General features: G+C 36.3%; 4 protein-coding genes, 1 long non-coding RNA gene and 1 pseudogene across 5 annotated transcripts in view; 4 read left to right on the plus strand and 2 right to left on the minus strand.

Moving 5' to 3' along the window:
* The first annotated feature begins 23,637 nt into the window (after window positions 1-23,637).
* On the plus strand, window positions 23,638-24,168 carry LOC113352260. Its single transcript, XM_026596103.1, has one exon. It carries the CDS (start codon window positions 23,638-23,640, stop codon window positions 24,166-24,168), a length of 531 nt encoding a protein of 176 aa, XP_026451888.1.
* A 1,487-nt stretch (window positions 24,169-25,655) lies between these two features.
* On the plus strand, window positions 25,656-26,350 carry LOC113354129. The gene is made up of 3 exons (XR_003361684.1): window positions 25,656-25,719; window positions 25,820-25,855; window positions 26,190-26,350. It is a non-coding gene; the product is annotated as an uncharacterized LOC113354129 (long non-coding RNA).
* A 7,066-nt stretch (window positions 26,351-33,416) lies between these two features.
* Window positions 33,417-43,579, plus strand: LOC113352261 (formin-E-like). The gene is made up of 2 exons (XM_026596104.1): window positions 33,417-33,926; window positions 43,061-43,579. Exons 1-2 carry the CDS (start codon window positions 33,417-33,419, stop codon window positions 43,577-43,579), a joined length of 1,029 nt encoding a protein of 342 aa, XP_026451889.1.
* Window positions 43,580-47,556: 3,977 nt separating this feature from the next.
* Window positions 47,557-49,029, plus strand: LOC113349464 (annotated as a pseudogene).
* A 7,487-nt stretch (window positions 49,030-56,516) lies between these two features.
* Window positions 56,517-57,815, minus strand: LOC113349465 (jacalin-related lectin 19-like). Its single transcript, XM_026593440.1, has 3 exons — window positions 57,662-57,815; window positions 57,333-57,557; window positions 56,517-57,242 (listed from the first exon to the last, which is right to left on the minus strand). Exons 1-3 carry the CDS (start codon window positions 57,662-57,664, stop codon window positions 56,853-56,855), a joined length of 618 nt encoding a protein of 205 aa, XP_026449225.1. The 5' UTR covers window positions 57,665-57,815; the 3' UTR covers window positions 56,517-56,852.
* A 12,731-nt stretch (window positions 57,816-70,546) lies between these two features.
* LOC113352262 overlaps window positions 70,547-72,089 on the minus strand; it is a 2,167-nt gene continuing 624 nt past the window's right edge. The window contains exons 2-4 of the mRNA XM_026596106.1: window positions 71,771-72,089; window positions 71,051-71,512; window positions 70,547-70,822 (exon numbers count right to left, since the gene is read on the minus strand). The exon at window positions 71,771-72,089 is cut by the window's right edge and continues 225 nt beyond it. Of these exons, the coding sequence (XP_026451891.1) occupies window positions 70,547-70,822; window positions 71,051-71,512; window positions 71,771-72,089 (1,057 nt within the window). The remainder of the gene's footprint in view (window positions 70,823-71,050; window positions 71,513-71,770) is intronic.

Below are 72,089 nucleotides of genomic sequence, written 5' to 3' on the forward strand. Positions count from 1 at the left end.
CTTTTGTTCATGTTGCATGTATTTGATCGGTTGTTACGTAACGTGGTAGCAGTATAGTCCAGAACCCCTCACAACCTCTTGGATCTGTAGAAACTTTAACAATCAGTTCTTATTGTTGATCCAACAAATTTTCAGATTTATAGAATTCAGAATCAGAAGCGAATAGGTTCCTCTCCTCCTATCCTATTGCATCAATGTTTGACGTAACATTAGAGGTATACCACATTTGTAATTTTATAATTGTTGAAGTTAAGTTGTTTACCGTCTCATTATTTGTAATTTTATAATTGTTGAAATTGTTTACTGTCTCATTATGCAGTTCCTATACTGATCAGATGGTATCCGCTTGGCGGGGACTCCAACTAAGGTCTATGGTGATTGCTCATTCTTCACCTTTGTGAAGAATTATCAAGGTTCCATACTTTTGAATCTGTTTTTTAAATGAAAATTCGCATTTTAGTGCTCCTCCAATCCTATATAGAAATTCCCATTTCTGTTTTGTACGTCAATTTCACTCTCTCCTCAATTGCAACTAGAGTGTACACAAACATCGATATAACAGCCGGAAGTGGCATGCGAGACAGGTTAACACACTTTTATTATATTCCTGGGATTGAAATTGGCTTTCAATTGTAGTTTGTATATTAACATGTATTATTTGTGCATATATCTCCTAGGCTCGCGCCTTATCATGTATCCTCCGCCTCATTTGGTCGCAGTAATTATATCTCTGATAATACTATGTTGTTGGCTCATAGGTATTGTTGTTTAATATCTATAGAAAAGCTTCATTTTATAATTCTGGCTTCTTCCAACAAAAAAAAAGTTATTATTGTGTGCGGACGTAGCATAATTGTGTGCCCAATTATTTTTAATGTATCGATACGTTTGTAATTCTTTGCAATGATTTTATTGTGCACCTTTATTCCTCTATGTATATTATTGTAAAGATTTTAGTTCCCAGTTAGTGTTGGATGTCTAGATTGCCAAAAATGAAAGAGGAGCGCAGTTGTACACGCACCTAAAAGAAAAATTTGTTTGGTCATATCATAATAGTCTCGCGGATTATGCGTGGGTGAGGAATACTTATGAACAAATGTATAAAAGCTTTACTAGAAACCTTAACTCATGGTTTAACTTTTTTATGGTGCCGCCTCCTCTTTTCTCTTCCCTCTGTTTTCTTTATTATTGATATGTTTTTCATTGTTTATACTTCAGGCGATAGTACAAAAATATAAAAATATAGGCGCGCTATGGGAATTTGAATTGCATTATAAAGGTGATTTATTTTTTACAATGTTTTTGTGGAGAGATATTTTCTTTTTTGTTTTTGCTTTCTTTGACTGTTTGATGTGTGAATGTTAGTGGAGGTTTTAATAGAATTATTTTGAGTTTTTCCAGCTTGGATGATCAACTCTTCTCATTTTTGTAATGCTTAATGCAACAATTATTTTTAAATTTTTGTATTTTATCAAATAATAAGTAATAAATTTTTGTAAGTATTCTGGAATATTTTCAGTAATTGAATCACAGTATGTACAATTTTGCATTAAATCCCCTTGATTTAATGTTATTCTTCTGGGTCTGTCAGTACAAGAGAAGAGGTGAAGTGCATCTCGTTCGATTTTGCTTGCTTTATATGGAAGGGGACATAAATCCTTCTGGAAAGGGCTCAATCTGCATGGGGCCATGGGCCACGGAAGTGGAATTACAATTTTTTGTTGGTATGTACCTGCTTAGCAATTTTACGTCTTTGCCTATATGTATCACAACTAGCCACTTTGAGCATCATAATTTACTCTCTTTTATCAGTTCCTTTACAATATTGCAAAATTTATTAAGAACAGTCTCTAAATGACAATCTCAAATAATAACTCGTATACTTAGCCATAAGCCTCTGTGTATATTTAGCTATACATTAATGTTATTTATGACCCCAATAGTTTTATTTTTATTTAACATAGCTGAGAATGTTTGGTTAATGCTTTATTGTTTTTGTCTTCCCAGAAATTAGCAAAAAAAATTAAAAAGAAAAAATGAAGAGATAGATACTTTGAAATGTATTGATGTGTGAGATGAAGATGTTTAGGTACCTCATTTTCGTTGCGGCCTGAAAATGAAGATGAAATTGCTACTCATTCTCAATATCAGAGATATTGTCAGGTAATGTTCCTTCAGTATACTTGCAAATGTTTTGAGCTTATTTTGATCTTTTTCCTAGATATAATGATGGTTGAAAAAGCCGGGGTCTAACAACACCACCCAATATTTCGCTTAGCAATCTTTATGGACTAACTCTGAAATACTTTGTTAGAGAATCAACTAGACAGTCAGACTCAATCTAGATAAAAAGTATCTCAAGGAGTTATTATCTCAAACTCTCGATTTGATCTTTACTCAAGCAAATAGAAATCTTCAAGTCTTTATCAAAGAGAGATAACTTGGACGGTACCAAAGACCAATATCCAAGGATCAATCAACTACAATCAACAACCAAAAGTTGGATTAGAGAAGTTGATGATCTTAACGCACAACCTGTATTATTTCTATTATATAAAATATAATGCGGAAAATAAATAACACAGACACCAGAATTTTTGCTAACGAGGAAACCGCAAATGCAGAAAAACCCCGGGACCTAGTCCAGATTGAATACACACTGTATTAAGCCGCTACAGACACTAGCCTACTCCAAGCTAACTTCGGAATGATCTATAGCTGAACCCCTACCAATTTCCCACTGATACAAGGTACAGTTGTACTCCTACGCCTCTGATCCCAGCAGGACACTGCGTACTTGATTACCTTAGTTGATCTCACCCACAACTAAGAGTTGCTGCAACCCAAAATCACAGACTTGATAATAAACGAATCTATCTCATACAGAAAAGTCTATCGAAAGGATAAATCTGTCTCCCACAGATAAACCTTAAGTTTTGTTCCGTCTTTAGATATAAAATCAAGGTAACAGGAACCAATTGATAATCTGGTCTTATATTCCCGAAGAAAAGCCAAGATTTATCAATCACCTCTCTACAATCCTTCCTGACTACACAAGCGAATTGTCGAGGAATCACAAACAATGATACGAAGATGTTTGTGACTTATTTATCTTTCCTATCGGAGAACTTGATAAGTGCGTATTTCACATATATTTGGTGTTTATTCCATGCTAGTATTTGTTGGGTTTCTTGCAAATTATTGTATATTACGCTTGTTTTCTCTTAATTTTGTTTTATTAGGTGAATCATCCAAAAGAAGTCAAATAGCACTTAATTGTGCAATAAAAGAAGCTAGCTACAATTGGAGAAGGCCAAATACCAACTGAAACTCGTTCAGGTACAAGATTTCTACTTTTCATTGTGTAGAGGACGAGAAGACGAAGGCAATGGCGAAAGAATGGAGTCATTCCGAGTTGGTATGAAGAAGTTATGAGCAAAACAAGAACTTGGAAACTAAGGGCAAAATGGTCATTTTACAGGATAAGTGCTATTGGGACCCCCGATGTACGTTAAGGGCAGTCACTCTGCTAAGGGGCATTCAAGTTCAAAGGAACTGCTAAAGGCAGTTCGATATTTTACAAAAGGGGGAGGCAGGAATTCAAAATATGTTGAAGGCAACCTGCCTATTTACTCGGGGCACTTAGTCTTCAATAATCCAAACCAGGCAGAATCGACAGGTTGTTGTTCTTGATGATGATGATCATGATTGATCATGATAGTTATTGGTATATGTGAAAGTCGAATTCAAATACACCATTAGGTCATTGGAGGTAGTAGAAAATATGGGTTGTTGTCTGATTTCGATAACTCGAGATAGAAAACAGAGAACGAGGTTGCTGCCATTGTCGGGCAGTGATGAGAGAGTCTAGTTCGTTGGGAGCTCAGGATGGAGATGCTGCTATATCAGAGAATGGCGTTGATGATCGGAGAAGAAACATGAAGAGCCATCCCCGGCAACGGCGCCAAAAAATGATGAGCGTCGTTTATACAACAAATTAATTACTTCTCTCCACACAATTAACTAGTAATATAATGGCAAGGAGTTCGTTCCCACGAAGAGTAAGGAGTTTTAGTTGTTATAAAGTAACCGAAAAGGGGGGGGGGGGGGGGGTTGATTTTGAATCAAAGTAATTGACAGAACAAAATATAAAAGATTTGTTGTAAATAACAAGGAGAAAGATGACTAGGGAATCCTTCGTCGTCACTGAACCGAAACTTAATTAAATACAAGTTTATCTAATGTTGAATTTATATTGTTATCAACCGTAGAATAGCAATAAGCTCTGCTATCCCCCGGATTCCTATCGTCACTGGCTACGGAAGCGCTCGACTACCAGTTTCTATCCAACTAACCCACCAAGAAGTAGCGCACTCAGGATGTAAATTAGTGGATGCTTTACACTCTGTGAATCAGGTTGATCCTACCATCAGACGCATAGGCTCGGCCTGCTTACCAGTGTTATCTTTATACATAATTGCTTAACAGAATCCGTTTGTCAGCTCTTGCTATTTACTACTTGTGTAAAGAGCTGAGGTGACAATTACACGTATCACCCAACCCTAAACTAGTAGAAGAATTATCGATTGGTTAATTTAATTGATCACTTTAAATAACTCCTCAATATTCTTAAACATTAGAAATAATAAAGATAATTAACAATTAAATAAAACTTGAAATAAATTTGGTTTAAGGAATTAAAGTTTCATTGTTCAGGACTTTAAAATCATCCCTAATTAAAAAGAAGTTTAGCTACTCATAACTAAAAAATTAATAATAATTAAATAAAAAAGAGAGAAAGAAGTTGAATGACAAATAAAAACTCACACGAAAATCAAGTAAGCAAAACTTTATTTCTCTCTTTTTTTTTTGTCTCTAGCTACGAAAGGAAATTATAAAAGAAGAATGTGATTTTTGTTTTGGTATTGGTCTCCTATTTATAACAAACGAGTAATCCTTGGGATCCAAAATAATCGTACTTGATAAGGATCGAAAGTCGGTTCTAATCCCTAGTTAGCAATTCGGGATTCGGCAAACGTACGGAACGTCAAACGTACGAGTATTATACGGTTTTGTAAAATCCAGATTCGGTCAAAAATTCGGTCAACGGGACGTGATTCGTTAGTAATTCGGAACGGCATACGTACGTGTATAATTCGATTTATAAATGTGAGTTCGGCTCTGAAAATTCGGTATCTATATATAACAAATAATTTGTATTTATAAGGTCATAGACCAATTTTTATGCATATGTGTGAGTTATTTAAAGAAAAAATAAACTTAATATGATGATATTAATAATATATACAACATTAGTTATCCAAGAGGACGTCGTATGGTGGTTTAGATGCTTGGTTAGTGAGTTTGAGATCTCTCTCACCTTCACCTTCAAATCTCTTCAGTCGTTTTTGTTTCATAAAAATTACAACACGTCTAATATTCGGTCGTGTATGCTCGGGAGGCAGTAAAGCCCAAAAAATGGGATCTTTGAAAAGTAAAAGCTAAAGAATTTATGGCGAATTAAGCGGACGTATCATTCGGGATACGTAAAATTCGTGAACGGTTCGCGAATAATCCGGGAATGCCACATAATACGCGACTTGGGTTCGGAGTTGCAAACGTACGCGAATAAGACGGTAAAATTCGTGATACGGAAAAATTCGCGAATGATTCGCGAATCATTCGCGAACTTACTAACTAGGTTCTAATCTATGACAGAACATGTGACATTGACTAGGTGTAGCAGACATTACTCTTGTGTACTGCGCACGGCTTATGATCCGTTAGATCCTCTGAGAAACCTTAATATCTTCATCTTCACCGTCGATCAATTCAGATTCAATGCTCCGCGTTACACCAGATCGTCACTTTCTTCAAAACGCGTTAGACATCTGCAGAACTGCTGCACAACGGCCCCACCACACGTCTTTTCCTCCGATCACGTGCTCGCCCTATTCTTCTTCTGATTTGTACGATTGTTGGACTCCCATCACAAGTACAAGCGGGTCCCACTATTCTTCTCTATTGCTGCCATGTTTCACAGCTCCCCTCCTTCTTCGTCAATGGCAGCAACATTGCTTCTTCTTTCCGTCTCCGGTATCATCAACTCGTCTTTGTTCAGCTCCAGTCATTCTATCCAGCTCGAGCTCCAGCTCCATCATCACCCAATAATAGCAGCAGCAACATTCGAGTCTTGATTGTACTCCGTCAACAACGATCCATACTCGACATTTTTTATTCTGGACTACACTTCCAGCAATGTCTCTTCATGTTTCTTCTCCGATCATCAACTCCATTCTCTGATATAGCAGCATCTCCATCCTGAGCTCCCAACGAACCAGACTCTCTCATCACTGCCCGGCAAGAAGAGCGTCTACTTCGGGTTCTGAAGGAGCACAAAACGGCCATTGGTTGGACAATTGCTGACATTAAAGGCATTAGTCCAGCCATGTGCATGCATAGAATCCAAATAGAAGATGATGTCAAGCCAGTGCGTGATGCTCAGCTTAACCCCCCAATGATGGAGGTCGTGAAGAAAGAGATCCTCAAATTGCTAAGTGTGGGGGTGATTTACCCAATTTCTGATAGCAAATGGGTTAGCCCGGTGCAAGTGGTTCCTAAGAAATCTGGTGTCACTGTTGTCAGAAATCAAGATGATGAACTTGTTCCTACAAAAGTTCAAACAGGATGGCGAGTGTGCATAGACTACAGAAAGCTCAATTCGGCTACCCGTAAGGATCACTTTCCTTTGCCTTTCATTGATCAGATGTTAGAGAGGTTAGCGGGACATTCACATTATTGCTTTTTGGATGGTTATTCTGGATACAATCAAATCGTTATTGCACCGGAGGATCAAGAGAAGACTACATTTACTCCCTTTCGGTACATTTGCATATAGAAGAATGTCGTTTGGTCTTTGCAATGCGCCTGCCACTTTTCAGAGATGTATGGTCAGTATATTTTCTGATTACGTGGAAAACATCATTGAGGTATTTATGGATGAGTTCAGTGTCTATGGTGATTCATTTGATATTTGTTTAAATAATCTTGAACTTGTTCTTAAAAGATGCATAGACACTAATCTTGTTTTAAATTGGGAGAAATGTCACTTTATGGTAAACCATGGTATAGTGCTTGGTCATATCGTGTCCTCTCAAGGGCTCGAAGTAAACAAGGCAAAGATAGACTTAATTAGAAACTTACAATACCCCACTTCGGTGAGGGAAGTTCGCTCGTTTCTTGGTCATGCAGGTTTTTATAGGAGGTTTATCAAAGATTTCTCTAAAATCTCAATGCCGATGTGCAAATTGTTGCAAAAGGAGGTTTCCTTTAACTTCGACCAGGAGTGCAAGGATGCCTTTAATAAATTGAAATAATTGTTGACTACTGCACCAATTATTAAGTCACCTGACTGGAGTTTGCCGTTCGAGTTAATGTGTGATGCAAGTGATTATGCAGTCGGAGCTGTTTTGGGTCAAAAAGTAGACAAGAGATCACATGTGATTTATTATGCATCAATGACCCTAAACGATGCTCAAATCAACTATTCTACTACTGAGGAAGAGTTGTTGTCTATAGTATTTGCATTAGAAAAATTCAGAGCTTATTTGGTGGGTACCAATGTGATTGTATATTCTGATCATACAGCACTGCGGTACCTATTGAAAAAGAAGGAGGCTAAGCCAAGACTCATACGTTGGATTATTTTTCTACAAGAATTCAATATTGAAATCAGAGACAAGAAAGGTGTCGAGAATACTGTTGTTGGTCATCTTAGTAGACTTGTTATCTCCGAAGAAGAACTTCCCCTACAAGATCGTTTTCCAGATGAACAACTCTTCTCGATTGAAGAATCAACACCTTGGTACGCTGATATAGTGAACTATTTGGTTACAAGGCAAGTACCTAGTACGATGTCTAATTTTCAAAAGTTAAATCTTAAGAAAATAGCCAAACAGTATGTGTGGGATGATCCCTACTTGTGGAAATACGGTGCTGATCAGATTATCCGCAGGTGCGTACCAAACTCTGAATTTCAATCAATTCTATCTTTTTGTCATTCTTATGCGTGTGGTGGTCATTTTGGTTCTAAACGTACCTCTCTCAAAGTCCTTGAAAGTGGATTCTATTGGCCTACCCTATTTGAGGATGCACATGCTTTTTGCAAATCTTGTGATAGATGTCAACGAACGGGCATTCTAGGTGCTCAAATGCCACTCAATCCTATTCTCACTGTCGAGATTTTTGATGTGTGGGGCATTGATTTTATGGTTCCTTTTGTTAATTCGAATGGGAAATTTTATACACTTCGTGTTGTGGATTATGTTTCTAAATGGGTGGAAGCTAAAGCCACCCCTACTAATGATTCTCAAGTTGTTTGTGAGTTTGTGAAGGAATATAATTTCTCTAGACATGGTACACCAAGAGTGGTTATAAGTGATGGAGGCTCGCACTTCAATAAATCCTTCCATGATCTCCTCAAGAAGTACAACATTACGCACAAGGTTGGTACGCCGTATCACCCACAAACTAGTGGGTAAGCTGAAATTTCAACTCGTGAAATTAAGTCTATTTTGGAGAAAACTGTCAATACTACAAGAAAAGATTGGAGCTTCAGGCTTAATGATGCACTTTGGGCATATAGAACGGCGTATAAAACACCAATTGGTATGTCTCCATATCGGTTGGTTTATGGCAAAGCTTGTCATCTCCCGGTTGAACTAGAGCATAAGGCTTTTTGGGCGGTAAAGATGTACAACATGGAGTATGATGAAGCTGGGAAACAAAGAAAGCTACAAATCAATGAGCTAGAGGAAATACGTAATGATGCTTATGAGAGCTCTCGTATATACAAGGAAAAGACGAAGTTATTCCACGACAAAATGATTTCTCGAAAAAGTTTTGTTGTGGGACAAAAAGTTCTTTTATTTAATACTCGTCGTAAGTTATTTCCTGGCAAGCTGAGGTCCCGATGGGTGGGACCATTTGTTGTTACTAATATTTTTCCTCATTGTGCAGTTGAAATAACTAGTCCTAAAACTGGGAAAGCTTTCAAGATCAACGGCCATAGACTGAAGCCATACTACAAAAACTTCACTACAGTGGATGTTGATGAGATTGAGCTTCGTGATTTGCTCCCTCTGGAGGAGTAATTTGGAGAATGTCAAGTCGGGCTGAGGACATAAAACTAAGCGTTAAATGGGAGGCAACCCATCGGTTTTGTATCTCTATCTTGTGTATTTTATTTTTCTTAGCTTTTCATATCATATTTTGACTTCCCACCTTGATTTTACTTAGGATAAGTCAATTACATTGAGGACAATGTAAAGTTCAAGTGTGGGGGAGCGTTTGGATATTTTGCATATAGAGTTTTTAAAAAATTTGCATAAAAACCTCCAACTTTTAGAGATTTTAGAGTCACTAGCATACTTCTAGGTATGTTTACATAGAGAATTCTGACCAACATAACTGAACTTGGAAGTATTAGGGAACTACGCTCGGATTTCTTACGAATTGGAGTGTTAAATAATGGATTTAATCATGCCCGTGATGCAAATTAGGAGCAGGGAGAAATGCATTATTAGAGTTGTTGATCAATCATTAGTGGAGAATACCTATTTTCAAATCAACAGAGGCACCATACCAGATTTCTTTATAAATGACTAAAGAGCTTTCTTTTGAGTGTGTATCACCGTACGATAATTCCGGGTAGAATGGTGAGCTACCCAACCTTCCACCAATAGAAGCGTTACTCTTTGATCTCTTGAGTGCTAATTTTTTCAATCATGAGGGTGACGTCTATAAATAAAAACCACCTTCTTGTAGTTTGATTTGCAGTTAGCATCATTCTCTCTCTCGCCAACAACAGCTCCATAGAAACACACCATCATCATCAACAAAGGAGCAACAATTCAAGAAAGAGTAAATTTCATATCCAAGTAAAGCAACATACAGTGAGCAGGTTCTTACATATATGTTGAAGACTTACAAATAATGAACGGAATTTTATATCCAAGTATGAAGACTTATTTACAAGAGCGAAGAAAATTCAAAGATGAGAGTTATTGAAGTTTATGATATGAAGACAATACAAGTTATGAAGATCAAAGTGGTAAAGTACTTCTTTCATGGCCATGTTAATTTTGGTTTCATTTTGGTAGTTGCAATATTTTTACAAAAAGAAAAAAAAAAGATTTGCATTTAGGTTGTTATTTGTTCAATAAGGCCATAGAGAAGAAAATTTTATAAGGAAGTTTCAAGCAACAAGGAAATAGAGGAAAAGAGTTAAAAATTGTCGAAGTTCTACGAAGTCAAGAGTTTATCATCAACAGTTGAAGACCGAAGACGAAGACCAAGATGAAGAAGACGAGCCGAAGGAAGGAAGACGTTTCTATTGGATGCTGTGAGAGTGGTGCTTTCGTCACTGCCGATCGGATGTGAAGGTGGTAAGTACTCCCATCCTTGCTATAGTGGTTGATTTCCTTTCTTAAAGATCATCAGAAAAATATCTTTGTTTTCCACGATTTTGTGGAGTCTCCAGAAATTTTTCGGAAGGTTTCCTTCCCACCAGTCAACGTGTGTAGGATTTCTCTCTTCATTCCAACCTGCACACATGTGAGACCCATAAAAAAGCTGTCTTATTGAGTGCAATTATCATAAAACCCCATTGGTGAGGCAGAAGTCGAGGCGAAATGCTTATTGATCGCTCTCAAACACGCGTTCTCTCATTATGGTGTGGTTATTTCTCACTCAAGATTTAAGAAAGAACATGTTCTTTGGTATTTTTAACTTCTGATTACTAGCATGTAGAATCTCTATGTCCTCATAGCTCTTTGGATGCTTGGGACGCTGGAAAGCTTTGAAGTTAGAGTAGGTTTTGTGGGTATACCTCTCGTAAGCCCTCACGAGACTATAACTCGTCCACTAGGGACACCTAGGGGTTTAAAGGATTGCTGCACATGCTAAGTGCAACCGTATCCTCGGCGAAATGGAGTTGTTGTATTTTAGATAGTTTGCTCGAGGACTAGCAAAAGCCAAGTATGGGAGAATTTGATAAGTGCATATTTCATATATATTTGGTGTTTATTCCATGCTAGTATTTGTTGGTTTTCTTACAAATTATTGTATATTACGCTTGTTTTCTCTTATTTATGTTTTATTAGGTGAATCATCCAAAAGAAGTCAAATAACACTTAATTGTGCAATAAAAGAAGCTAGCTACAATTGGAAAAGGCCAAAGATCAATTGAAACTCGTTCAGGTACAAGATTTCTACTTTTCATTGTGTAGAGGACGAGAAGACGAAGGCAATGGCGAAAGAACGAAGTCATTCCGAGTTGGTATGAAGAAGTTATGAGCAAAACAAGAACTTGGAAACTAAGGGCAAAATGGTCATTTTACAGGATAGGTGCTATTGGGACCCCCAGTGTACGTTAAGGGAAGTCACTCTGCTAAGGGGAATTCAAGTTCAAAGGAACTGCTAAAGGAAGTTCGATCTTTCACAAAAGGGGGAGGCAGGAATTCAAAATATGTTGAAGGCACCCTGCCTACTTACTCGGGGCACTTAGTGTTCAATAATCCAAACCAGGGCAGAATCGACAGGTTGTTGTTTTTGATACTGATGATCATGAAATTCGAATTCAAATACACCATTAGGTCATTGGAGGTAGTAGAAAATATGGGTTGTTGTCTGATTTCGATAACTCGAGATAGAAAACAGAGAACGAGGTTGCTGCCATTGTCGGGCAGTGATGAGAGAGTCTGGTTCGTTGGGAGATCAGGATGGAGATGCTGCTATATCAGTTAATGGCGTCGATGATCGGAGAAGAAACATGAAGAGCCATTGCTGGCAGTGCAGTCCAGAATAAAAAATGTCGAGTATGGATCGTTGTTGACGGAGTACAATCAAGACTCGAATGTTGCTTCTGCTATTATTGGGTGATGATGGAGCTGGAGCTCGAGCTGGATAGAATGACTGGAGCTGAACAAAGACGAGTTGATGATACCGGAGACGGAAAAAAGAAGCAATGTTGCTTCCATTGACGAAGAAGGAGCTTTGAAACATGGCAACAATAGAGAAGAATAGAGGGACCCGCTTGTACTTGTGATGGGAGTCCAACAGTCGTACAAATCAGAAGAAGAATAGGGCGAGCACGTGATCGGAGGAAAAGACGTGTGGTGGGGCCGTTGTGCAGCAGTTCTGCAGATGTCTAACGCGTTTTGAAGAAAGTGACGATCTGGTGTAACGCGGAGGGATGATTTCAAAGTCCTGAACAATGAAGATTTAATTCCTTAAATCAAATTTATTTCAAGTTTTATTTTATTGTTGATTATCTTTATTATTTCTAATGTTTAAGAATATTGAGGGGTTATTTAAAGTGATCAATTAAATTAACCAATCGATAGTTCTTCTACTAGTTTAGGGTTGGGTGATACGTGTAATTGTCACCTCAGCTCTTTACACAAGTAGTAAATCGCAAGAGCTGACAAAGGGATTCTGTTAAGCAATTGTGTATAAAGATAACACTAGTAAGCAGGCCGAGCCTATGCGTCTGATGCTAGGATCAACCTGATTCACAGAGTGTAAAGCATCCATTAATTTACATCTTGAGTGCGCTACTTCTTGGTGGGTTGGTTGGATAGAAACTGGTAGTCGAGCGCTTCCGTAGCCAGTGACGATAGGAATCCGGGGGATAGCAGAGCTTATTGCTATTCTACGGTTGGTAACAATATAAATTCAACATTAGATAAACTTGTATTTAATTAAGTTTCGGTTCAGTGACGACGAAGGATTCCCTAATCATCTTTCTCTTTATTATTTACAACAAATCTTTTATATTTTGTCAATTACTTTGATTCAAAATCAAACCCCCCCCCTTTTCGGTTACTTTATAACAACTAAAACTCCCTGTTCTTCTTGGGAACGAACTCGTTGGCATTATATTACTAGTTAATTGTGTGGAGAGAAGTAATTAATTTGTTGTGTAAACGACGCTCATCAGAACTCTCACGATCTCAAGCCAATCAATCGATTGTACTCGTACGATAGAAGATGTCAGATCAGGTCACACAACTACGATAAAAGTAGTATCGGTCTGGCTTCACAATCCCAATGAAGTCTTTAAGTCGTTACCTGGAGTTTAGAGAAGAAACTCAAGAGTTAATGGAGATCGACTTTAGCGAGCGCACTAGTGTCACACAGCCGTGTGAGGATTAAGTTTTGCTCTTGGTAGATGTCTCCTATATATAGCCTTTCAAATCAGGATTTTTCCTTAGGTACAAAGCAAACTCTATCCATCGTTAGATGAAAACCTGATTTAGATTCAAGCCAATATCTCTCGACTGTTAGATCGAAAGACATAGCTTGTCACACACACTTGGGTACACGTTTATTGGGTTTGAGAAAACCATGCCCAAACGAGTACACGTATGTTGGTTCGACATGATAACACGAAAGGTCAACCATATGAGCATCTCATATTAATCATGTTCTTCTTCACCATAACTAGTTCAATTGACTCAAATGAACTAGTTAAGAGTTGTTCAATTTCTATAAGATCTTATGTAACTACACAAGACACAATTGAAGCAAAGATGAATCGATTCGATTAGAATCGGCTCATGAACATTATAGCCGCGGTTTTCATAAAGCATTCCTTAATAATTAATGTTCCATATTCATAACACATCTTCATATCATAACCTCTTAAGATCACAAACAAGTTCGCGGACTTAAGTTAATCGGTTGAGTTTTCCAAACTCAGCAGAAATTCTCGGGTCGAGAACTTCCGCCAGTTCGCGGACTTAACACACAAACGAGTTTTGGAAATCCCAACAAAAATTCTCGGTCGAGAACTTCCGTCAGTTCGCGGACTGAGTCTGCGGACTGGGTTTGCGGACTTGGAAAGCCAATTCCACAATCCTACCGATTTCTCTTGATCAACAAAGTTCAAAAACTTCGATTGAAGGAATACATGGTTATATAATCTAAACTCTCATTTCAATCATTGAAAAATTTTCAGAGGGCGATGTTCAGTCGTGAAGAACAACAAACCTTTCTCGTCAGAGCAATTCCCAAAGTGATTGAAACTTTCATGACTTTCGTCACTAGGTGAAGATAAACCTGATCAAAGCGAAACGCTTTACCAACACATGATTTCGAGTAAAAGATAAGAAATGAATACGCAGCTCCAAATATCAAGTTATATATGATTTAGTCTATATAGTATACGACTTTTTTCTCATAAGAAGTAGGAGAATAATAGATAGATTTTCGAGTGATAGATAAGTTCAAGTCTTCACATACCTTTTTGTTAATGAAGTTCCATGGTTCCTTGGTGTAGATCTTCGTCATTATCGTTGAATCACCATGAAGTTCTTGAGCTCAACTACACTTTTCCTATCCTAGTCCGAGACTTAGCTAATAGGCTAGAAATCAAGACTTTATAGTTTTGATCACTAACATTGATAAACATGCTTGATATAGCAACGCATGCGAGGTTGACCGAGCTATATGCTCTAACAATCTCCCCCTTTGTCAAGTTTAGTGACAAAACTATTAATACATATGGAATACAAAAAAGATAAACTTTAGTGGCTCCTATTTCATAGTCTAGTCTTCAACGTTCCTTGAAATCTTCGTCCTTCCAAGTATTCCAATGATCCCAAAGGTACAATAATGGGTTCATAATGACATTTCTACAAGAGACATTTCATGACCAAAAGAAAGACAACATATCATCTTAATTTAGATGCAATCTTATATTCGAAGCTAACAGCATTCATCAAGGAGTTTTAAGACGCAAGATAACCCCTTTAAAATTCCACAGCCGCACTCCCCGCAAGATATTACCATTAAGCACAAGTTCAAAAGAACTCTCTCCCGTTTGATGTCATTCCCAAAGGAACAACAAGAGCGACCTTAATTTCGAAAGAAAAGAAGGATTTTTATTTGGACACCAAAAACCATGTGAATGATTTTTTATATCCAAAACTCAACCAAAATACTCACAAGTAAACCCATGAATATTCTAATTGGAATATGCAATTAAATCAAAATCACAAAAGTGATCAAGTTAATTGAAAGTGCTCAACATAAGTAAACTCACGGAGCAACAGGATACGACTAAGTTAATCATATGGAGGTGACTAACTTAACCGTTCAAGTACTCAACATAAGGAAAACATTACGGAATACGTGACTACATTAACCAATAGAACATGATAGTGTAGCCTTTCATATACTCAACACAAGAATTTGTGGACTATATGAAAACTAAACTAGATTAATTACAAGAGAACCTATAATTAATCCAATTGGAATACAAACAACCAAACTAATCACCGAAATAATCAATTTAATTATTTTTGGGATCAACACAAGAGAACTTATGGAACCCCGACTAAGATTAACATAGAACATGACCATCTTAACCGTACATGTACTCAACATAAGAAGGAAAACTTATGGATTACAAACTAAATAACCAAGGATGATTAATCTAGTTCATATTGCTCAACATATAACATCTTACGGAACAACCAACAAATCCAAGGTTAATCGACTAAGTTGTAAGGTGCTCAACATAAGTCACACAATGGAGACTTCACGGTAAAACATAGAAAGATGGATCAATGAAGATCAATACCGTGGATAATATACAAGGATCTATTCTATCTTTGCATCATTATATGCATAACAACGTAATAGACTTTATCCTTGTCACACAAAAGATTTAATCATATTTTCCATCAAATACATGATTGCATAGGCATAAATTTTGTATATGTCAAAAGTCCATTCGTCCTTTAAGAATATCGATTCATGAACGACTTTACTTTTGACTGTAATATGGGACCTTCAAGTTCACGGACGCAAATAATACATATCCCATAAAAATATTGCAATATCACAAAATCATAAAGATCAATAATTCAATAACATCATCATCCAAATTCAACAATTCTCATATCCCTTTTGAATGGAATTTATTAAGGAAGAGAATGCAAAAACAATGAGGTAAATCCGAGTTCGGACGAAGAAGTTACGACCAAAACAAGTTTACCGAATATCGACGTCAAGTATGCATACGGTTTTGCGAACTTAAACCCCTGGATTTTGATTTTAAAAGCTGTTATGCATACTTGGTATGTGTACCATGTAGTCCAAACATCCCGAACTATTATTTTCAAACCTAAATATTTAAGAACCTTAAACACAGATCAAGTTAGGTAGAAATGAACGATAAGAAAGATTATTATAAGTATTCTAAGCAAATAAAAGTACAAATCTTTCTCAAGTTTATAAACATACCTTTTTTGGTGAATCCAATCAAATTCTACTGCCTTACCGAACATAATCTGTGTGCCCCAATTCTTGTGCTGCCCTCACCGTATAAAAAGCAAGACATTCCTTGGTGAGGATGCACTTCCAACACAATCAAGTTGCGTTGGGGTGAACAAAGTCTTGCTCACCACAAGTGACCTTTGGATTATCATGAAAGAGACCACTTTTAGAACCTTTCACATCCAATTCCATTTCTCCAAAAAACTTGTTAAGTTCGGACATCATGGATACTGCATTTTCCATAGTCATGGAGTTTTCTGGAAGATCATTCCTTTTCGCACTCAAAACATCATTGTCTTTCTTCGGTATCCATTTCTGAGTGCGCTTAGGAACAGTCAGAACCTTCTTCCCATCACTCTCTTCTAGAATTCTCGGAAGAGAATTGGATTGACTATTCTTTTGCAAGTTAGTCTTTCTCCAATTGGGAGCATCGGATCTTGTCTTCGTCTTTGAGAAATTATCCTTTTGATGACCATTACGATTGTGAAAAGGATTCGTATGACGTTTATAGGCAAATCTAGGTTTACCATAGCACTGATTCCTTTGCCTAAAGGTTGGAAAATTACAACCTGTAACGTTAAGGGGATTAGTCTTAACATATGATCTTGGTTTCACAACTTCTTTTGATGCCCAAACAAGAACATCATGAAGTTTTTCATTCCTTATACGGAAACGACATTTCCTTTCCAAGTGACCTTTATTTCCGCAATAGTGGCAAACATAAGGAATGTTCTTACCTTGATCAGTGTGTGCTGACTTTGGAGGTTGATAAATTTGCTCTTTTGAACCTTAACTGCAGGTGAAGGTATTTCACTTTTGCCATTATTTGAAACCTTTTGTTGAGAATAATCACTAGCCTTGACAAATTTTACCTCTTTGCTAGTACTTGGAGCATCTATTCCCTTATAGCCCAATCCTCGTGTATCACGATGATTTTTACTTGCTCCTAGCATAGTGGTTAATTTGCTTGAACTAGTATTGAACTTTTTCAAGTCATCTTCCAACACCTTGATTTTATAAAGAGCAACAGCTAAATCAGCCTCAAGGCATTTTTCTCAAGCGAGAAAAGCGCTTTATCTGTCATCAAAACTTGCTTGCTGGGATGCAAGTTTTTCTTCTAACAAGAAATACTTTTGATAAAGATTATCAAATTCAAGTGACTTCATACGTAGGTTTTCCTGAGAATCCTTGAGGATCGATTCGTTAGAACGATTCAAAACATAAACACCCCCGTAACATCTTCTCAATTTCTTGTTTGTACGACAAAGATTGGTCAGAAAAGGTGTGACATGAGAAGTTATCATATTTTTCTTTTCCAACGAATTCAAAATCTTAACATACTCAGAGACTTCCTCATCAACATATTTATCAATATCTGAATCACCTTCATCATAAATTTCATCCAACTGTCCTTCTAGGTGTGTTTCCCAGACTTCAACATATTCTACATTAAGAGAATGTTTAGATACTCAACTAGATGTGACGGTTCTCTCAGGTGAATCCAAGCTTTGAAAATCATCTGGTAATTTATGAACTAGTACGTTATTAGAGATAGACTCGTCCATAATCAGATCGCTACAAACACAAACTTATAGGGTCTTTAACGTGTTTGCCTGCTCTGATACCAATTGAAAAAGCGGGGTCTAACAACACCACCCAATATTTCGCTTAGCAATCTATATGGACTAACTCCGAAATACTTTGCTAGAGAATCAACTAGACATCCAGACTCAATATAAATAAAAAGTATCTCAAGGAGTTAATATCTCAAACTCTCTATTTGATCTTTACTCAAGCAAATAGAAATCTACGAGTCTTTATCAAAGAGAGATAACTTGGACGGTACCAAAGACCAATGTCCAAGGATCAATCAACTATAATCAACAACCAAAGGTTGGATTTCCAATTGATTATCACGAACGCACAACCTGTATTATTTCAATTATATAAAATATAATGCGGAAAATAAATAACACAAACACCAGAAATTTTGTTAACGAGGAAACCGCAAATGCAGAAAATCCCCGGGACCTAGTCCAGATTGAATACACACTGTATTAAGCCTCTACAGACACTAGCCTACTCCAAGATAACTTCGGACTGATCTATAGTTGAACCCCTACCAATATCCCACTGATACAAGGTGCAGTTGTACTCCTACGCCTCTGATCCCAGCAGGACATCGCGTACTTGATTCCCTTAGCTGATCTCACCCACAACTAAGAGTTGCTGCAACCCAAAATCACAGACTTGATAATAAACGAATCTGTCTCACACAGAAAAGTCTATCGAAAGGATAAATCTGTCTCCCACAGATAAACCCTAGGTTTTGTTCCGTCTTTAGATATAAAATCAAGGTAACAAGAATCAATTGATAATCCGGTCTTATATTCCCGAAGAACAACCTAGATTAATCAATCACCTCTCAAGAGTTAATGGAGATCGACTCTAGCGAGCGCACTAGTATCACACAGACGTGTGGGGATTAAGTTTTGCTCTTGATAGGTGTCTCCTATATATAGCCTTTCAAATCAGGGTTTTTCCTTAGGTACAAAGCAAACTCTGTCCACCATTAGATGAAAACCTGATTTAGATTCAAGCCAATATCTCTCAACCGTTAGACCGAAAGACATAGATTGTCTCACAACTTGGGTACACGTTTACTGGGTTTGATAAAACCATTCCCAAACAAGTACACGTATGTTGGTTCAACATGATAACCCAAAAGGTCAACCATATGAGCATCTCATATTAATCATGTTCTTCTTTACCATAACTAGTTCAATTGACTCAAATGAACTAGTTAAGAGTTGTTCAATTTTTATGAGATCTTATGTAACTACACAAGACACAATTGAAGCAAAGATGATTCGATTCGATTAGAATCGGCTCATGAACATTATACCCACGGTTTGCATAAAGCATTCCTTAATAATTAATGTTCCATGTTCAGAGCACATCTTCAGATCATAACCTCTTAAACTCACAAACAAGTTCACGGACTTAAGTTAATCGGTTGAGTTTTCCAAACTCAGCAGAAATTCTCGGGTCGAGAACTTCTGCCAGTTCGCGTATTGTGTTCGCGGACTTAGCACACAAACGAGTTTTGGATATCCCAGCAGAAATTCTCGGTCGAGAACTTCCGTCAGTTCGCATACTGAGTCTGCGGACTGGGTTCGCGGACTTGGCAAGCCAATTCCACAATCCTACCATTTTCTCTTGATCAACAAAGTTCGAAAACTTCGGTTCAAGGAATACATGGTTATATAATCTAAACTCTCATTTCAATCATTGAAACATTCTCAGAGGGTGATATTCAGTCGTGAAGAACAATAGACCTTTCTCGTCAGAGCAATTTCCAAAGTGATTGAAACTTTCATGACTTTCGTCACTATGTGAAGATAAACCTGATCAAAGCGAAATGCTTTGCCAACACATGATTTCGATTAAAAGATAAGCAATAAATACTCATCTCGAAATATCAAGTGGATATGATCTAGTCTATATAGCATATGACTTTTGTCTCATTAGAAGTAGGAGAAGAATAGATAGACTTTTGAGTGATAGATAAGTTCAAGTCTTCACATACCTTTTTGTTGATGAAGTTGTTCCTTGGTGTAGATCTTCGTTGTTGTCGTTGAATCACCATGAAGTCCTTGAGCTCAACTATACTTTTCCTATCCTAGTCCGAGACTTAGCTAATAGGCTAGAAATCAAGACTTTATAGTTTTGATCACTAACATTGACAAACATGCTTGATATAGCAACGCATGCGAGGTTGACCGAGCTATGCTCTACCAATGGTAACTAAAGTTAAGTATGGGTTAGAAAGTATTTTTCTGTTTTCACAATGGTTTGTGCTTCAAGATGACTTAAATTTAATTTACTTGCGGTTAAAGGAAATTTTGGTGTTTCCATATTCAAGGTTGCAATGATCTTCGGTTTTTGTCACAACTACCTGTAGTTTTGTATAAATAGAAGGCATTTTAAACTCTACGGAAAATAGTTATAAAGTACGCATGGTGATTTCCTCACTGTATAATGCATCCATTTTGTTTGTAGACTTTGCGACTATGTGTGGTGGCATATCAGGTGCGACTTTTGTTTTAATTCTATTAGACAAAGTAGACCTGGGCTTATATTGTTGGGGTATTATGTGTGCATCAAGCGATAATCAAGTAAAATATCTTCTTGATATCCCTCTATACTTATGAATCATCAACACAGTGTTGATTATATTAATTCTCAGTTACACCGGTAAATGTTACTTGCTATCTTAGCTCTAACGGAAGAGGACATGGTTCTCAACCGTGTAATTGTGGGTTCGATTCCCACAGATGGCATTGTAGTTTGAGCGGGTTGAATCTCTATAATGCATTATGATGCACCACAAATAGCATTGTAGATTCTCTTTTTGAATAATAAAATGCAAAGAGTATAATATCAACCCAGAAATGTATAATTTTAGGTAGATATAGTTTGATAGATCGATAACACCACTAACATTTAGTGAATCCCATTAAGAAGATCATCTGCAAAATGCATGTACCAAAATTGTTTTTAAGTTCTATCACTAATATATACCTGTGTTTTTTCCTTTCTTTATTTGGTGCACACTCCCATGTGCATTCGGCTGTTTTTGTGATTGTGTATCTTGCACAAGTGCTGACTTTATTTGGTGATTGCAGGCAAGTCATGCATCTAGCACAAGTGATACTAGTTTTCGTTCATTATTAACTAAGATTTTAAGTTTTGTCGAAATCAAGTATACTGCAAATATGGATAATATTAAGTTTTAAATCTGATTATCTACATATGATGTCCCATGAGCAGCAAAATATATTAGAAACTCCAAAATTAGTACAAGTACTTGCTCTTAGAATTTGGGTAAGCCTGACTATCTCAGTGATTATGCAAACAAAAAAGTAATTATACTATCCTACGCAACTACTGGCTAACAAAAAGTAGTACTTAATGACTAAAACTCAAAAAATAGTAGATTGATGTGAAAAAGATGTGTAAAAACAGTGGTGAAAATTATCACGCCATAATTATCACAGTAATATACATGAGCCAGTAATAATCACGCTTTCTAATATGGTTACTGATTGTAAACAGGTAGTGCCTTAATTATCACAGTAATATAAACGACCGCAAAAGGCAACAAAAGATAATGCTTTTGGAAGATGAAACATACAAAACAAAAAAGCTGCAAAAAAAAAAAAGGCTGAGGCGTATGGCAGTTTCTGAAGATGATGAAAACGAAGATGATGAAATACTCAAGAAGATGATGAAATGGCAGACGACGATGATGATCAACATGTTTGAATTGAGTATCTATGATTTCTCTTAGTGATTTGGGTAGGATTACTTTCTTATTAGTTCGATTTTTAGTTACTCTTTCTTAGTGATTTGGGTATATTACTTTATGATTTGAGTAAAATTATTTTCTTAGCGGTTTGATTATATTGTTAGTGATTATTTTGAGAAAATTAATTATTTGCAGTAGTTTAAATTGAACATCAAGTAAATGTTTATAAGTAGTTGTATCTTAGCGTCAGTTGTGAACTATCTTAGTACTTTCAAAATACTTACTGAAGGTTGGCAATTATCTGGAACACAACTTTCAGTTACCACTACATTTTTAGCACACAAAATACTTCAATTAACTTAACCCCATGCAACGCACGTGCAAGATACTAGTTTGCTTGAATTTCAAACCCGGTTCCATTAAAGGCTGCAGGAACAAGTATACTTGAACACTACAATATATATCTAAACACGTAGATATAGACATGTCAATCAGGCAGTGATCGACGACAATGGTGGTTTCTTCTCCGTACATAGCTAGGTAAATATTGTTCCGAAAACAATAAAGTACCATTAAAAAAATGAAATGGGGATGAAAATGCTAAATCTTAAAGTCAGTGGTTCACAAAGAATGAATATTATGGATAAGCTTGTTATGGATAAGCTGATTTCTCCAGTGCAATGCGCTTATATTGAAGGCAGAAAAATCATTGATGGCACTCTTATTGCCAATGAATTAGTAGATTCAAGACTTCGTTCTGGGAATCCGGATATTGTTTGCAAAATTGATCTTGAGAAGGCATTTGATAGAATCAACTGGAGATATCTGGAGTGTGTTCTTGTGAAAATGGGGTTTAGTAGGAAGTGGTGCAATTGGCTAAGGTTTTGTTATTCAACTTCTTCTTTTTCGGTTCTCATCAATGGGTCCCCTTTCGGCTACTTCACTAGTACAAGAGGTGTGAGACAAGGTTTTCCGGTTTCTCCTCTTTTATTTAACATTGCCATGGAAGGCTTTTCAAGATTTATGGACAAAGCAGCTAATCAAGGTCTTTTTAGTGGCTTTTCTGTTTCTCCTACTAGTATTGTGGTCAATCATCTTCATTATGCGTATGACACAATTTTCTTTCTGGATTACATTGATGTTGCTCTTCTTCATTATAATAAAGAAGAGCTACATAATCTGTTTTCAGCATTGCATTGCTTTGAGTTTATAGCTGGCCTAAAGGTAAATACTTTGAAAACCAGACTTATTTCCATGGGAGAAGTTCCAGAATTAACTATGTGGGCTGAAGAATTAGGTTGTTTAGTGGATTGCCTACTTTTTATATATTTGGGAATGCCGCTAGGTGCCAAATATAATTCCATAAGAATTTGGGATCCTATTATAGAGAAGTTTGATGGTCGACTTTCAGTTTGGAGGCGTATTTCGTTATCAAAGGGAGGTAAGTTAGCTCTTTTGAAGTGTATTTTATCCTCTCTTCCGACCTACTGTTTTTCTCTGTTTAAGGCCCCAATCTCAGTCATAACGATTCTTGAAAAAAAGATGCGGAACTTTTTATGGGAATACAATGATGGATCAAAAACATCTCATTTAGTTAATTGGGACATAGTTCGTGCTCTGAAAGAAAGAGGTGGCTTAGGTGTTTGCAACCTCAAAATTATGAATTTAGCTTTGTTGGCTAAATGGTATTGGTGATATGGTGTAGAAAAAAGTAAGCTTTGGTATAAAATTATAGAAGAAAAATACGGGAAAGAGTTCTCCAAATGGGTTCCGGGAAAAGTCAATCAATCCTATGGGGTATCTTGCTGGAGGGCAATTGTTGAGTCTGCAGGTTTCATAAGTGAACACTCGACATTATTCCTCCATTCTGGTACAACCATTGCTTTATGGAATGATTGCTGGTGTAGGCAACAACCTATATCTGTTACATGTCCTAACTTATTCAAGCTTTCCAGAAACAAAAACACTTGTGTGTTGCTAATATGATTTCTAGTGAAGGAAATTGGAAATTCAACTTCAGGCGAGTGCTTACATATGCAGAAGCTCAAGAATATGCGGTGTTGATTACTGCCATTGGTGATGTTCCCCCTACTCGTGATAGCATGGAAGATACAAGGAGGTGGAAATTACATCCCTCCGGTGTGTTTTCTGTCAAAACTCTGTACTCTCAGTTGGTGGCGGAACATGGAGTGAATAACTTTCCCTCTCATTTCATATGGCAGCAGGCAATCCCTCCGAAAATCTGTTTTCTAATGTGGTGTTTGGTTCATGGTAAGCTGAACACTATAGATTTGCTTCAACGGAAAGGTATGAATCTACATAATGATTGTGATTTGTGTTGTGGAGGAGAAGAGACACAAGACCATCTTTTCCTGCATTGTAAGATTGCATACAAGATTTGGTGTAACCTAACACCTTCTACATGTTGGACTTGGGTATTACCGGGTTCAATGTTAGCTTTAGCAGAATCATGGCATACAACTCAATTTTCTGAAGATGGAAACTACATATAGAAATTGATCCCATCAGCAATCATTTCCACGATATGGAAATAAAGGAATAATAGTTGATGATCTCATCTGTGAAGCCAAATCTATGGTTCTAACTTGGTCAGCGGCGGCAGGTCATAAAATTCACCTAAACTTTTCCAATACTGTAATGTCTAATTGGCACTCAATTTTTTTGGTAATTCTCTGTTACTTTTCCTTTTTTTTCATTGCTTCATCTACCTCTGGTAGAATTGCTTGTATATCCTTCTTCTTTTAATATATCTTCCTTTTCGATCAAAAAAAACAAAAAAGTTGGAGACGGTTTATTTATGGGGATATTGGGGATATGCCTCAAAATCGACTGTCATCTTGGGGATATGTGATACGTATTGATCTCTGTACCTTGGTGACTGTTATTATAGAGGAGGAATTCAGAATAATAATAGACGAAAAATAGAAAACATAACACACTAGAAACCAGTTCCGAAGAAATATATCTTCTCTAGATTATGAACAAGAAAACTATTACAATTCTCTCTTTGTTACGCTCACAATCTCTCACTAGTGGAAAATGGGTATTATATAACCCACATCCGAGACCCTCATTGACTGTAGTTAGACCGTGGACCAAATATAGCGGTCTCTGATATGGTAAAAACACGAAAAAAATCCGAGAGCCTATGTAGCCGTCTCTGAATAACTAATTAAATTTACCATTCTGCCCTCCAATTCAGAGACCCTTAGACTGCGATGTAGATCTGATAGTTTTGTGTCAGGATTTTTGGGCCCACACTATGTATGGCCACGATTGAGCAATCTGAGATTCTGAAATGAGCGGGAACGTGGATGAAAAAACCTTATCTCTTCACCCCACTTCATATCTTTCCATCCCTCTCACCTTTGTTTCTCTCTTCATTGTTTCTTCTCTCGTTTGCAAACAACTAAAAACCCAAGCTTTCTGGAACAAAGATTAATCCAAGGAAAAAAATCTCGCCATGACTAAATGATATTACTAGTGAAACTCTGAAACTTTTAATTTCGAGATTCCTCTCAATTGAATCAGTATGAAAAAAAAATTCGATTTAGAAATTAATGTAAGGGGAAATCTTCTTGGGTTTAAATCAGCTACAATCGATTTAGAACTGTCATTTAGAAGATTTCTCCGTACATTTTTTCAATGTTTCGTGATGTTAGTTTGCTACAATCTAGGGATTTATCTGTATTCTGTTCGTTTGTTTTTTTTCAATTTGGGATTTAGGGGTTTCCTGATGAGGATGATGTAAAATTCATTAGAAGTTCAATTTATAAAAACTTCAAGGGATTATGATTGAGTCAAGGTAGTGCTAATGGAGATGTTCTTCCAACTTCTAATAGAAATAAGGCTTTTAATTGAATGGGTTTTTTTAACGTTATTTTTGGTCAATTAGATTTTATGGTTTTTAGTGTGATGTGTGTGTTTTGCAGATGGAAGTTATATCATGAAGAAAAAAAAAGTAAATTATCTTGCTGGTGCAGAAGTTAATTAAGATCGAAACAACGATTTCGATTATTCCAACTTCCGCATCTGAAATTCAAGTATAATTGTTTTTATTTCTCTCTTCGACTAGATTTGTTTTTGAATTTTGAAACCCTAGATTTTTATATGCAGGTTGATATTTGTCATGTTTCTTTGCAGGTGTTGCTTTCAGAAACAATCTAATGAAAAGATGAGGTAATTTATTCAATTTTATTAATTGATTCTTCAATCAATGGGGAGGGTTTTGTGAATGGAATGGTGAAAATTATTATTTTAGGTTATACGTTTGTGGATGAAGGTGGAATTGTAATTTGAGTAATGTTATGGGTTTGATCTGTTTGCATGTAGTATTATTAATTAATGATTTTGATGTTGGGTTTAGAATTTTTTTAAAATTGGCAGAAGTTCTGTATATAATTTTAGAATATCTTGGCTTATGTTTTGCTATAATTTTTTCAATAATGTATTACGTTATGTGTGGTCATCAAAGTCTTCTTTTAATACTGATTTGATTGTTCTTTCCGTGCAGGTAATGAAGATGGTGGTTTGTGAATTATTTTGATTGTTCTTTCTAGGTAATGGAAATGTTGGTGCTAGTGATTCGTTGTAGTATGGAGCGGTATTCTAAAGATGGTGGTAGTGGTGATTTGTAGTAGTATCGGGGATGGTAATGGAGACGTGGGGATAGAGTACTGGATGTGATTAAGTAAAACTACAGAGGACTGCCCATAAATCCGTGACTCGGATCGTGCTCAAACAACATCAGAAGTGAGTACTTCTTGTGATTTAGATAGAGGTTCAAATTTCAAGGTCCTCCAGTAAATTATGTTTACTTTCGTTTTAATTTCATTTTCTACAATTGGTTATCTTTCCAAGGGCACGAGAAATGGGGATACACGTACGTGAATGAACTTTCCCAGCACCTTATTATTCAACTGGTGGAGATCATGTAGCTCCCCTGCGCACATGTGAGTTTTCCTATGCATCTTAAATGCATTTTATAGTCAGAACCTTGACAATTAGGTACTTATTTAGGTCAGATAGCATACTGAATCTTGTACTATAATCTGCACCTCTTATATTCCACAATATCTAACTTGTAGGTTGTTGATGATTTCTAATTTTCTATGCATAACCTTGGATATCTTTAATGAACACTCTGATGCATTCTGATTTTTAATTTCTTATGATTACTAGTTTAGCTTGTGCAAGTATCTTCTTTTTCCCCTGTATCTGCCTTCGATTGCTCCGAATCTTCCGTTTTGTTGCAATCTTCTCCTATCGTAGTTATGGTTGTGTGATAACTTTCATGTAGTTTGTGGCCAATACTGCATGTATATATAGACATCTTCCCCCCAGCCAATATTATTAGTTAAGTTACATATGTGATGTGCGCTGCTAGAATACACCTACAACTAAGGTTTGATTTTTCAAATTTACCTCACACGTGACCTAGATTAGGTTATGGTTATGGTTGTAGTTTAGAATTATGATTGAATCACATAGAATTTGTATGTATGCAAATAATGCAGGAAATGAGTTTTTAGCACTGTTAATGATGAGGTTATTGAATCTGGTGGTAGTAGTTCAGGGAAATTGAGATTGTTGGTGACGATTGAAATGAGATTGCAACTATTGGTGGATTGGAAAGTAAGCTGAGTTTATGATTGTATATAACAATGAGTTTTGCTTGGATTGTATATGATGTTCAAGTGATGTGAATTATAGTTGTGGTCTTAATTAGTCTGGTAGAATGAAAATGATTATGGTTTGATCCCTGCAATTAATGAGCCAATTGTTGTCTACATGACCTATATGTAGGTTTTAATGTGTCAAATTACCTCAAACATGTTCTTCCAAATACTACCCATTGCTAGAATGTCTGTAAAATTACCTCACACTGTTGTCTATATGACCTATATCTAGTAACTTATTTTTTTCTACTGTGTATTATGAACTGAACGAAGTCATTGTAGTGTTGTTGATTTGCTTTGCAGGAAGTCGCATGTGAACCAAGGACACAGCACATTGATGCTCTGCTTGGTATCATTTGTGAAGTATTGTTGTAGGAGAAGCTGAATTATCATTTTGTTTTTTTTATCAGTTGGTTGTGTCATGACATAGCAATCTTGGACATGTATTCTCTGAACTCAGTATTTCATTTTTTTGTGTAGTTTTACACCCAATGGAATGAATGTTAAAATTCTCAGTTAAATTTGAAGTTGCACTTGAATTTCAGTTAAATTTGAGTTGCTTTTAAATTTCAGTTAAATTTGAGGTTGCATTTGTATTTCAGTTTGACTTGACTGTAGTTTGACTTAACTAGACTTGACTGTTTGACTTAAATACCAGTAAGATTATTTCAGATTCAGCCATTCAGACATTTCAGCTGATCAAAATCTATATTTTTTTTATATTATAATTAAAATCTACGACCAGTGTATCCGGGTCAGCATTTAGTTACTGTAAGAAACGGTCTCTGTTCAGAGACCCACGCAATAAGGGTTGTGAAATTAAAAAACGCTTTATAAACGACCCATTCAGAGAACCCTAGAACAGGTCGTTTAACTCGTTTATATGACGTGTTCTGGCGGTCGCGGAATGTCTAATTTCCACTAGTGTCTCTAGGTAAATAATCTTAAACTATTTGCTAAGCTTGCTTTTACAATAATTAATATTACTTCACAAACTTATCTCTAGGTATGTGTGTTCAACCTCCTTTTCTAGGTGTCAAACTTCACTCTCTAGATGTCTTAGCTATAAGCTAAACATCTCAATTTATAGCTTTAACGGTTTCCTAAACCTTTCTAGGAATCTATTTCCTTATCTAAGAATAATACCTTTTTTTAGGTATATTTCTTTATTTAGGAATAATTCCTTTTCTAGAAAGAATTCCTTGTCTAAGTATATTTCCCTTTCTAGGAATATTACCTTGTCTAGGAATATTCTTAATCTAGGAATAATTCCTTGTCTAAGTATATATTTCCTTATCTAGAAATATTACCTTGTCTAAGAAATGTTCCTTTTCTAGGTATATTTCCTTATCTAAGAATACTACCCAAAAATCAGTATTTCTTCCTTAAATTACAATTCTATCCTCAATCCTTCTTGAGGATCACTAGTTCCCGGAGAGAGGAAGATACACATGTATCATGCGCCCCCACTCAAGAACTTGAACTCCTGTGAAAGTTGTTAGATTTGGAGGTTAGGGAACCCGAGAGTTCCTTTCTCCATGCTGAACCATCTCTCCTTGATGGGAACTTGACTTCGACTTCCAATTAGAAAAGCGTCCTTATCTTCTTGTCATGTCTTAGTGTCTCTTCGCTCCGTAATGCAATTTTATTCGAGTGGTTCTTCTCTATCAAACCACAATTCTTCCACATGTGGAAAGATTATCTTGTCATCTCCGTCATTATCTAGTAATGGTGGTTCAGACATCTTCAACCTTCCTAGGTTATCTTCTTGTTGTTTGGTTTGAGTTTCCAAACATACACTACTCGGCTTCTCGTCAATAGAACGGATAAGGATAATGAACTTTGTACTAGCATTCACCAATCTTTTTGCCCGAGTGGCTGTAATCAAGCTCGCTCACTCAAGAAGAGAGTCTATAGCTCGTATTACAAAAGTTTTCCCATCTTTGGTAAAGGTATACTTTTGCTCCCTCCTATGTAATACCGCATCTCGATCCCACAAGTAAGGACTACCAAGTACAACTTGACAAACATCCAATTGAACCACGTTGCATGTAACCTCGTCAATGTATGACTCATCAAAAGCAAACTTGAACGTGCACGGTTCTGCAACCTGTATCCCACCTTCCTTTTGAAGCCACCCTAAAGAATAGGGTTTCGGATGTTTGAAAGTATTCAAACCCAACTTCTGTACCAAGGAATATGAAAGGAAATTCTTTTGACTTCCCGGGTCAATAACAACATCTATAAGTGTCGTCTTAATCTGCATCTTAACTGTGAATAGTCGTTCCCTAAGGTCATCTTTTAAAGGTCCTTCTTTTGCTCCTGCCATAATAGAGATCTTTGAGTTGGGTTCCGTTAGTCCTTGGACTTCTATTGGAGCTTGTGTGACTAGTGCTGCCTTCTTGGCTTCTTTATTCTGCAACCCTTTTGGTTTTAGATTAGGATACTTCATCCAACACTTGTCGACAACAGGTCCTGTTTGTTTGCAATGAGTGCCAGTCAAACCTTCATTGTCTTTAGACTTTCTATTCTCTTTGCTCCTTTCATCTCCTTTAGCGAAGAAACCTCTAGACTTCCCCTTGGTGTTTCCCTCAACATCAGATTTTTTAAGCCTTCCTTCGATAGCATTAGCTTTTATGCTTTCTTCGGGGATAATATCCACCGAAAACATCTTTAACTCCTTCCGTATATACTCATGAAGACCGGAAATATACTTCATATAGATAGCATAATCTTCCAAGTCTAAATCCAAAACCATAGCTTGATTCTGAAACTCCGAAGTATATTCTTTCACGGTTTGGTTGTAGGATTGCTTCAAGTCGTACCACTTGAACCATCTCTCTTCAAGGTAGCCAACCGGATAAAATTGTTTCCCCACAACTTCCTTGAATCCCTTCCATGACAATGCTCCCTTACTTAGGTATTGCCTTTGATAAGCTTTCCACCATATTAGAGCATGCTTTAAAAGCTTCAATGCCGCAAAAGATATCTTCTCCTCCGAACCATATTCAAAGAAAGAAAAGTACGTCTCTAGATGCTCTATCAAATCATCTAATTTCTCTACATCGACACTTCCATCATAAAGTGGAATATCAACATGGAAATCAATTTTTAGATTCTTACCATGATTCATAAACTTACCACGAGGTTTTTTTTCTTTTGTTCCTTTATGAATCTCATCTTCTTCTTCCTCCTTGCTTTCTTCTTCTTCCTCCTCATCCTCTTCTTCCGAACCCCAAGATGGAGATTTCTTTTTCGTAAGTTTCAGATTTGGTGTATTGGAACAAATACAAGCAACCAACTCATCCAGGGTAGTTTGAATCGTCTTCATATCTTTTTCTAACATAACCACCTTCTCGTCGGTAGTTTTTGGTTCATCAGTCTAAGACTCATCGTCAGATTTTGTCAACCTTGGTTTTCTTGTCCTTTTAACGTATTCTTCTTTTCGAGTAACTCACCAAGTTGTTTGTAGAGAGATATAGTGAAGACCATAAACCACTGGAATCTTCCCTAAAATAAACGAACTTTGCTCTGATACCAACTTGATACGTATTGGTCTATGTACCTTGGTGACTATTATTATAGAGGCGGAATTCAGAATAATAATAGACGAAAACTAGAAAACAGAACACAATAGAAACCAGTTCAGAAATATATCTTCTCTAGATTATGAACAAGAAAACTATCACAGTTCTCTCCTTGTTACGCTCACAATTTCTTTAGGTAATTAATATTGCCTCACAAACTTATCTCTAGGTATGTGTGTTCAGCCTCCTTTTCTAGGTGTCAAACTTCACTCTCTAGATATCTTAGTTATAAGCTAAACATCTCTATTTATAGCTTTAACGGTTTCCTAAACCTTTCTAGGAATCTATCTCCTTATCTAAGAATAATACCTTTTCCAGGTATATTTCCTTATCTAGGAATAATTCCCTTTCTAGAAAGAATTCCTTGTCTAGGTATATTTCCCTTTCTAGGAATATTCTTAGTCTAGGAATATTCCTTGTCTAAGTATATATTTCCTTATCTAGAAATATTACCTTGTCTAGGAAATATTCTCTTTCTAGGTATATTTCCTTATCTAAGAATACTGCCTAAAAATCAGTATTTCTTCTTTAAATTACAACTCTATCCTCAATCCTTCTTGAGGATCACTAGTTCCCACATGAGAGCTGGGGCAGAGAGGTGAATTGAGAAAGTTAAAGAAAAAATAGTTTTGATGTATTTCATGTTTGTTTAGTTTATGAGTGAAGAAGAAAAGTTATTATGATGAACATGAAGAAAAAAATGAATTTGATAATGGAAAATTGTTATGAAGAAATTTTTTTGTCTTCAAAATATGTAGAGGTGCTCTAAAATTTTGCTCAAAAGAATTGGTTTTATTTTTCTGTCATGCAGGTGTTTGATATCCTGTTTGGAAAGAAAAAAATATATATGAAAGTGCAAATATTTAATTTGCATAATATGTTAGGAAAGTTGAAATGATGTTGAATGCTGATATGCTAAAGATGATGCTAACAATGATCCTGACGACGATGATTATGATGATGATAACGGAAACCAAATCCGAGATGTTTCTGATTTATGATGATGATGGATGGTTCAATTATGAAGACAATGATATGTCACAACGGTGTTTGAGTTAAGAGAAGTTGTTGGAATATAATCCAAACACGGTTTATAATTATTTGAATTAAATTAGTTTGATTAAGGGTACAAGAGCATATAGCTCAGTGGGATTCTCCAGTAAGGAGGAAGTCAGGAGTTCAATCCTCGCCACCGTAAATATTTGTAATAGATTAATTAGCTGTATATTGGATTTAGTGGTGTTGGGTCCGGCAGTGGAGCCAATCCAACTGCCTGGGTTCGGATAGGGGCATGGGTCTTACTGGGTCCAATGAAGTTTTTTTTCATTGTGTTTTGAAAGGAAAAAAAATTGAGCAAGCATTTTTTGAACGCCCACCTCAAACACCGTTGGATTACTAAGATATGATGTCATCTGAGTTTTAACTTACCTATAGTTACTTTTCAAATTCATGGTGTATCCTTCTAATTTTTAAACAGAATACGTAATCTCTTATTTTGATAAGTATCTTAAACAAAAATCATACTAATGTCTTATAAAACCAATCTTGCAGCGGCCGGTTCAGTTTAATCAAAAAGAAAAATAAGAATCAGTCGTTTCATTTTTCTTTTTTGGCATAATCAGAAAATGATGTGATGAAAAATCTTTTTCACTATTCACTTGTACTTAGTGGACTGATATCGTACAATTCACTTGTATCCATTGAATAAGAGTAAGATGGAACAAGATGGTGAAATTGGCTTGACGACGGACTCTGAATATGGTGACGCAAATACTACCAGTAACATGATTCTATCAGTACAGTCAAAGTAAACCATAATAACTCTCTGATGACGTGGCAAGCGATTTTTGGGGAAATTTTTTAGGGCAAAATTTTCTTCATCTTCAACATGACTGGAGGCACAAAATCTCCATCAATCCCTGCAATAAGCGTAAATCAGAGAGGAGAATCTTATAAATCAGCAACTGGTAATGGTTTCAATATTGGGTATGAAGAATTTCCAAGATTATCAAACTCATCTTCTGAAATTGGTGGGAATTCTAATCCTGAAATTTCAAGATCCAAAATCAATTTTACATCTTTTTTCAAGGATCGTGTTAGCGGGTCTTCATCAACTAAGCTTGCTTTTGAAGAACCTAAGAACCCTGCTGGAGAAATTATTCCTTTTTTCTCATCAGGTGAACTCCAACCCCATATTGATTTGTGTGAAAATTATGTTGTTGAATATTTCGTTGGTAAGAAACTTGCCTTTCCTTTGTGAAGGAAAGACTGAAAAATCAGTGGAACATTAAGGGATAAGTCTCCATGACTGTCTATGGAGAAGAAGCTTTCTTGTTTAAATTCACTCTTGAAGAGGATAGAAAGATGGTACTAGATTTAGGGTCTGTTCACCTTGCAAATAAGCTTTTTCTTATTCTTCTATGGTCACCATTCAGTGAACAACAAATAGGCTCCATCAAAATTGTTCCTGTTTGAATGATACTTTGGGATGTACCTCTTCATCTTTGGAATGCTACTGGGTTTTCTAGGAGTGCTAGTTATGTTGGGAAACCGATAATGACAGATACTCCTACTGATATGAAAATTAGAATGGATTATGCTAGAATTTGTGTTGAAATTGATGTAAACTGCTCATTTCCGGAAGAGCTTCCATTCCAAATTGAGAATGAGAAATTTAAAGTAAGGGCAGAATATCCATGGAAACCTACTTCTTGCTCTCATTGCAGGAGTTTTGCTCACTCTACTGCTAGGTGCAACTCTTATACTGTACAAAAAGTTAAGACTAAGTGGATTCCCAAGATTAGCAACTCTTCGTCAATGGCAGGAACTAGTAATTTGATTGATAGAACTACCTCTTTATCCTCAATTCCTGAAGTAGAGATTGCAGTTGAAAATCAACAGGAGACTGAGCAGGAGGAGAACCAAGCTTCGAAAGAAAGCGACTCAAATCAGATTGTGATAGAAAAAGAAGGAGTTTTAGAAATGGTGGTGTAGGATCAGAATCTCGCAACGACAATATTTCAGCGAAATTATCAACAACACAATACAACAGCGTCGCAGAAAAATTTCAGGAAGAATATAATAAATGATGTCAGCTAAGATCACGAGAAAGATGTGATAGTCCTGCGAAAATTATAGAGCTTGCGAAATTAATATTTGTAAGGTTGCGAAAATGTCGCATATCATATCCGAAAATAAAGGACAGATTAGCTGTCATCCACTATGTATTTCTCTATAAATAGTCGTTCAAGTTGTAAAGAAAGTGGAGAGATCTTTTTTGAGTAAGAAACAAGCAAATAGGAGAGAGAAAGTCTAGAGCAGAGGTCATTCTTGATTTCTTTATCTTTTCTTGTAAGAACATTCAAAGATTGATCAATAAAATTAAGAGTGTAAACCTAAAAATGAGTTGATTAATAATAAAATTATATGAGGGGCGTAGTGTAGGATTTCCTGCAACTACATAATGGCGCTAGAAACATGGAGATTGAAGATCGAAAGTTGAAGATTGTTGTTGAGAATATTCAAATCAAGAAAGTGATTAAATAAATCAGTGAACCAGTTAAAAGAAAGATAAATAGAATTAATGAAGATGACAAAAGATTGGAGTGTAATATGATAACAAAAACGATGGTTAATGAATTCCATGATAACATCAAAGGAAGAATACACAAACGGAATTTTGAAGGAAGGAAGGTTATGGCGGTAGAAAAGACATCACTCTTGAAAGATTGGGAAAAGCAAAAAATGACATTCATGGCGGCGGAAATACCAAAAGAAAATTTGAACCACACATCTCCATTGGTTATCACAGTGCCTATTACGCGAAAAGAGAAGGAGACAACGACAAAATCCACAGGAGAATGGATATTGAACAGAACTTTAATCGATACAGGAAGTTCAGTGGATAGAATATTTTATCACGCATTCCGGGGAATGGGATTTAAAGATGAAGAAATGTCCGGTTCAACATATTTTGTTCACGGTTTTGGAAAATCCACAACAAAACCTAAAGGAGAGATAGTGGTACGAATTCCACTTGGAAATCGAAAAACATATAACGCTGTGCGTGGTGGATATGGAATCGCCATAAAATATGTTATTAGGAAGACCATGGATACATGCGATAAAAGCTGCGGTATCAACGTTGCATCAATGTATTAAATTCCCCACACCAAATGGAATAGGTGAAATCAGAGGAGATGTTGACAATGCGAAATTATGTCATCAAATTGAAGTAAAGCATTATGAAGGACAAGCAAAAAAGAAACAATTTCGCAGAAAGTTGGCAAAGGAAGCAAAGAAAGAAGAAGAATTTAGAGTATATATGATAAGGGAAAAAGAAGGCAAAGGAATACCCAACGAAATCTCGGAAGAAGGAGAAGGACCTATGAAAACAATAAAAGAACCAACACCAATGGGAGAACCTAAACCCAGTTACACTGCCGCAGAACCAACAAAAGAAATAAACGTTGGGACTATAGAGGAACCTCTAATATTGAGAATTGGAACCAAAATGGATGTGGAAGAAGAAGAAAGAACTGTTAACTTGTTGCGAGAATATAAAGATGTTTTCGCAGGAAGCATGGATGAGATACCGGGAATAGATCCATCAATTGCATGCCACAAGTTAGAGATTAACAAAAATGTGAGACCATTTAAACAGAGAATAAGAAAAATTGCAACAACTTACCATTCCCAAATAGAAGAAGAACTACAGAAAATGCTTGATGTGGGAATCATAAGAGAAGCTAAATACCCAGAATGGATAGCGAATATGGTCATTGTCCCAAAGAAAAACAAAGGAATCAGAATTTGCATAGATTTCACTGATTTAAACAAAGCTTGCCCCAAAGATAGTTTTCTGTTACCAGATATTCCTCAAATGGTGGAATCCGCAGCGGGAAACGATAGAGTATCGTCTTTAGATGGGTACAAAGGGTATAACCAAATCCCTCTCGCTGAAGAAGATCAAGAACATACTGCTTTCTTTGCCCCTATAGGTTTATATTGTTACACGAAAATGCCATTTGGTTTGCGAAATGCGGGAGCGGCATACCAAAGAATGGTAGAGAAGGTGTTCGCCAAATGGATACACAAAACATTAGAAGTATACGTGGATGACATGTTAGTACGTGGATGACATATTAGTAAAGAGTATAGAAGCTAAAGACCATGTACAAGACCTAAGGGAGATTTTTGAACAAATGCGGCAGTATAACATTAAATTGAATCCTGAGAAGTGTACTATTGGAGTTGCACCGGGAAAAATTTTAGGCTACATTGTACCAAAGGAAGGAATACAGGTTGATCCAGAAAAAGTGCAAGCAGTTCGTGACATGCCAACACCAGCAACAATAAAAGATGTACAGAAGTTGAATGGGCTTCTAGCTTCGCTGGGGAGATTCATTTCGCGATCATCAGACAAATGCAAATATTTTTTCGATATACTCAAGAAGGGTGCGAAATTTAAATGGACTGATGAATGTGAAAAAGCTTTTCAAGGGATCAAAGAACATCTTATGCATACAACTATTTTACAAAAAGCAGAATCAGGAGAAGAATTATTGATCTATCTTGCGACGATGTCGCATGCATTAAGTGCTATGTTATTGCGAGTAGACGCAGGAGTGGAGAAACCCATCTATTACATTAGCAAAACTTTTAATACCGCTGAGAAGAATTACTCAAAGATTGAGAAGTTAATCTTAGCATTAGTTTATGCATCATTTAAGCTCCGCATATACTTTCAAGCGCACAAGATAAAGGTATTAACAAAAGTACCAATTGAATCAGTGATGAAGAATTCTAAAAGATCAGGAAGAGTGGAGAGATGAAATGCACAAGTAGGCCACTTTGATATTAAATATGAAATTTTGTTTTCACCAAAATCACAAGTTGTTGCAGATTTCTTGGCAGAATTTCCTTTAGAAGAAGATGAAGCAGTAGAAGAAATGATGGATGTAAAAGAAGAACACGGAGATCCAAAAGATTTATTAACAGGACCAAATAGATGGGAGATATTGGTAGATGGATCATCAAATGGATAAGGAAATGGAGTTGGAATTGTTTTAATTTCGCCAGAAGGAATAAAGATGGCTTTTTCATTCAGATTGGAATTTGCATCCACTAATAATGAAACAGAATATGAAGCTGTAAGACATGCCTTAAAATTCACAATAGAAATGAAACTAGAAAATGCCAGGATCACTAGTGATTCGCAGCTAGTTATTCGCCAAATAAAGGGAGAGTATACTACAAATGAACCATCCTTGAAGAAATACAAGAAGCTGGTTGAAGAATTGTTAGCGAAAATCCCAAAAATAAAATGGAGGAACATTTCAAGAAAGGATAACAGACTCGCAGACGCTTTTGCTTTCATCTCAAGCATGATGACAGATCCAACTGCGAGATGCATAAAAATACAAACACTTCTGTCACCATCAATCAATAAAGAAGAAGAAGACGTGGATGTGATGATAATAGACAATGAAGAAGAAGAACAAATGAACAATATCGCAGACTGGAGAATGGAACTTCATGCATATTTGGCGAAAGGAGAAACACCAAGAAATAGATTGGAAACACACAAGTTAAAAATCCGTGAAACAAATTATGAATTAAGAGATGGGTTGCTATACCAAAAATCCTTTAATGGACCATCACTCAGATGTTTGACACGAGAGGAAGGAGAAAAAGTGCTAAAAATGTTACATAGTGGGGATGCTGGCAATCATAGCGGAGGAAGATCTTTGGCACATAGAGCAAAAATGCAAGGTTATTACTGGCAATACATGCACGAAGATGCAAAACGAATATCAAGACGTTGCAAAGATTGTCAGCGACATGGAAAGAAAATACATACACCTGGAGCACCACTATCATCTTCAACCAGTGTGTGGCCTTTTGGAAAGTGGGGCTTAGATATTGTGGGACCATTTTTACCAGGTTCTGGACAAAGAAGATATTTAATAGTCGCAACAGATTATTTCAAAAAATGGACAGAAGTGAAGGCAGTACAGCATATTCGCGACAAAGATATCTTTACATTCATATTCGAAAATATCATTTGCAGATTCAGAATTCCTGCACAGTTGGTATCTGATAATGGGAAACAATTTTAAGGACGGAATATAGAAATGCTACTTAATGCATTCAAGATAAAATGTGGAAAGTCTACTCCTTTGTATCCACAAGCTAATGGGTAGAAGCAACAAACAAAACAATTGCAGATATATTGAAGAAATTGGAAGGACATCACAGAGCATGGTGCGAACAAGTACATAATGCAGTATGGGCTTATAATACAACTAGAAGAGAAGCTACTGGAATGTCACCTTTTTGTTTAACATACGGAGTTGAAGCGGTGTTACCAACAGAAGTTGTTATTCCGACAACAAAAAGAGAAGCTTGGGAGAAAAATCTTAGTGCGGGCTTGATTTTAAATAAACTTGATGAATTAGAAGAAAGAAGAGAAAAATTTACAACATATGGAGAATTATCAGCGAAGATTAGCCCGAGAATATAATAAACGTGTCAAAATACGCGAATTTCAACCAGGAGATTTAGTTCTGCGAGAAACACCATATATCAGCGAGAAAATGGTGGAAAATTAGCGAAAAAATGGGATGGACCTTACATCATTAAGGAGATAGTTGGAACAGGAGCTTATAGATTAATGGATCCAGAAGGAAAGATGTTGGTCATAGATTAGACAGACCATGGAACAGGTTGTACTTAAAAATATTATCCGTAAGAAGCTTTGAGAAGTTATGGATTCTGAAAGAATAATTGCAAGATTACTCATATCAAAACAAGATCATGATGTGCGAAATTTTCGCAGAGATAATCACAGAACAATGACATAAAAGAAAGGGGCGAACCTTTATGGCGTACACCCTAGTTCGCGAATAAAATTTCGCAAGAGGCAAATGTAAGACCTAAAGTACGTCATATTAGGGGGTACCTGTTGCATGGCTCAGGGAAAGGCTACACCGCCACCGGAACCTGAGTCATGGAGATTTGGGGTCAATAAAGCCCATCCGGGAGAGGCACCTTGGATTCTCAGCTTAAGCATATGACTTGGGTTGGGCGACTAAGGTAATAAGGACTCTCCCAAGGAGTGCAGATCTGATCAAGGCGCCGAGGTACACGGTTGAGTCAAGAGTGCCAGGGACGTTTGAAGCGTACCTTGCCATTCTTGACAAGTCTTGGCTTATACTGCACTCGGCCCGAAGAAAACCCCACTTAGGGTGCAGTCTCGTAACCATAAACCCTATAGGTAAAAGGGATAAGAGGCTGCGAAAACAACTGGTTGTTGTTAAGACTGGATGGGAGGAGCTAACCTTGTATGGTAGAAGTACGCCTCCTTGAAGGGGCAACCAGGGGGAAGATAAGGGCGGCACCCTCCATTAGGGAGCTGATAAGTGTCTTAAGACGCAAATGTCATGAGGCTTTTATTCGCAAGATATTAAGGCTTGTCATATTTGTGCAACAATCCTGAAGAGGCAATAATACAAAAGAAAAAGATAAGACGAGATCAATGGGTTTTCGCATGAAAGTGCGAAGACGTCCTGCGATTTCGTCGCAAGACGGCAATGTCATGGGGTTTATTTTCGCAAGAATATTTAGGCCTGTCATATTGTCGCAACATTCCTGAAGAGGCCATAATACAAAAGAAAAAGTTAAGGCAAGATCAATGGGTTTTTGCATGAAAGTGCAAGGACGTCCTGCGATTTTGTCGCAATGACAAGAGGTGGCATAATAAGACCTTTAATTAGGAAGGAAAAATAAGACCACATGATAAAACAAAATATTTATAAGTATTCGTAACAGATTATTTTTTGCAAGAAAGATAATGAGAGGCAAGTATGGGAATCAATACACAAGAAGCATTATCTTTCATCAACAAAATATTAAAAGGAAAAGTTGATTCCAAAGTTGGTTGAAAATGTAACTCGCAAAAGTGATAAAAATAAGACAGTTCAAGAAGACAAAGCTAGATAAGAAGCTCAAGCTTCAGTATTAATTTAGTAGCAGATATAACAAAATTCTTCGCCAATATTCTCATTATCGCAAGCCTCTCCTTCATTTCGGTTTGATCTTCGCCTTGACTAGCATCTTGATTATCGCCAGCAATTACTTCTTCAGGAGAAATTTCTTTCTCATTTTGATTAACACCAGCAGATGCTTCTTTAGAAGGAATTTCTTCTTCATCTTCCAAGAAATTATCCTCTGCACCGCTTTCGTAATCATAATCACTATCAGCAGGACGAGGAACTTCATCATCATCTACTTCTAAAGGTTCAATTGATGTAGGAGGAAGAGATTTGGACAATAAAATGTCATTTACAAGGACTTCAGCCCGGAGATGAACTTGACGAAGAAGTGCTCTCTGATGATTCCTATCTTGAATATCCTTAAAATAAGCAAGATAATCAAGTTCTTTCTCTCTCGGTCGCGAGAACCAGTAAGGGCAGAGACGAGCAATGCATTTTCTTTGCGAATTTTGGCATATTTAGCCTCCAAAACAGAAATGGAAGAATGAAGATTCTTCTCAGACTCTGCGAAAGATAGAATACAAAATTTCATTAAGATGAAGAATCAGAAAGATATGACAAAGAAAAGATAATTAAGGCAGTCAAACTATTATGACTACCTTCCTTTTGCGAAATAAGGTGTTGAATCAAGGACAGACAACTATTCTCCCAACGGTCCATTGCGTCATCAAATTTATCTCCAACTAAACCTTTAAGTCGAGACTGAAGATTTTTCTCTTTAGAAATAAGAAAGGCATTTTTCTTCGCAAGAGAAGAATAAGATTCTTCTAATTTGGAATATTGTTCTTTAAGTGATTCGCCTTTACACTTAAAGCTATTCTACCTTGAATGAGTGTATCTCTTTCAGCGATAGATGACTCTGTTACTTCTTTAAGTTCATTTCTCAAAGAGCGAAGAGATTGCTCTTGGTCATCACATACTTTTGAAGAATACTAAGTTGTTGCGAAGATATCGCCATCTTGTTTAAATAAGTTCGCTTCTCTTGAGATAAGGTTTTATTCTCATCTGATAAAGTTTCCATCCCTAAATTAGCTTTAGTTAAAGAATAAGAAAGGAGATACTTACATTACTTAATAAATCTTGTCTTGAACTAATTGGGTATTTTCATTGGTAAGATTATTTATATGATCAAGAGAATATGAATAGAGGTTATCTAATTGGTTATATTGATCCATCAAGATTTCTTTATCAACACGGGCTTCTTCAACAACAGATTCAAATTGATATCTCTCCATTATTCGTTTCTGGTTTAAAACTTAACATGCGAAAGAGAGATTTCAAGGATAATTAAATATGGGAGGGATAAAACCATTAAAAAGGAAAATTAAAGACACAGATAAGAAAATCATACCTCTCAATTCATCATTCTTCTTGCGAAGATTGTCACGATCCAGCAAAACATTCTGAAGCTTTTGATTTTCGAGACGAAGAGCATTACATTCTTTTTCCAAAGCTGTCTGCGAAGCAGCTCTGTCAGAACCTAAATGCTTGCTCAGAATTTCGCAAACATTAGGCTTGATAGGATCAATATAAGACTTCTTGACATCATCCAGGACTTCAGATAAAACTTTGAAGGCAATATCTATCCCTTCCACGGTTTCTTTCGAAAGAGGAAGAGACTTATGTAGAGAACTGGTAGTGATAGAAGGTTGAGAAACATTCTCAATGGGAAGAGAAGAGGTTTCATACACAGAAGGATCAACAAAGGGGGTTTCAATCATTGAAAGGTCAGCTGGAGAAATGAAGTCTGACGCAGCTTTTTCGCGAATTGGAGATAAAGGTTTATCTTGCGAAGATGTCGCAGGAGATTTGGAAGAGATGAGTAAATGGAAGGGAACAGAAGTCAGAACAGTTTTAAGGTGGCGAGATTTCTTGAGAGGTTTATTGACATCTTTATCACCCTGCGAATTACAATCCAGATAAGAAACAGAGGCAATAATATTGTTATTAGAAAAGGATAGTGTTTCTTACTACCTTCTCATTCACAGACTTTCTTTTATGCGCAACAACCTTATGCTGCGATTTGGGAATGTTAGGGTTCTGAAATGTAAATCTAGTGTTGGAGGCGCTTTTGCTGAAATAACAAGAGTATGGGAATCACATAAACAACATCAAATAAGGCAATAAACAAGATCAATTTCAGCAAAACCCATAAAGAAGAAAAAAGAAAACCAACCTTGATGAATCCATGGAAAACAATAGCAGGGAGATTGTTTCGAAGAAAATTACGAACGATGAAGATCTGCAGAAGAAATAGTATGAAGATGAAGAAGAACTTAAAAAGATTGAAGAAGAAAGAAGAAAAGTTGCAATAATGGAATTTGCAGAAGAACGATGAAGTTGCAGAGAAAATAAAAAGAAAGAAAAAGAGAGTGAGAAGGAATATATATAGAGGGAATTTCTCCTCGAGAAAATAAACACGATTAATACGTAAAATATAAGCGGTTAAAAAGCAACGGTTACAAAATATGTGTCAAGAAATAGATGGAAGAAACAATACGTGTGATAAATGCAGAATATGAAGAGGAGAACAGCTGCGGCATTTCTCACATCATTCTCTACTTCGCAGAAAAGATATGAGAAGAGGCAAGATGTAGGATCAGAATCTCGCAACGACAATATTTCAGCGAAATTATCAACAACACAATACAACAACATCGCAGAACAATTTCAGGAAGAATATAATAAATGATGTCAGCTAAGATCATGAGAAAGATGTGATAGTCCTGCGAAAATTATAGAGCTTGCGAAATTAATATTTGTAAGGTTGCGAGAATGTCACAGATCATACCCGAAAATAAAGGACAGATTAGCTGTCATCCACTATGTATTTCTCTATAAATAGTCGTTCAAGTTGTAAAGAAAGGGAAGAGATCTTTTTTGAGTAAGAAACAAGCAAATAGGATAGAGAAAGTCTAGAGAAGAGGTCATTCTTGATTTCTTTATCTTTTCTTATAAGAACATTCAAAGATTGATCAATAAAATTAAGAGTGTAAACCTAAAAATGAGTTGATTAATAATGATTATATGAGGGGTATAGTGTAGGATTTCCTGCAACTACAGGTGGATCAACCAATAGAGGTCCAATGGACTGCATCCACTAGAAAGAAGAAGAACAATAGAAAAAAAGGAGATGCTCATAAAGAAGTGGAAACTTTCTGTTTGAATCCTTTCAACATCTTAGCGTCCGACTCGGAAGCCGTAGATTTTGAGAATTTGGAAAGAATCTCATCCCCTTCTCATGAAAGAGCTGCAGCTAGAGAAGACTTTGAAGATAATAATGAAGACATTGAGAAATCAGATGAAGAGATGGGAGTACAAAAGGTTAAATCTCTTGATGATATTCCTCAAATAATACCAATGACTAGTGCTCAACAAGTGGAGAATATTTGCAAGTTTGCTGGTCTTTTAGGAGCATCCGGTGGGTGTTCGGAAGAGGAGAAAAGTAAAATCTTTGGTGAGTTAAATGAGAAATATCAAAAAACTAGGCAGGGAAGGGAAATGGAGAAATTAGGATGGAAAGGTCATCCTAGCAATGAACAGCTTGGAAGGGGCCAAAGGAAATCTGCTAAGAAGAAATAGTTTTTTTTTTCTCAATGTCGTGGTATTGCTGCTTTCTTTGCTATTGTTTGAGCTTAGGCTTTGTTTTTAGAGCTTAGACTTCGGCTCTTGTTTGCACTGTTAAGTGCTTTTCTATTTCTGTATGTTTTCTGTTTTCTTTTATCAATATATTAACCTTTCTACTCAAAAACACAAAAAACATGATCCTATCAGTAATGCTCTCCACGTGAGAGTATTAGAAGGTCCTCCCGTAGTTAAACTCTGAATCATATATCACATGATTAATTTTGAAATCCTATGAAGCTATTCTAACATATATCTAGAGACACGACCATATCAAGTTTTTAGATGGATTAAGTTTTTGGCATGATAATACTTGTTTTTTTGATAAAAGTTAAAATTGATTCAAAGTGCCAAGGAGGCACAAACGGAACATACAGGAAAACACTCCGTCATCGAAGAGACTGACAGTGCTAAAAGAACCTAGCTGGGAGCAAAGTTACGTATAAATCTTTGCTTCCCAATTATGTACCAAATCATCAAAATACAAACCATTAAAAGCTTGAGAGGGGAGTCCCCATTGAAACAAAAGTGATTTAACAACTATGATTACATCAGTTGGTTCGTAATCCTTGTTGTGAAAAGTCCTTCTATTTCTTTCGATCCATAGAGCCCACCATATCGCAGAAGGAAGGTTGTTCCATATGAAGTTATGAATTGCGTTCCGAAATTTCTTTTTCCATGACTTATGCAGCCTTCCGTTGTCTCATTCATCGCGAAGCCAACTTTACAATATCCAAGAAAATATGACCACACCTTATATGAGAATGCACAGTGAAGTAGCACATGATGGATTGTTTGGTCGTTGGCTCTACACAAGACGCATTGCAGAGACCTCACTCGCATACCTCTTCGAGATAAGTTACCTAAGGTTGGTGCGGCATTCGAAAGAGTAGACCAAATGAGAAATGAGACCTTAGGAGGTACAGTAGCATTCCAAATCAATTTTGTATCTATGAGTTTATCAGTATCATTGGCCACCAGTTTTGGCATGAGAATACATGACACAATCAAATAAGTTTCAATTTTTAAGAATGTGAACACAATGATATCGAGTGTGATATATAGGTACGAAAGTGAAAAGGCGTTTGTACAACACAGAATTGGTTAAAAAGACCAAAATCAACAATTTCTGGGTGAAAATGATATCTAGATTTTGATACTGTTTAAATGGACAAAATTTTAAAAATAGTCAGGATGTAAACAATTTCATCTTACCCATTTTCAAATACTTCTTTTTATTTTTAATTTACATCAGGATGCATCCAGTTTCATCCTTGCTATTTTTTAAGTTTAAGTCAGGATGAATCCAGTTTCATCTTTGCTATTTTTTTGGTGTCCATTTCACCCATAATAATTTTTACTCGTCCATTTGAACCATGTTTTAAAAATATTTGGACAAATAACCCATTTTCCGTTTGTACAATTCGTATGAAGTTTTTGGCATGAAAAATCAAACAAAGAACACAAGATATTAGAGATTAGAGATTCATTTTGCCCGATGAAGAGTAGTTTTTAGGTTTTCAAAGGAATAACCAAATGATTCTTGGCGCCCAAAAAATAAGGAGGGAATTCGACAGATGGGTACTTAGGAAAAATTGAGAACCTTAAAATGTAGAAAAAAATTCAAAAATAAATGTAGTTAAGTTAAAGAGGGCACAATTGGAAAATACTCTCCCAAATTGAGAGATACTCTAAAAAAACAAAAAAACATTGTGAAGTAAACCAAAAATCCCTTATCCAAACAATTTTTGTATCCCCAAGTATAACTGTCGGCAGTGGGAAGTGTTACCCGACAGTGCCGACTAATATTGCCGGCATTGGTTTCATTAGCAGTCGGTATTGCATTCACCCGATCTGGGCAATTTTTCATTTTTACATTTCCCCATCTCTTGTCATATTACAGAATTAAAAAACCAAGAAGATAATAATAATGAGAAAAAAAACCACCACCAACTTATTTTAGTAATCATGGAAGAACGAGTAGATATTCGTGTTTTCTAATCAAAACCCCAGTCTCATTACTAGGTCACCTCTTTCAAACTTCATCATTTTAATAAAGATCTCTCCCTTTTTACTGAAACCCAGACCATGAATTAAGATTTCATAGTCTTAATCATGAACATAATAATGGGTAACCTGGTGGTGGTGTAGATGAATCATCATCATCATTAACATCAAATGCATAGAAACCATTGTTTCTAACAATCTATGCTACACTTGTTATTGGGTTTCTTCATTCTTCCTTTTATTCCTTCTCTCGGTGCTAACACACCCACCCACCCTCTTCACTTCTACTCTTCTACACCCTTCTGCTGCCACCACCATCGCCACTTCAATTTCAGGTAGCTTCAAATTAAAATCTCTCTTTTATTAGGTGATTACAATGCATTACTAATATCGGTCTGACTTTAATTTCATCCATTAGTCCTAATTTGTAAATGAATTTGGGAAAATGTGGTATGATCATCATTATGAACTCCAATTTGATTAGACCCAATTCAGATACACATTCGGTCAGATACGACCGCTACTAGGACGACGGCTCCGCGGTCTTCCAATGGTGGACATATGAGTGAAAAATGATGCCAACTAAAAGCCAAAATCCAAAATCCAAAAAAAAAGAGAAAAACACAGTGGGGGATACCAAATTAAAGTGATCCTTAGCCAAAATGTAGCCTCATATAATCGTGAGTATCCCCAATTGTGCCTTCAAGTTAAAATCTAGATGACATCATATCTAAACAATCTAATGGTGATTGAGGTGCACATTCAAATAATGCTTGCACGCGGGCGATCAAATTTTTTTCCGTTTTGAAACCAAGTACTATTTCCCCTCAATGCATGATGTTAAAGTCTGCGGGCATCCAATTCAAAACCAATTGACAATGTGTGAAGTGACCCTTCCATATTATATTTTAAATTCATTATGTGGAAATTATGGATGTGGGACTATTTGTCATTTCACACATGACTTCACTGTTATTCCGAGAGAAAACTACATGAACGCGGATACTATGTCACGTTTTACACGGTCAGGTGATTGCGTTGACATATTGTGCCTCTCGGCAGTCTGATTTGATCTATTCTATTATACAAAGGAAGACCCCTTAGACACTATTCATGAACAGTATTTTGAAGCTGTAAAATTTGGATTTCTAAAAATGCCCCCGTTTTCATATTGTATATATTTCAACAAAAAAATTACCTGAGGGTATATTCGTAATTTTCAAGATATTTAATTAAAAAAAAGATTAAGAACCAATTAATGGACCGAAATTCTTGAACATATCCCGGAATTGTAAAATTAAAAGAAAGAAATCATCTTTCTGTTGACAGAATCGAAGCCTTAGGCATCTCTTTCCTATGGGTTACATCATTACAAGAAGAAGATTGTTGAAATTGAAGAAGACCTCTTCTTTTCTCTGATTTCAACTTATCTTCTTCTATTCATCAGCACCAACGCTTAAAGTGTGTGATTTCCTAAGAACCTGTTCCGCTGCTCGTGATGTTGGTTTGGTGGTAACAAAACAAAGAAGAAGAAGAAGAAATGATGTGTTATTAAAAATAAGGAGACCGTGATTGATGTAGCACCGGGTGTTCTTGTATGAATAATGCCAATTCAATTTATTATTATTTTTAAGCTATATTAATATTTTCAGTAGATGAAAAATGATTTCTAGAAAACATGACATGTTGAGATAAGAGCGAAAACCGGAGGATTTAATTAGAGTATAAACAAGCATTTTGTTAATTAGCACCGCACCAGCATTTTGTGTTCATACTTCGGCTATATATCGTCTTCTTTGCTCTGTTAAGAAAAACAACGTTTGGTTTAAGCTTAATTCCAAATTTCAATCGTCTTACTCTAGACTCTTTCATTCTCTTAGGAAAAAACAAAGAAGACTTAGGGTATTGTACAGTCGACCTTTCGAATTATGTCAGACTACGGGGACATTCAGGCTATTGTTATCGATCAGAAACGATTAAGAAGAATTTACAAACAAATTCCAATTCTATATTTTAGTTGATGTGAAATAAACATTATTTGAATCTCCTGTCAAAAACAAGGCAGGATTGTATGGTGACCATGTTCCGACGGCTGTTTTCCCTACTTTGGTTGGTCGTCGGAGAGGCTACAGAGGCATTATGAAATATCTTGGTGATGACGCACAGTCTAGAAGTAGTGTTCTTAAGTTGGAGCACCCGATTGAGCATGGCATCGTGAACAACTGGGACGACATGGAGAGTAGTTGGCAGCACACCTTCTACAAAAAACTTAAGAAGAATCCGAAAGAACATCCAGTTCTCCTAACCGAAACCTCTCTTAATCCAAAAATCAATAGGGAGAAAATGACACAGATCATGTTTGAAACCTTCAGTGTCCCTGCCATGTATATTGATAATCAAGCTGTGCTTTCGCTTTATGCCAGAGGTCTTACCACAGGTGTGTATTCAGAAATTAGTTGTCCACGCTTCTTTGAACACGTAGTGTTTACCTGGGTGAATATGTCGTGCACAGGTATTGTGCTGGATGCTGGTGATAGTGTCACCCAAGCTGTCCCCATCTATGAAGGTTATGCACTCCCTCATGCTGTGCTTCACCTTGACATAGGGGGCCGAGACTTGACTGATTCACTTGTTGATATGTTAAGCAATGAACAAGGGTACCCATTGCCAACTGTCACAAAACGAGTTGTTCGTGAGATGAAGGAAGCGCTTACTTATGTTGCTCTTGACTATGAAGATGAGCTCGAGGCTGCGGTGGAAGATTCATCCATCCTGAGGAGTTGGGAGCTTCCCGATGGTGAGGTAATTACCATCGGAGAAGAGAGGTTCCGTTGTCCAGAGAGTTTGTTCCAACCTTCATTGATCGGAATGTATAGCGCCTTGGGAGTCCATGAGATGACCTATAAATCAATCATGCTCCGACATTCATAAAATTTTGCTCCGCAACATCATTCTCAGTGGTGGAGCTACCATGTTTAGCGGCTTTACCAACCGTTTTAGCAAAGAGATTACTAACCTCGTTCGAGGACACATGAGGACAAGAGTTATCGCACCACCAGAAAGGAAGTAATCTACCTGGATTGGAGGTTCTACAGTGACCTCTCTCAATACTTTCCAGGCGGTACGATTTTACATATTTTCCCCACGTTCTATATTATTAACCATTATTGTTTCACGCAGTCACAGTCAACCTGTGCCCGGTTTTTTGTCGTCTTCATTGTTTGATGATACCGTCTCTTTTGTACGAGCAGCTGTGGATATCAAAGCACGAGTACGATGAGTATGGCGCAGGAATTATCAATGAGAAATGCTTCTAAACGACGGGTTCTTTCTTCTGCTGTTTGTTGTGTATTTTATTTGTTGTGCTGTTTGCAGATGGTCAGTCAGGTCTGGATTTGCGACGGAAAACTTTTTATATTTTCCTTGTTAAAATGTACAGTAATTTATCATAGATTTGCGCACAATTGATTGTAAATTGTACGTTCTTGCTTATCCATAAGGAAAAAGAAAATCTGGACCAGCATTAGACCATGTCTCTGGCTCCGGTACTTGAGGTTAAGAAGCTGACAAATCCCTACGGGACGTGTTGTTTTGATAAATTATTATCAACATATTGTTAGTTCAATAAGGTTGCAGTGTGGAATACATATAGTCAAAGCGAATGTGTTAAGGACTGAAAAGTAGGGTCTGAATCTTACAAGGGTGCATGTGTGCAATGTCCCGCGCCCTTTAATTACCTGCATTGTATGGATAGAAACAGTTAACTAGTGGTTATGATGCCTTCCTGTTCCTACAAGAATCGCCGCTAGTAAAGGTAAAAAAAATTAGAAAATGGGTCATTTATCCAAATATTTTTAAAACATGATCTAAATGGACGAGTAAAAATTAGTATGGGTGAAATGGACACCAAAAAAATAACAAGGATGAAACTGGATTCATCCTGACTTAAACTTAAAAAATAGCAAGGATGAAACTGGATGCATCCTGATGTAAATTAAAAATAAAAAAAAATATTTGAAAATGGGTAGGATGAAACTGTTTACATCCTGGCTATTTTTACATTTTTATCCATTTAAACAGTATCAAAATCTAAATATCCTTTTCTCCCAGAAATTGTTGATTTTGATCTTTTTAACCAATTTTGTGTAAAAAAATTCTAACTTTTTTGTTTGTGAATTGCAATTTTACTAACTTGATAGCAGAGCCGATCCTGTGCGTTTTAGGACCCTGTGCGAACTTAATCACAAGGCCTTTTCACGGTCAATTTTTTTTTAACCACGAATGTTGTTAATGTTAAGACCAAGATTTTCCAAAACACTTTTCAGGATATCAAATAGTCCTTGTGCATTTGTGTCAACTACTTTTAAAAATCTCATGAAATATCCTTGAATTTTTATTGGACTTTTTTTTTGAAACAAAAGGTTATATTAAAAGAAAAAAAAAAAAGAAAAGAAAACCCCAACAAGGTCAATTACAACACATAAGAGTATCCCAATTACTCCAGACAAGATTTGGGACAACAAACTTGAAAGTATCATTATCACATACCATAAATTACTACTTGTTTGACCAAATCAATACTTTCTTGCACACATTATGACGACCTCCGAAAACCCTTTCGTTCCGTTCCTTCCACAAAACCCAACAAACCGCGTAATGCAAAACTTGCCAACCGTCCCCTACCCCTACCACGCACCATTAGTGTCCACGCTTCAAACATTGTAATAACGTGCTTGGGAAAGGCCAAGCAATTCTGAAGGCCGCAATGAAATACTTCCAAATATCAAAAGCATATGTGGCAATGAAGGCATGTGATTGCAGATTCCCTACGTTGTTTACAAAGAACACATTGATCACTTTCAATTGAACACCACGATGTCTCAACTATCTCTAGTGGGGAAGAATCATGAAAGGAAGCCCATAGATGAAACTAACCTTGTTAAGAATGTTGGATTTCCAAAGGAATTGATTGAAGCTGCATTCCTCCAAGTCACCTATAAGATTCTTATAACATTCAAGAACTGAAGTTTTCCATAATCTCCATTGTGTCATCCTCGTCCACCAAAACAGGCACCTGATGCAAGTCCCGCTTAAGTAATCCATTCAAGTTTCTCATTCATGTTCAAATGTCTCACAAAATCGCAACCACTCCCCATTCACAATCATGTCCGAAATTGAAGCGTTTTTCAGCCTTGCTGCTTTGAAAACAACCGGAAAAAGATCCTGAAGTGTACCCCTATCTAACCATTGATCCTTCCAAAAACGAATGCCCTTCCCATTCCTTACCTTGAAAGACATCATATTTGTATTAGAGGCACCATATTAGTGACTTCTTCCAAATACTCCTTCCTTGACAAGAATTATCCGTACCAGGAATTAGAAGATTATTATTATAAGAAAATTTTTCATTCACAATTCTCCACCATAAACTATTCTTGTTTTTCGAAAATCCCAATCCAAATCCACTTAATTAACAAAGAATTATTTGTTTTCCTCAGATTCTTCACGCCTAACCCCCCATTCTCCTTCGGGATGCAAATTTTCTTCCAAGAGACCCAAACCATTTCCTTCTACCTTCCGCAGCTCCCACATGAAATTGCGCATGATCTTATCATTTTCTTTTCCACACTCACCGGAAGATAAAAAAGCGAGAGATAATAATAGGTAGACTTTCCAGAGAGCTCTTAATAAGAATTAACTACCCGCTTTTTAAGTTTGTCGTTTCTTCTTCCATGATGCCAACTTTTGCTCCATTCTGATCAGCACTTGATCCCACACGAAGTACTACGCCAATGGTTTTCCAATTGGCATCCCAAGATATAAAAAAGGAAGCTTCTCTGTATTACAGCCTGTTCTCTAGCCAGATCATCTATAACCCCATCCAGCTCCCACACTAATCATAGTTTCTCTTATCTAGGTTCTTTCAGACCCGTAATTGTTTCGAATACCAGCCAATATAATCAGCAAACGTCTAACTTCCTCCACTGACGCATCAATAAAAATCAAAGTATCATCTGCAAATTGAAGATGAGAAATAATAGAACCATTTTCCGCCACTTTAAACCCGAAAGCTGACCCCTCTCCACCACGCGTTAATAAGCTTAGATATAATCTCCACCACCAGAAGGAAAAGATACGGTGATAAAGAGTCACCTTGCCGAAGACCCTTACCTGGTTTGAATTTTTCTGTAAACCACCATTCACAAGATAGAAAGATGAGTAGTAGTTACACACCCATTTAATCCAAGAATCCATTTACCTCCAAATTCTTGCTTTTCTTGAAGAATTGTGAACAAGGCATTCCAATTCACATTATCAAAAGCTTTCTCCATATCAATCTTACACAAATTACTTGTTTTCTTGCCTTTAGCCTGCTGTCACACATTCATTAGCAATTAAAACACCATCTAGAATTTGTTTGCCATGAATAAAAGCCCCCTGGAAGTCAGAGACCATCTTGGCATCACCGTCTTCAGGCGAACTGCAAGAGTCTTAGATACAATCTTGTACACCATACCAATAAGACTTAGTGGTCTATAATCTTTAGGAGTACAAGAGTCCTCCTTTTTTGGAATAAGAGTAATAAAAGAACAATTAAAGCGCCAATCTATTGAACCAAACCTGTGAAAGTCGTTGATTAGCCCCATAAATTCATCCTTTAAAGTACTCCAGCAGCTTTTGAAAAATTCAGCAGTAAATCCATCCGGACCGGGTGCTTTGTTACTGCCCATTTTCCTTACCACCTCCCAAACTTCATCTTCAGAAAACTCGCGCTCTAACCACCTTCTTTCCACCTCTGTAATTTTCGGAAAGTGCAAATTTTCCATACCCGAAGACACCTCATCTCCCTGCGTAAAAAGATTAATATAATAATTTCGGATATCTTCCTTAATTATTTTGATATCAAAACAATCACGTCCATCAATCTGTAATTTTGCAATTGTATTCCGCTTCTTCCTTGCACTAGCCATACTGTGGAAATATCTGGTATTCAAATCACCCCACCTAAAGTCATTTTTTTTCGATCTCAGATGCCATTTATTCGCTTCCATTGATTCAATATTTCTCAACTTCATCTTTCATAAAGTTCTCTCCTCCATTTGAGAATGAGTTAGCATAACCATTTCCTCCATTATATTAAGCTCATGAATTCTTGCTGTGAGCTCGTCTTTAACTCTAGAAAAATGGCCGAACTCCTGCTTCTTCCAGGGCTTAATAAAATGTTTCAGATTTTGAATTTTTAAGAAAAAACGAGTACTTACACTACCAGAATAAGTCAAGCTATCCCACCACAACTTCACATTCTGAACGAAATCCTTGTGGTCTATCCACACCCTATCTACCTTGAAATATGGCTTTGAAGGCATGACCGGTTCAGAAATAACCAAAATTGGATTATGATCTGAAATTGTTCTCGTCAAAACCACCTGCAAAGCATTCGGAAACGCCTCTTCAAAATTATGGCTAAACAAGAATCTTTCCAACCTGCACAACAGAGGGATAACTTGATTATTCGACCACGTATAAGCACCACCTATTAGAGGTTGATCAATTAACTCATTGTCTAGTAAATATTTGTTTAGCATTGCTGTATTCCGACTGTCGCCATCACCACGATTCCTTTCTTCACTGGATCGAATTGCATTCATGTCACCCGCTATACATATAGGACTTGTCCACCAATTCCTCACCTCGTACATATCCTGCCAGAACTCTGTTCTTGGCTCGTGTTCACAAGGGATGTACACGTTGGTGACTGCCCACTGGAATCCATTAATTCTTGTCGAAAAGGAGACTGTAATATTATTAAACCCAAGTCTCTCGTCCATCTTCTCAAATCTGCTGCTATTCCAGATTGTTAAGATTCCTCCGCTATTTCCATTCGACGGAATGTAATTCCAGTCGAAGTTTTCATCATACCAAAGTTGACGCACAAACATATCTGTCATGTTTTGAATCTTCGTCTCCTGTATCAAACAAACTGCACACTTCTGAGAATGAATTAAATTCCTCACCGACACTTGCTTTTCAAAGTCATTCATTCCTCTTATATTCCAACATAAAATTTTAAAATCCATTGATGGTTACTTCTTCCCTTGCGGCACGGATTTCTTCTGCACTACTTACCTCTTCCACATTACCATTCACAACAACATTCTCCTCTTCATTTTCATTTGCTTTTTCCACCCTTTCTGCATCTTCCACATAAACATCTTGTCCTCCCTCTTCCGCCTCTTCGTCTTTCTCTACTTCTACTCCTCTGGTCCCCTGACGATAACGATAAACCAACTCGATCATGTTATTTTTCAAAATATCACACTGATGTTGATTAATGGTTCCTACACACTGAATAATCAAAGATATTTGCTCTAGGTAGCTTGCATCCAGAGTGCAATCATGAGCCGCTCATGTAATTTCATGAATAATGACACTTTTTTATTTTAGAAGCTAGCAAATCAATCAATGAATAATGTTCAACTTCAACTCAAATATAAAACTAACCCAAATATACAACATACCAATTTTTCTAGACAAATAAGAAACAAAAATTTGGTTTTGTTAGACAAATGAAAACCCCAGATTATAAAATTAACCCAAAATTGGTTAGTTTACTTACGTGAAACAAGAAGATTTGCTCTCTTTTTTTCCATCTTAGCAATATCACGATTATACTTTAGGTCTTCTATGAGTGGATTTGAGATGGTAAGACGAAGAACTTGTTTGTTTGCAGCTGACTGGGCGTCTGAATCTGAGTCAACCCCTGACTCGGACCGAGTCAGCAGTCAGACCGTTTGTTTTCCATTTTGAGTCAGATCTGACTCGACCTCTGACTCAGACATAACCCTTGACTCGGACTCATTTGAGTCAGGTAATAAAATACCCTGACTCATGGGACCAAACCACTGACTCACTTATTCCCGAGTCAGATGAGTCAGATCTGACTCAAAACAAACATATCGACTCAGATCCAGATGAGTCAGGTGATTTCACTCAGATCCAGATGATTCAGATCCAGACGACTCAGATGAGTCAGGAGTAAACAAACATGGTGGAAGAGGAAAAAACGAGAGAGTGAATTCTGTCTGTTTTTAGAAGAAAGCGTGAAATAGTGAACCAGGCTTGGTTAATGGGCTTAAACAAAACAGAAGTAGACTTAATATATGAACGGTTTTTTTGGGACCATGATTTTTTTGGGGACCATGGTCTTATTAGGCCACTTTCCCTATAATTATAAGGGGTGTTCTAAAGTGAGGAAATGACTAACCTATCCTTAACCTAATTTAATTTAAAACTAACCTAATAATCACATATATATAAATAACCACCACCTCCTCCCACCGCCGCCGCCATCACTACCGACCATCACCTACCATCTCCGACTACCACCACCAACAACCACCACCACCTCTCTCTCTATATATATATATCATCAAAATATGTATATATATATATATGGTTTTTGGTTGAAAAAAAATGAGAAGTAATCACCAAAATGAGTTGAAAATGGAAGTTGTAGAGAGAAGTTCGGTTAGGAATTATGTGAAAAACTTTGTCGAACTAACCGAACTCAACTTTAATGGAGGTTTTTCTTTTTCCAGAGAAAAGTTCGGTTACGTCGCAAAAAGTTCGATTTCGTCGCAAAAAATGTCCCAACCGAACTTTGAGTTCGGTTACGTCGCAAAAATGTCCCAACCGAACTTTGAGTTCGGTTACGTCGCAAAAAAATGTCCCAACCGAACTTTAAGTTCGGTTACATCGCAAAAAAGTTCGGTTTCGTCGCGAAAAAATGTCTCAACTGAACTTTGGGTTCGGTCGCAAAAAATGTCCCAACCGAACTACATTTGCAAAAACAAAAACTCCATTAAAGCTCCATTAAAGCTTTGGGTCGGTTACCTGTGATTTTGGATTTATTAACCGAACTACATTTGCAGAAAGTCGGTTACATGTTCTTTATATAATATAACCGAACTTTGTTGACTTGGTTGAAATGTTTTGTTACAATTTTGATTTTGACGATATTTTAGGCCATTTATAACAACATTCACTAAGTTACAAGCATATTTCGATACCGAGAGAATGTTTTTTCTCCATATTTACCCATCTCAAAATAATTTTCTTCTTCTTCTATTACTTTGGTCACTCAATAATATGTGGGCTAACATATTTTTATTTAACTTATGGGGATGGTGGGTATCAGACTTTGGAAAAAAGAAGGCCCTTGTCAGAGCTGGGTCCTGTGCGGTCGCACCTCCCACACGGTCTCAGGCCCGGCTCTGACGGGTAGGGTGGGTAGAGTATGGCCTATTTCGTCACCCTACCCGCTGAATGGTGGGTAAGAAAAACTTTTTTACCCGCCACCTTACCCGCCTCTAAACAGGTAAGATCCTACCCTACCCATAGAATGGCGGGCCGGGTAGGGTGGCGGGTATACCTTTTTTTTTTTTTTTTTTTTTTTTTTTTTTTTTTTATATGCCTTCTCGGTACATCCAGCTATTTCATCTCTGACCGGCTTTGCTAGAAGATCCATGAAATAAACATAAGTCTCGTATGGAATAGTTTTTCTAGCGCTCAACACACGATTGTAAGCCCCTTCCATGAAAGATTGTTCCAATTCCACGGCGTGCTTGATGCAAAGATTCTCCATAGTACCAGCAGGCAGAATCTCTAATTCAGTATGAAATTCCGCAGTACTATTCTGGACGAGGAGCCTTAAAAGGTTAATCCCTAAGATTGGACACTCCTTCGCTGATGGTGGGAGCCGTCCAGCTGTATCAGTGTAATAAGGTTTCAACTGAAAGAAGTTTCGCTCGAACGGATCTTGATCTTCGGCTTTCACGCTTAAAACAACAACATGCTCATATATATATATATCCCTTGCTATAGTCAATTCATGAACTGAATTCGGTGTTTTATCATGTAATTACATGTAATATGTTACGGAGAGGTTGAAATTAACCAACTTCTGAAAATACAAATACACGCCTAGACTTCCAAATGAGCCAACAATAACAGTCATTAAGATCTTATAATGTACCTTAGATTGCTCTAGTACATAAGGCTACATAGAAATATATAGAAAACCAAAAACCCATCAGTACTACGGCAAATTTATTTTTTTTCTTATCAATACTAATGCAAATTATGACGCAACAACAACAGTACAACATATATAATGGGAAGCTTAGATTTGTCCTCTAGTGCATGCCATCTTGTGGAGGAAGAGTTAATATGTATAATCTCTACCAGGCTTCTGCTTGGACGTATGGGTTTTTTCTCCATTCTTCGGACTATGAGTTTGTTCTCCTCCGTTCTTCGGGCTAAGTAATTTCTTGAACTGCGCATGTAATTTATCCAAAAACGTCGTTGTATGGGCACGAGACAAGTAAAATCCAATGGAATCCAAATGCCATCCGCTTCTCCCTCTGAATCCCACGATCAAACCTCCATCCATTGGGAATGAAAATGGTGTTCCTTCTTCTATTCCAAATGGTCCAAATGTCCTCCGGTTACTCTTGAACGTTAAGGATCGGATCACGGGGGTGCCACTATGTACGACAGATCCGTAGTAACCGCTTACAGACGTCAAGAACTCCTCCGGGTATCGTAGCTTGATCTACATGAAATTAAATTTTACTTTGGTCAATGTGGCTTGAAATTTTATCGTTCAAATGAATAAATTTTTGATTGATCTTATTATACTTACATTAGAGGTCCGGTGTCCGCCAGTACCACCATGTTTTTCTGATAAAACCGGCTTGCCGTTCTTGTCGTACGTAATTCTTATCGAATCAATACATCGATCATAAACAATTGTGATTTCTCTTACGCCATTGAAACTTCCATCATCCCAACTAGTTCCACCATGTCCTCCCCATGGCCCTACTTTTATAGTTTTCCTTCCTACAATTTTCTTCTCCTTCTCAGCATCCTACACACACAAACAAATTCGTGCATATTAATGTACATGGCCTAGCAAAAGATTTAAATCAGAAGAAAGAAAAAAGAAAACATCAAGGTTATGCAAATTCGTACCATGTAATTCGAGTAGAGAGAGTGGATTCAGGATTCACAATTCAGGGTTGAACTTGAAGATGGAACTTGAAGATGGGTATGGAGTTGGTAGAGTGACTGAATGGTTTTGTTGATATAAAAAGAATGTAAAAAGCTAGAGAGGAAGAACCTGATTCTTTCCTTAGCTATATTCAACTGAATTCAATATTATCATGAGCTCCACTTTTGTTAACTTATTCCTAGTGTTTATATATGGTCCTCACAAGTGTTCTTTGATATAATGTGCTTAGAATCTGATTCCACGAGACTCTTCGTTAATCACCCACTACTAGTTTCCCTTTTTGCTAATGTAATTTACAAAATCTTTCTACTTTTTCTGAAAGAACAAAATATGATCGAATCACATTTGAGTCTAATGTACCAACAAAGTTTGAACAGCTGAATCAGAGGCAGGGCCACCCTAACAGTTACCTGCGAATCCCACTTATTTGGAGCCTTATCGGGCATGAGACTTTGAAGTAGGATCAACATATGTAAGCAGTGGCGGAACCAGGTTTTTAAAATGAGGGGGCTAAAAAAACAATTTTGCCATACCCATATAAATGCGGGAAAACACGTACCACTTCACCTTCAAAGTACTAATGAAATAAGACTATTACTCGAGCGAAACAGCAATGTACAAAATGTGCTATATGTTGATGAGAAAAACTTCCAAAGTTGTTATACATGATTAGTGCCTTGCAATATATTTCCACTTCACAAAAGCTTGATTAACTGGAACTGGATCAAATGCATGTTTCCAAAGTATGTATAGGACTAAAACAGAAGAGTAGCTTTTGACTCACTGTAATTGCAGGGACTTAGATACATATGATACTGCGATGTGGAGACTGAAAATACTAATCAACACACGGAAGATTGCGATGATGCTTATATTGGACCCTTGCCCAACAGAGTGACTATAGTTTGAAGCAGTGCAGTTAAGTTTTCAGTAGTGCAATTACTTCTTCGTATCCTCTATGCCTGTATGGATACTTGGGATTTTACCATGTTCATTTTTGATGATCCATACATGGTGTTAATTACTACAAGATGTGTACAATCTTTTATCATATGGTTCTTAAAAGTATATGATTCAGGATCCATTGAATTTCTGGGTACTCATAGATCAGTTTACTGCATAACAACGTGTTGGGTGCAATAATTAAAATAAAGAAAAAATAAAATAAGTAAAAGTCATTGATACTTATCTCCTTTATAATGGAATTGATCGATTGACGAAACGAACGAGCTTCTCATATCTCCACAACAGCAACAAGGCAAAACTTTGGAAAAACAGAGTGAGTCACGTGTTCAACACGTTGCCCTTAAGACATTAGCGCCCGGCTACACTCAAGAGTGATGCTATAGCCTTCACAGGACGGATATCTCCAGGATAAAACACCCTACTACACCTACTACTAGCATATGTAGTAGATGCTCAACTTGAGCTTGGAAACTCCGAAAAAATCGTTAAGGAAAATCGCGAACTCTTAAGAAACGCTATAAAATATTTTCCCTTAGGGGTCCCTCTAAAATATAGAGCAACCCCTTTCCCATAGATTTTACAAAAGTAGTGAATTTCTTTATATAATGGAATAAAACAATTTAAGAGTGGAAACTCCACAATGTGGGACTAATAAGTTTATATAGTTTCTTAAAACTACTAAAAATTGGAAACTCCACAATGTGGGACTAAAAAGTTTCATTCACAAAAGAAAACAATAAATTATAATTTTTTATTAAAACTTTAAAAAATTATTTTTTTATTAATCGTTTTCCAACAATCCCCACATGAATGAAAACTCAATAAAACATGAAAACACAGATAGATCTTGGTAAATCAACATCCCAACCTCACGATCCAAACAGACTGATCGTGCAAGTGTTGGAATCATACTAGTCATTTCGACGTCCTCTCCCTCACACAAAAGTGTGTTGACCCAAGGTCATACTATGGATTGCATAAATCATAATAATATTTAGAGCTTTCATCTTTAGTTCTCACATGGTGAGACTATAGGTATCTTTCACCAAAGTGAAAAAGCATGAACTGGTGAACCCTTAGTGACCTTTAGGTCCTAAGTTCCAGTAATACCAAAACCATCAAAACGAAAATCACATAAAAAGCGCAGGAAATACCATTTTAGGCAGAGGTGTCCATGAGGTCTTGAACCTTTGCTTAGTGAGATATTACTGGAATTACTTGCTAGAGACAGTGAACTATGTCTTGAACTGCTAGCATTTGATGTAATTCGCGATAACAACCACGGGTGATATCTCCAAGATTGCTTCCAAGCTCGTGCCGTTTTGTCCAATTTGGCCCTGGACATATCCTGTTTCTCAGAATGCTCTAGAGAATCAAAGCTCATATTCTCATAGGAAGCGGCCCACTTCCTCATTCATATAGGTGAGTTTCCATAAAGAGTGTTACTGCTACACCCCACTTCAATCTTGAATTGAAACTATAGAACTCATTAAGACTTCTTAAAAGTCATCCTTCACATGCAGTCACACTATCACGTCTACAACATAGGGAAGGGACAGAGAATAAAATTCTCTGATAGTGTTTACCTTTACCCACCACAAATTAGTTGTCTCATTCGAAACATTGATCTTGGGATCTGCAGTAAGCAAGGTTGAGTATCCTTCATGGCAAGTTTAATTTATGAGCTTAAGCCCCATCCCCTTCGATGTGTTTCTATCAATCTCTTTGGATGAACCTTTCGTCAAAGGTTGCGCGATATTCTCCTTGGACTTTATCCAATCAATGGAAATAACGCCAATTGAGATTAGTTATTTTTAGCTTTAGCTATTATAGCTTGGCTAACACAGTATATAGATATAGCTGGCACAGGCGTATGCCAAAGAGGAATGTCTTCTAAAAAGCATCTTAGGCACTCAGCCCCCTCTCGTGCTTTATCTATCGCAATACTCTCAGATTCCATAATGAATTGAGCAATATATGTAAGTTTGGAAATCTTCCAAAACAAACCTTCCTGCTAGAGTGAAAACATATCCACTCGTAGACTTAAGACTCCTCTGATTCAACTATCCAGTTTGCATCACAAAGTCTCTCAAGGACAGCAAGATACCTTTCATAAACCAAACAAAAGGTAATAGAGTATTTTAGGTACCGTAATACTCTACTAAGTGCATCCCAATGCTCTTGCTCTGGACAACAAGTATATCTACTTAACTTACTCACACTACAGGCAATGTCTGGACACTTACAGTTCATTAAATTCATCAGACATCCTATAACTCTTGAGTATTCAAATTAAGATACTCCACTATCCTTAATTTTCTTGAGTCTACAAGAATAATCGTACGGAGTACAAGCAGGCTTACAATCACACTGATTGTATCTCTTAAGCACAAAATTCAACATAATGAGAACGACTAAGACTATAAATGCTAGATTATCTTCTAATCCCCATCCCTAAGATTACATCAACAGGGCCTAAGTCTTTCAAATCAACGTTCTCATTCAACACATGTTTTTTTTTAGTGGAATTAATCACATCTAAGTTTGTATCAAGTATAATCATATCATCAACATACAAGCATACAATCACACATGCATCCTTAACAAGTTACTTGTAAATATACTTGTCAGATTCATTAACTTAAATCCACTATACATTATCATATGATCAAATTTTCCATGTCACTGTTTACGTGCTTATTTTATAAACCATACAAAATTTTGTTCAACTTACAAACTTTGTCATCATAACCTTTCACTACAAAGTCCTCAGGTTGGTCTATGTAAATTTCTTTATCTGATTCACGATTTTAGAAAAGCGGTCTTAACATCCATATGATGTATCTCTAATTTGTTTATGACGGCAATAACAATTAGCATCTCAACGTAAGTAAATCTCGTCACATGTGAATAAGAATCAAGGAAATATACACCTTCTATTAGTTTATAGCCTTTAGCTACCAACTTAGCCTAATATTTTTCTACAGTTCCATATACCTAATGTTTCCTCTTAAAGACTCATTTACATCTCATGGTCTTACTCTCTGGAGGTAAACTATAAACCTCCCAAGTCAGGTTCCGAAGGACTCAGTCCATTTCACTAAATGAAGCTTCTTACCAGAATGGGGTTTCAGTAGATATCAAGGCTTCTTTACAAGTCCGGGGCTTAGACTAAGCTAGGCATGTTATGAAGTCGGCTTCATAAGAAGTCTAGGGATCAACAACACATCTCTAATGAGGTACAGGTTTAAGAATAAACATCTTCAAAGAACTCAACATCCCTAGATTATGTAATCGTAATCACACCAAAGTCAGAAAAAATCACACCAAAGTCTGAAAAATCAGAACACACAACCAAAAATGTATATGTAGAAGTATACTCAGCATACCTTATATGAAGACACAATCAACATTTTTGGTTTCTATCTACTTCTTTTAGGAAGACGAATGGCAAACTTAGTCAAACACCCCCACACTTCGACGCATTCATAAGAAGGTCGTCTACCTATCCATAAATCATATGGAGTTTTATCTGATCCTTAAGGGTACTCTATTCAAGATATACTAGTTAACATGACTGCCTCCCCCCACAAGGCCGCAGGTAATCCTGAACTAATCAACATGACAATTATCATCTTCTTAAGGATACAGTTTTTATGTTCAAGGCTTCTAATTGGTTTTGAACTTCAAGTTTATAAATATTAAGGCTTCTAAGGCATCATCCTTATCCCTAAGCAAGTATACAAGACAGTACCTCGTACAATCATCTACGGAAGTTATTAACCATCTTTTACCACAGTGATTTTAGGTTGAACTCATGTCATCTAGGCCTAACTGAATTAATTCTAAAGGCTTAGAATTACTCTGAACATTTGTGCTAAAAGGTTTTAAAGCAAATTTGATTCTTCACAGATTTCACTTTTCTGTTCAAAGTCCAAACTAAATTTGGGTACGCAGCCTATGCTATCCAGTTAAGCATTGACTTATAAGTTTACGGTTACAAGCTTACCACATAAAACAATCAATCACATAAATAAAGCACAAGAATCAACTATGTTCACATCATCAGTTTTTTCCGTTAAGCTTATATAGACCCCAAGTCCTATAACTCTTGCTTAAAAAATAATTTCCTTGTTACAACAAGTTTTCCAGAAAAATTAAGATCTTAAATCTTTTTCCATCTACAATAGAACAAGATACAAGATTCTTGCATATGCTTGGAACATGAAAACTTCATTCAATGTGAGAGTATTACAGATATGAGCTTCTGCTCGACCTTTTCTTTTTATGCAACCTTTATTGCAGATGAGTTACTCAAAAAGAGTTTCTCGACATCCCCTGTTCTCTGATAGGAGGTAAACAGGTCTCTGTTTCAACAAACATTCTTGGTGGCTCCAGAGTCCACCTTCTGGTCTCTTACATTGGTTGTTAAAATAACTTCCGACATCATGTCAATGAACTCGTTCTAATTTGTTTCAACTAAATTAGCATTAACTTTCTACTTATTAAGGTTTTATGTTGTCTACACTTTACTACCGTATGGCCCGGAATTTTACAAACATAACAATCACCCTTAGTTAAAGTAACGCCGGATTCAGTTTTACGAAACATACCTTTCTTATGAAGACTAGGGTTAGAGTTGTGTTTGATATTCCCGCCTTTGTCAGCTTTGGAAGACTTGTGTTCATCCACATGCGCCTGGTAGCCATGTTCCTTTTCAATTTCATGTCACAATCTTCGTTTATACTCTGACCACGAACACGGTAATTTCCCAATCACCTAATACACCACATCTCACAAACCTTAGTTCCGAAACGGAAGATAAAATATGAGTTTTGAAGATAATATCTAGATTTACAAACTTCGTTTGAACCACCATATCAAAAAACTCATGATTACCCCATAAAAAATATTTTAGTTAACAACAAAAGTTTGCCCGTCAGAATTTTTCAGGAACATTTGTCTGTTTTGTAAAATATCAAAAAAATACTTTTACAACTCCAAAAATTCTGAAAGTTTACGTGGGTAACTATCAGGATGTCTACTACGTTGTGTCAAAAGGGTTCATCGAAATTCCTTCTAGGTTAAGAGATAATCTTGAAACTCTACAGCTGACCAAAAAATTGTTTTTGTTTTTCACTCCACAATTAACATCCATGATTCACAAACCAACTAACCATTTTCGATTATTACAAATTATAATGTCTTAAGATTGTTGGGTGCAATAATTAAAATAAATAAAAAATCAAATAAGCAAAAGTTATTGATACTTATCTCCTGAATTGATCGATTGACGAAACGAACGAGCTTCTCATATCTCCACAACAGCAACAAGGCAAAACTTTGGAAAAACAGAGTGAGTCACGTGTTCAACACGTTTCCCTTAAGACATTAGCGCCCGGCTACACTCAAGAGTGATGCTATAGCCCTCACAGGACGGATATCTCCAGGATAAAACACCCTACTACACCTACTACTAGCATATGTAGTAGATGCTCAACTTGAGCTTGGCAACTCCGAAAAAACCGTTAAGGAAAATCGCGAACTCTTAATAAACGCTATAAAATATTTTCCCTTAGGGTCCCTCTAAAATATAGAGCAACCCCTTTCCCATAGATTTTACAAAAGTAGTGAATTTCTTTATATAATGGAATAAAACAATTTAAGAAGTGGAAACTCCACAATATGGGACTAATAAGTTTATATAGTTTCTTAAAACTACTAAAAATTGGAAACTCCACAATGTGGGACTAAAAAGTTTCATTCACAAAAGAAAACAATAAATTATAATTTTTTATTAAAACTTTAAAAAATTAATTTTTTATTAATCGTTTTCCAACACAACGAAAATGTCAGCAATAAAAATTAAGAAAACCGTATGAAGGCAGCTTCGCATATCTATAATGCATTTTCACCTTAGCATTTGCATTACTTCCTTTGAAGTAATATACGCAGGTAGGATAAAAAAAAGAACACCAATAAATTTTAACCAACAGTGTGCATTCCATATTCACCATTAGGCGTTTAAAAGCACAAGTGATCATGAGTAAGAGAAGCTTTGGATACAATTCAGGTGACGTACCCAATTGAATTCAAGCATGCAAATATTGACTCTTCATTGACAATCTCTTTGGAACTGTCTTCTACAGTGTACGTTGATGAGTTTCTTAGTGTTCTCTCAACATTCTTTGTCCAATGATGTAGTGCCAAGCTATATACGCAGAAAAAAAATGTTAGGTCTGGGAGGTTGAATTTTTATCTTGGAGTATGAAAATAATATGCCATACACACCAAGAAGAAGATGAATACTACTGTAAAACTTCAGCTTTATATCATGCACCAAAAATTAGAGTACAAGTAGTGTTCCATTGTTTCACAAAAACAAAATTAAAGCACGGCTAATGTTCTGTAATGAAACAAACACTTAGTAAGCAACTACTTTGAACCAATTAAACAAACATTTAGTAAGCAATTCTAAGACTGCACAATATGGACTAAATCTTCCTTTTTGTTCTCTATTCTTCTTCTTCTTACTCTGCTAATAAGAAACACAAATATGAATATGGTGGACTAAACAGGTGTGATTGGTGGACTAAACTGATGAATATGGTGGGCTAAACTGTTAAATTTTTTTTTTGCAAAGGATGAATTACTACCTTGGTGACGTTTTGTAAGAAAAAGGGGGGGCTACAGCCAGGTTAAGTCAACCTGTGCTTCCGCCCCTGTATGTAAGTGGGAGCAAGCTAAGACAAATTTAGAGACTTTTTTGACTATCCAACTATATCTATCTATAAATTAGTTTCGGGAAGTCACTTGCCATACGGGGGCAATTGCCCCCATTTGACTATATCTGGTTCGGTCTCGCTTAGTTTCATTTTTTTTTTTCCTCAACAAGTAGAACGGTAAAACTATTTGCTAATTTATTCATCAATTATTTAGTTTATGGGTAGCGTATATTTTATGCCATTAAGTGGATAACTTATGATTCATGAAATATATTATATTTAGATGAAGCTATAAATAAACTGGTTCATAGTTGATCAATCTGCTCGACTAAGTGTTTTCTTATTTTTAGTTGGCACAATTATGGTTTTGCAAAAGGATAAAATATTGAGATGCTGCATTATAGTTCAACAAATTGAGATGATGGTGGAAATTGAGTTATGCTTTCGGATTGTGATTTAAGAAGAAGTCTACTCATTCATCTATTTGCAAAGCCAGCTAAAATATTGTAGCTCATCAGTTGGTAATGATGAAATATACTACCAAAAAAAGTAGAAAACATAACAAGAAAACATATGGGTGTTGTCATATAATCAAGAAAGTAAAGTTACCCCAATATAATCATCCGACAACAAACCCGACCCCGACTCTGATTAAAGTAAAGTTACCCCAATATAATCATCCGATAACAAACCCGACTCTGATTATCTACTGCAGTAGCAGTGCTATTTTTATTGCTCTTACTACTGTTGATTTTATCTAAAGAACATAACCCGACTTAAAAAGTATCTGTAATTATTGTTATAAATATCTTCTTCCAAGTTTCCCACATTATCTTAACATCCCATCAAAATCATTCTTTTTTTCTTCATAGTCCAGCCAATGTTGTCCAACTGTTGAAATGTAAAACAGGCACCATTTTCAGGTAGTAGCTAGGGAGGTACCCGTCGTCTTGGATTAGTTTAGTATATGTGATTAATGTACGTTGATTTTATTTTATTTTTCAAATTTTGAGAATTTTTATTTTACATTTTATTTTTCAAATTTTGAGAATTTTTATTTTACGGATACTTATGCTTTAAATTCAAACATCGAGTCAGACATCAGAGGAATGAGAATATAAGTAATCTGACATCTTACTCGAGCCAAATCAAATTCGGATACGGATCTAAACAAACAAGGTGTTGGTCTTGGATGCCAAATCCCAGTCAAGGTCAAACTCCGGCCACAAATGTACCTTGCGTGGGTAGCTCATGTGACAGCATAAGTGCATACCAAAATTTCTATGGTTTATATGGTCATGGGACATCGAACCTAGCAAAGGTGAAAAGAAAGGAACCCGAGATGTGACCCAAATTTAAGATTAACCTCTAGCGGATCATGAAATTTGCATTGGTGCATAGATCAAGCCGCGCGATAATTACAATCAAGAAAACCATGAAGCTCAAAAAGCTAACAAGCATGACCAATTTTTAAGCGTATTCCCCAAACTGAATTGAGTTATTATCTGTATAAAACGTAGCCATAGATCACCATCATTAAGCACAAACTCAACTTTCCTCTACTCATTGAGACACAATTTTACTTGCATTTTTTCATTTGATCACTACATCCATCATGAATTCTAAGTTCATCATTGTCTGTGTTCTAATGACTCTCTTGCTGGTTCTAAGGCCAGCCATGATTGCTGCACCTGCACCTTCATGTGATTATGTGATAACTAGCTTCGCTCCATGTTTATTGTACTTCAAAAACGTTGGTTCCGTACCTTGAACAAGTTGTTGCGACAACATCAAAGTACTCGACCAACAACTGCCCGACAAGGAAGATAGAAAAAGTGTGTGTGAATGTATTAAGCTTGCCGTCCCTGTTATCGGTACCGTTAACAATACTCGTCTCCAAGATTTCTCAAACAGTTGTGGATCTAAGCTTTATGAAATCCCACCCATTTCTCCTGACATGAACTGCGACAAGTAATCCTATCACCTACTAATGAGTTAATCTTATATAAACACAAATTTCTTCTCTTTTTTTTCTACTGATAAGTTTGTCTGACTTTTCTTTGTCTTTATTTTGGTTTTGCAGTGTTGTATGAGAAGATGAAGGTCTTCGAAGAAATCTTTCAAAGGGAAAGTGATATAAAGTGTATGAAATAAAAGTAATAAATAATATGATTAAGGATGATTATGCTTGCACTATGTAATTTGGAGGTTATTAATATTAACTGAAAATTAACGTAAATGCATGATGTGTTCGTTTGTTTGTCATAATCGTCTAGTTTTTGTTGCTTGATTTGCTTTGGACGAAACAAAAAATGCGTCAAACCTTAAATATTTGACAAACCTTCAACAGTGACCAAGACTCAATTTGAAGGAATACAGATTTTCCTTTAAAAGTCCTAAAAAAGAAACAAATGTTTTTGGATCAGTCGTCTTCCTTTGTACCAGGTGAGACAACTCGTTATTTTTTGATCGATTCAATAACAAACAATATTGATGTTTCACTTGAAAAGTAACGAAGAATCGAAGTTAAGGAAAAATTTAGATTGATCTTAGGTAATACATATCTCTAATCAAGATTATTGTAGCTAATATAAATTTAAAACGGTGCTAAAAATCATTCATGTTATGCGTATGAAGGTGAAGCATGTGGTAGAGGCTTTGAGTGCAGCGTCTGTTGTTTTGTGACAATGTATATGGGGCAACTGCCCCCAGTTGTCCATGTTTGGTCTGGCAATTTCCTTTAGCAAGTTAAAATACTTGCATCAATAGAACATGATGTAAGTCACACTTCATTTCCTACTTCTTGAAATTCGTTCATCATAGTGTTTAGAATGTTGGACGCGTAGATTTTTACACCATTCAATGAATACTTATGATACGCGATTGATCACTCTGCTCAACTATAAGAAGAAGGATTACGAATTTTACAATGTTGATTTAGAGGCGGATGTTTAGATGTTGGTGGAAATTGAATTATGCTTAACGATTTCAGATTTTAGTTTGTGAATAAATCTACTCATCTATCTTTATGGAAATATGGACTGATTATTCCATATTGAGCTTCTTATTTGCTCTTTGTTAGAACTTTTCGGGTAGAAAGTCGGATCAAGATTCAGACATATTGAGATATGAGATTTTTTTTTGTCCCCGAGTTTTATATTAGGTAATGTCATATTTTATTTAAGGAAGAAAATAAGTATATCTAAAAATATTACATTTCGAAGGTGGAAATTTGGAAATTTTTTACTGAAAAAGTGAAATTGGAAATGAGTAGCTTCGCGTGTAGCAAGGTAAGAGCATCTCCAGTCAGAGCCGGGCCAGAGGTCATGCAGGGTATGCGACCATACAGGGCTCAGCTCTGTCGAGGGCCTCTTTTTCTTTAGCCAACTGTTTATTTTAGGAAACAAAAAACTACTACTTTTTAATTGCAGAGATGAGAGATTCGAACGTTTGATTAATTATTGGAGTGTTGGTTAATGCATCCATCCACTGAGTTGCTCTCTTTGTTGTTTTATATCTCTTTGTTGTTCTTTATACAAGACAGTGTTTTCTATTTATAGTACTCCCATGACCATAGATATAATACATGCGGCTATATCATTTGAGTTTTCCTTACGAATTGTTATTACTGCAGGTGGACACTAACAAATAAAAGGTTTCAATTGAATAATTTTTTTGTTTTTAAAAATATGTGTTATTATACTCGTCCAGTGTGAAAAAATTCTAGCGCATACGTCTATAATTTTTTAAATTAAAAAAAAAGAAGAAAAATATCGACCATTATTTTCTTTAGCTATAAAAAGGCCCTACGAAAAAATCGCACAGGACCCTTGTGGACACATGATCGGCTCTGTCTCCAATGAAATATGGGTTTTAAAAAATATTAATGCCATTTAGGATTTTAGAAACTCTCAACAGAAAAATCCTCTCTAGTGGTGGTTGGATAATCAAAATTTACAAGGAGTTAGTCAAATAAGATTTTGAATGACTTCTGGGGAGTTTGCAAATCCACTGTTTGTCCATAGAGACTTTTGGAGAGTCTCTTAATATCTATTGTTATAGGTTAGAGACTTTTTTCAGGTCATTTAAATTCTCTGAAACTCCATGTTTTTGGATCAGGATTTCATAAGAGTTACTCCAATGCTTCTGTTATTCGAAGGAGAATTGAAAGTCATTGATTTGTTGTTATCAGAGATTTAGAGAGACTTTTTATTAAAAATAGGCATGGTAGAAATCTCTCCTCAAGAGATGATATTTCTAGAGACTTGGAAATTTGGAGATTTTTTTGGTTTTGGGAGTGAACCATTTTTTTCTCTCCTTGTGCCTTAATACACTTAAGGGCCACTTGGAAAGGTGTAATCAAGACAAAATGTGAAATAATGTGATTTTTTAAATTGGAGAATATATATTTTAAAATCATCTATGTGAGTCTTTGTGATATATATTGATTTTAAAATATATATTTTAGAAGTTATAATAATTTTCTCCACATACAAAATAAAATGTGGAACGACAGGAACAAAGTGAATAAAAATTTAGGCATAGCACAGCAGTGAGATTCATTTTGACAATGGACACGTATTTCATTAGGTGGTCATGGTACTTTTATTATTAGTAACGTGAATAATAAAAAAATCGGTAATGTAGGGAATTAATCAGTGGATATTATACAATTTTGTCTCTACAAATCACATAAACTTTCTACAAGTCTAATTTTTTTGTCCCTACAAATCTCATTTTCTGTCTCTACAAGTGACAATGATTCTCTAAAATTCTTTCAGAGAATCACTAGAAATCTCTAGATTTTCAGAGAATCTCTAGAAGTCACTCAAATTAAAAATCTATGAAAGTCCATAAAAATCTTGTTTGACTACTCTCTTGTTAATATGACGTGGAAGTTTGAGTTTGGAGGAGAGTATGGGTTTTTGGTGACTCTCATCCATACTCACGTCATCAATTTGTTATTATTTTAATTAATTTTTTAGATTTTGTTTCTATAAATAAGCGACAAGTATATCAGAATAGATATGGATACAACTACCACTGGAGATGCTTTTTTTTCTTTTTTTTTTTGAGAAAGAATATTATATTAAAGGAAAAAATATGTACAAAGAAAATACAACCGGTTCACAGGGACAACTGCATAACTGTTTCCTAATGAAACAACACCTGACTTACAGAAACATCTTTGAATACATCCCTCTCAAAAAACCAAAGCACAATTGTTTGCTTAATGAACATTATAACCTCATCGGCATCCTTAGCTCTTCCACCAAACGCTCTGTTATTTCTTTCTTTCCATAAGTGCCAATGCACTGCATAAATTACCTTCCACCACACTTCTTTACACTTCCTCTTCAAGTTGTTCACCCTCCAAGATTCAAAGTTTTTCTTCACTGTATCAGGAAAGACCCAACAAATCTTAAAAGCCTTCATAAAATAACACCAAACTTTGAATGCAAAAGAACATCTGAGCATTAGATGATCTGTAGTTTCCTCCTCCTCCTTACACAAACAACATCTGACATATTCAAAATGCATACCTCTGTGTGTAAGCATTGCATACGTTGGCAATGAATCATGAAAACTTTCCCACAATAACAAACTCACCTTTGGAGGAATGCAAGTCTTCTACAGAAACTTATTAAACTCACAAACATCATCTCCCTGAACTAACAAATCATAACACTTATTTACTGAAAAGCCTTCCATTATCTCCACAATATCTGCATCCACATTCAACCCATGAATAGGACCTAATTCATTACATAATAAGTCATATTCTAGTTGTTCATAATGATATAACGTCCTTCTCATCTGACACTGTAATCTGTGATTCTCAACCATATATGCAATTGAAGCACTCTTCCTACTGCAAACTTTATAAATTATAGGATATTTAGACCTCAAAGTCCCATTGGTTTCCCAATTATCAAGCCAAAATCTGATAGAATTCCCATTGTTCAGTTTAAAACTAACATGTTCATCTATAAATTCAGAAGATTTCAAAATACCCTTCCAATTACTTCTCCCCAGAGCAGCATCATCATTAGTTGGTAAACAAACATCTTCTTCATTCTTAAGTTTTTGTTGTACCACCCTCCTCCATAGAGCATTCCTCTAATTAGCATATCTCCATATCCATTTAGATTTTAGAGCCTTACTTGTACACTTCAAATTCTTAACACCTAAACCACCTAAAAAATTTGGTTTACAAATCTTCAACCAAGACACCCAGCTCATTTTTCTTTTTTCATCTGTAGAATCGCATACAAATCTTCTCATAATTCTATTCATCTTCTTCTCTACACACACAGGGAGAGGAATCAAAGACAAAAAGTACACAGGAAAGCTTGTCAAGCAACTTCTTATAATCACCAGCCTCCCAGATTTTGAAAGGAATTTCTTTTTCCGAGTAGCTAATTTCACCTCCATTCTTTTGATCATTTCCTCCCAAACATAAGTGAATCTTGCAGTTACACCAATAGGAAACCCCAGATACTTGAATGAAAGCTTCTCCACTCTACAACCTAATTCCAGTGCCAAAGAGTCAATCACTGCATCTGCACCTACACTAATCATTGTGCTCTTCTCCAAATTCAACTTCATTCCTGTCAAGAGCTCAAAAGAATTAAGAATAAGCAGCAGTCTTCTTATCTCCTCCCCCTTAGCATCTATAAATAACAAAGTATCATCT

Source organism: Papaver somniferum, chromosome 2 (genome assembly GCF_003573695.1).
Source record: "Papaver somniferum cultivar HN1 chromosome 2, ASM357369v1, whole genome shotgun sequence".
Lineage (NCBI taxonomy): Eukaryota > Viridiplantae > Streptophyta > Magnoliopsida > Ranunculales > Papaveraceae > Papaver > Papaver somniferum.

Bases quoted from the DNA above. Each gene is read 5' to 3' on its own strand.
- LOC113352260 (XM_026596103.1), top strand. From the start codon at position 23,638: ATGATTTCTAGTGAAGGAAATTGGAAATTCAACTTCAGGCGAGTGCTT.
- LOC113352261 (XM_026596104.1), top strand. From the start codon at position 33,417: ATGATACTTTGGGATGTACCTCTTCATCTTTGGAATGCTACTGGGTTT. The intron at 33,927-43,060 runs GTGGTGTAGGAT...CTGCAACTACAG, and splicing joins AAGAAGGAGTTTTAGAAATG to GTGGATCAACCAATAGAGGT.
- LOC113349465 (XM_026593440.1), bottom strand. The intron at 57,243-57,332 runs GTAAGTATAATA...AATTTCATGTAG, and splicing joins GCGGACACCGGACCTCTAAT to ATCAAGCTACGATACCCGGA.